Here is a 72,089-nt window from a genome sequence, read left to right on the forward strand (position 1 = left end):
TAGGGAGTCGTTAAAGGAAAGTACAATTAAATTATCAAAACATTTACTGACATTGACGTCATTTACCGACATTCTTTTATTTTTAAATAAAATAATAGATTGGCAAAATTTTGTGTTGGATACGAGGATTAATCGTCCGGGGGAGGGGGGTACCTAGACACTTCAAGGCTGCATCTTTCACCGTCCATTCAAGCCTGGACCTACCATTTCAATGGATTCATTTAATAGTTTTCGTTATTTAGGAGATGTTGAATACATACATTTAAAAATATGTGTTTTGTTATTTGAAAATATGTGTAAAAAAATATGAGTAAAAAAATATGTGAAAATATGTGTAATGTTGTTTAAAAACTAAAAATATATGTTTGAGTTACAATATCAAACTGACCTTAAACACTACAACACATATTTTCACAATATTTCTTCACTTACATGTATTTTCACAATACTTAAAACAACGTTACAAAATATCTCTTATCAAGTGAGCCTTTTACCTCTTGTTTAGTTTTTATGGTTAATTTTTTTCAAGAGCTGTGTTTTCATTTTTGTACATGTTTCATGTACATTTTTGTTTTTTTTTAGCCTAAATTTTAAGGTACGTTGGGACCAGTACGCAAGGACATAATCACATGACTATATCAGGAGTCAGGACAATAGACAATGACTGTAGGCTAGGTTTGATTCAAAATCCTATTCAAATTTCATTACCATTTGAAATCAAAATTTTTTTTTTTTTTTTTAGAATGATTTGAAATCAAATGTAATGGTTCAAACTCGAGCGTCGAGATTTAATGTTAGGTCATAAGACTCATAACCAAATGCAGTTTAGACTTGAATCGATTCAACCTTATTAAGACCTTAATTCAATTGGAATAGTAATCACGTCAAAATTTACTTTAAGACTGTCTAACGTTAAAAAAAAAAAAAAAAAAAGGCATTATTATTATTTGAGAAACAAATGGCATTAATATTGTTAATGAAAGAAGAAAGGTTGAAGACCAAAACTATGATTATTACACTTTTGATTCTAAACTCTAGCCTCATATTTCAAAATGGATCTCAACGTTTTCAAATGATTCAATATGGTCCTTAAACATTTAATTTTGTGTATAAAAAGATCTTTATTATTATCTATTGGATGGAAAAATGTGATGTAGCAAATGTAAGAAGGTTCTTTTGAGCAACCCAAAAGATTTGCTCAAGCAAGGTATATATCTATCATCATTTTTTATATATTTTCTTTTTTTGAGTAGAGATTGTTAAGGAAAATCCCAAGGTGTTTTATAGCAATAAAGAAGGGATGAGATTGGTTATTCAAATATTTTGTTTACAACTGGCTTCTTTTATGTCTATTTAAAGATAGATATAATTAAAGTAAGGGAATTTTACAAGGTCTGGAAAACTAAAAAATACAATTACTTGGAAAAGTTCAAGAGCCGCAAGAGAGTCTACCAATGGGAAGTCAGTGATATCCTTAAGAAACTTCGTCCACACAAGTTTTAGTAACCTACTCTCAAGGTTTGAAACCCCCTAACTTCCAACCCTTGTTATGTTCTTATTATTGATTTCGATAGAACATAAGCTTTGCACCCTCCTCTGTTGCTATCAAAATTTATATACCTAAACATGCATCACATAATATAATATCCCATCAAATTATTAATTCAAAATCAAAATGTGCATTCTTAATATCATCACTACATAATATCATATGTCATATATGAGTAAATGAAAAATAAAGTCTTAAGGAAGAAAACAAAACATGTCATATGTGATTGAAACTGATGGAATTGAATAGAAATTTTAGAACAAGATGAAATAGAATGTGATTTGTACTGTTTAACTTATTGAAATAGAAAATTCCAAATGAAATGGGACAGATTTAATAACATTGCTCTCTAGTAGCTCACCCTTAGCTGCCTAGACATTATTTTTGTGGTCAACAAAGGCACTCAATCCATACACCATTACACCAGTCATTGATTAACTGTCAAGCACATCATTTAGTACACAATTTTCTTCATATCGATTAAGTGTTCCAATCCACCTCTTTGTCTTGGAGCTCTCACATGCAATGCACTAAATATATATACACACTCCTCCAATGAGCCAATAGAAGCCAAGACATGAAGACCCCAATAGTCTAGTTCTCATTTTGTTGGTGAAAGAACCCATGGAAATTAGTAACTAAACATAAAAAGGATCTTGAGCTTTGGACACAAGGTTCAGGTCTCAATTACTGTCAACAGTCAAACAATATTGCATGGCTTGTAAAGATGGTCAAAGAAAGTGGCCAGCTTGGACTTTGACGTTAAAGTTAAACATATACAGTCTAAGTTTGGTTTGGGTTCTCAATTGTTCAGTGAAGCATTGCTAATGGATTAGGAAAGGTAAGCTATAAAATTGTACCGTATCACAAAGTTTGCCTTTTGCCATTTGAAATACTGATCTCAAAGTCTTAATTCGTTGCCATGTTAATGTGATAAATCTATTTATTTTTTTATGTATAAATTTCCTATTGACAGTCCACTAATTAGTTACGTAAAAGAAATTTATAAGGTGATTTTAAAAGATTTATTTGTTAATGGACATATTTGTTAATTCTTGAAATCCATGATAGTAGTTGTTACTTGTTATTGAATGAAATATATTCTTAATTTCCAAAAAAAAAATGAAATATATTCTTGAATTTCTTATTGAGACAGGTACCTAGAGGCTAGAGCCACACGTGACTAAATGTCTAAGTATGTGTATACTGTGTAGAATATAATACACTGACTTATTCACTTAGGGTACGTTTGGTATACTGAATGTAGATTATAATAGGAATGGTAATTTTTATTACTGGGAATAAAATGTATTGTAATGGAATAACTAAACATATTCATTAGTTTGGTTGTGAATTGTAACATTAAAATAAAACTTATGATCTATTTCAGGAAATATCTCATTCATACAATTATATTTCCTATAAAATAATATATTTTAAATTTTAGAGAGATGAGTTATTTTTTGATAATTTTTTATTTCTATAATTGTTAGGTGGATATATAAAGTTTATTTATTTAGAAATATATTAATGTTAGAAGTTATTATAGTTACTAAGGAATAACTATTAAAACACTTTTAGAAATGAATGACTATTATTCCTTATTTTAAAGAATAACTATTCATAAGGAATGACTATTCACTGTAATAAAAATATAACCAAACTATTGAATAGCTAAACCATAGGAATAAGTATTACATTACAGTGCCTATTACAGTCTACCAAATGTGCCCTTACTGTTTGTAGTGTGTACACATAATAAATAATTTTTTTTTTTTAAAGACAATGTTTTCATGTCTGACCCAAGAGGCCCAACAAGCAAAAAAAAGGAATTTTAGCCCATAATTATTGAATTTCAATCCATAAAGCACGGCGTTTTTGGGCCCAGCAGCATTAAATCCATTCAAATACTCTTTTTTTTTTTTTTCTTTTTGTCACTTTAGGGCCCATAAAACAGCTACATAATATACTTTCGCCTAGTTCCAACTTTTAGTACAAAAGGAGAAATATTCCTGGTTATGTTTGCGAGAGACTGTTTTATGCTTGGTGTATACTTTGTCCCGTCAACAAATAAAGGCTTTGACACTTATCTTTTCGAGTCAGTTTTTGGGCCCAAATGATAAAGGGTACCTTTGGGCCTGATTGGAAGGTTGGTATAGCTATTTTGGTTGCAGCTTTGGGTTGTTCCTGTCTTCCAGAAACCCATTAACATTAGACCAACCACAGGATTTGGCTTTCTAGAAAAAATATGATGCAATCCACTTTTTCACTAACATTGAGGAAAATTGTTATAGTGCAATTTTCTATTTATAAATAGAATGACCAATATTAAACATTTTAGTACATTAGTCTTATAAATTAATGTGTTAGTTGTTAAACATAAAACCAAAAAAAAAAAAAAAAAACATAGTTATTTTTTTAGAGAAGATGAAAAAAAAAAGTTAAGAAATTTATTTATATGCATTTTATAGTAGAATTCATAATAACTTTAGCATTTTTTTTTAATAATCAATATAGCATACTCATATTCATGATTAAGATTTTATTTTTTGAATCTAATAGTATTAGCTGCATGGATTCATTTGAAATAGAGAGGATGCTTTTCCAAAATGATGTGGCCGAAGTCTTTCACTATAAAATACCATTGATCTAGGCTATTGGAGGTGACATGTGGAGAGCTACTTATAGAGATTGATAAATTTATAATGATTCTCGTCAGCTTAAGCCATTAGGATCTCCTACTCTAGTATTATGATTGATTACCAATTTTTTCAAAAGTTTAAGTTGTTAGGAAATTATGAATTTAATTAGTTAATCATAATTCTAATAGAGGTGACTCATATACTTCTAGACTCCAAGTAAATTAATTACTTAGGCTTTTTTTGGGCGGCATAAAATGTTGCTTCTATTGGCCACATGTGGTTGCTGGTAAGCAAAGCAATTTCCATTTGCCCATTTGGCTATGTTAACAATAAACAAGGTGTTACAGATGGAGCTGCTTGTGTGTATAATGGAATAGAATATAAACCAGCATTTCTGGTGCAAGCAGGTGCATGTTGAGAATAGAGAGGTACTGTTGTCAAGCAGAGGTATAGTTATACTTTGGCTATTTAAAATGTGGGAACATAAATGGCTAGAATCTCCTTAGTTCTTTAAATGTGGAGACTGGAAGTGAAAAGGTATTCAATATATAGCATTTGTAATTGTTAGAATAAATAATTAAATTCACCATTTCTTAACAACTTAACGTTGTGGGGTAATAGATAATTTATCATTAACAAAAAAAATCAATATGTATAGCATTTGTCAGATGAGTACTGCTAATAGTTCTTCTGTACCCTATACAAGCAATATCAATCCCCAGAGGCTGTTTCATGCATTGTTGATGTAGATCCTTGGGTATCGATTAACTTTGGGCATTCTGAATAACAAAGTAAATTTTCCTCTCCCAGAGAGAAGTTGAGAGTGTTAAAGACCTACCAGGAAATTAAGGATAGGATCATTGAAAATGACCATAGGAGAAGATACATAGGCCATATGTGCTGATTTAGCTTTGTAATCTTGGTTTTCAGTTTTATGCTGGATTACTTGTACTGCCATGCAGTTTTCTATAAATGTACTTTTCCTTTGGTTGAAGGAAACTCTAATTCATCCAAAAACAAAAGTGTTTCAGTCATGAGAATTATCGACAGAAGAAGACATATAGCCATATGTACGTCTTGAAGTTCAAGACATCAACATGATTGTAACCTACAATTTCTTTTTAGTAATGGTATCTTATTTGTTACCAACAAGTTTAATGTTCTGACAAATTGTATGGAATGCTTAAAATGATGATGATTTGAGATTGATGCATTAGAATGCTTTTTAGAGAGAAAAATAAAAAAGCTGGACTTTCAACTCTTTAAAGAAGAGTAATGAAGCTATGAGATCCTTCAAGACTTCAATCTTTTTATTAGACTCTGAGTCTTAACACATCTTAACAAGTATAACTAGAGACAATAATAAGATTGAAAAATCAAGACCCTAGTCATTAGGCAAATTATTGAAGATACATTAATGAAGTCATTAGGCTAACCAAATTAGTCAAATGGCCCTAGTCATTAGGCAAATCAAATTAATAATGAAGTCAGTTTTGTTAAAATATAATGCAAATTAGGACAGATGGACATTGCATGTGATGTTAATATACAAGAACTTCCAGCTATAGAAGATGGATATATTAATGAAGACACATGGTGTAAATTTAATTGGCCAGCCAAAGAGTTTAAATGCTAGGCCAAAAGTACAATGAGAAGAATCAGAGAGTTAATGGCTTTATGCCAATGCATAGTAGTCTCATCTCAAAGAATTTTTCACTTGTACTGTACTGTGTTCAGTAACTGTATGGCGGGATACAAAATGTGGTACATTTTTCTGTTGATAATGGTAGATTTAGGTTTACTGAAACTTGGGAAATGATTAGGGAAAAACACAGCTGCATTAACTGGTGGAAGAGTATCTGGTTTCCTGGGCATATTCCCAAGCATTCATTTATCTCTCGGCTGGCGATTAAGAATAGGCTGCTTACTAGATAAAGAATATTTAAATGGGCATATAAGGCAGATATACTTATGGAATCATGGAATCGAGGGACTATTTGTGTTTTGATTATTCCATGAGTCAACGAATTTGTCAAGAAGTTCTAAAGTACTGTCTGTTTCATAGAAAGGCGGGTGATTAGATATGGGAGCTGAATTGGCCTGTTCTGCTACCATTTACCACATTTGGAGGGATAGAGATTAGAGAGTGCATAATGGTAGGGTGAAAAATGAAGTGTAGATTTTCAACACCATAATGACAGATACAATTATACAAACTGTGAAGTGTAGGCTTGCAAGTAGAATCAGAGTTAAAAACTCAATTTAAAATAAAGCCTTATGTTGTATCTGGAAGTTTCCTAATTCTGTTTTGTTATGTGCTTAGTTAGATTAGGCCTTATAAGTATGATGTTTTTGCATTTCTGCTACTTCTTGTCTGCACTTTTCTACTTGTTTGTAAAAGCTGGTTCTGTTATATGATTGAATAAATATCTTATTCATTAAAAAAAATCAAATAAGTAATACATTTTTGTTAGAAAACATATAAAAATGGAAAATTTTCATCCTCTCTCATCCAGCTCCATTTTCTTGAGTATAATAGAGTTGGTCCAAATTTGAGGTGCAAGGCTATGCTTTACTATTGTTGCACCATATATGAATCAGCAAGGGCATTGGCCTTTGTCACATATGGTGGTATTCGATTAGTGTGATTTTTCAAGAAGTTTAGGTTACCCTTGAGACACTGAAGATTCACCGAGTAGGCAAAAAAACAAAACCTTAGTAATTGGAAGATACTTGGATGTCTACCCTGAAATATTGTTAGTGTTTATCTGTGCAGTCTTTGACAGTTGACAATTCCCTACCATATGACCAACTACTATACAGGCAAGGTGGTAGATAAGGTTCTATAATCATCCATTTATATCGAAGCCCCAATGCAATCTTGATTTTGAAATGGACATCTCACCAAATAGACAAGCTTTAGACTACTATCTAACATATCAGACACTCTCACATTCTTATTTCTTAGTTATAGTACTGGTCACTCGTTTAATTTTATGTCTGTCAAGTGCCTACTGCAACCTTTTTGTGATCCTTGTAAGTATTTATTTTTTCTTATTAGATTGAAATTTTAGCTTTTGAGTTGTGACATACATGTAGCATATTTACTTAGTGTCGGCAGTTCATGACACATAATGCATCTTTTGCATCAAGAGGGACACCATGTGGCCCAATATGTATGTAAATCATGACAATCAATCCAGTGGTTCACCATTTTGAACTTCAGTAGCTTTGAAAGGCCCTATTTGGTAGAGTAGTTAAACAACATATTTTCAGTTTTTAAACAACATTATACACATTTCAACACATTTTTTCACTCATATGTATTTCAAAAAACTACAAACAATATTACTCAAACTCCTCTATCAAACGGGTCCTAAATTGATGTAAGTAGGTCTATAATTTGGATAACTTATCCGCATTCTTCTTAATCTCAAAATACACGCTAGTTGGTTGGATATTGTATCAAAATCTAAAAGGTGTAGTCCACCATTAAAGAGCACTTCTAAATACAAGTTTTGCACATCCATGGTCTAATGATTTCCAGCAGAATTAACACAAAAATAAAAGCCTCCTAGCCTTTCTTGGAGAGTTGGATCTTTGGTTCTTGAGAACTCATGTATTAGATCTGATGCAAGATAAAAATTTAATGGAATTGGGGGTAACATAATTGAATAGAAAATAAAGGATAGATCCTATGAATCAGCTGATGGGTTCCTTGGAATTAGCATCAAGTTGACAACCAAATAATCAAAACCCAATTATTGGAAAATTCCAAAACATCAAATTCATTCTTCAAATACGTCATAGCCATTTTTAAATAGGATTCCAGAAAGCATCAATAAAAAAATAATTAAACCATAAACGTAATCTTCATTCATAGCAATAAGATTACTCTAATGGGAATTTCAAATTTGAACCAACACTTTACATAAATAAATGAATTTTATAAATTAAAAAAAAAAAAAAAAGCACTAATTTTGGACTATTGGCATGCATCAGGATCCCCACCCCCTTTTTTTTTTTCTATATTCTTCTTCTCTTACCATATGCGGCTGGGCATATTAAATTTGTGTGTCTATAATTGTAGTAGTAGTGTATTATAGCACTCTTTCTGGCAAGTAAATTTAACAGCACAAATGTACCGTTTTGGTGGTGACCAAGAGGTTGCCTAAACTGGGAGACCACAATTACTCACCGCAAACCACTCAACTACTCCAAAATTGTCCATTCATAAAGAAAGATTAGTTTTGCACAACTTGATGCTGTTACTTAACCAAAACAAAAATGATGGTGTTATCAGTGCATTGGGGACTCCAATGATATGCTTACTTATAGCAAATAATTTGTTGGCTCTTGGATGTGTTAGATCACTGGTTATGTACCACACAACCCTTTCGAGGTATACGAGTTGATTGAAGTTGAGATTCCAAATTCAATCCACCATACTATCAGTTCATCATGATTTTGATTTTTAGAATATCTCATGGATATGAAATGAAATAGTCTAACTAAAGGGTGAGACACCACACACAAATAGGCCCACTTTTTTTTTTTTTTATAAAATGTATGATACTATGATTACAATATATAGTGTTACATACACATCATGAGATGGCAAGTTGAAAGTACCAGATAATATTCTAAAATTATGCGTACAGCCATGACCAGGTTAGCAGATCACATGGACGAGTTCGAGTAGGACAGTTACACGTGACGGTGGCAAAGAACCAAGACAAATCCTTTTAAGATGCAAATAATCTGCCATATTATGCTCTGCTAGCTACAATACTTACTAGTAGTAGTGGGCTTTACTGGATGAGGCTTCAGTTGCAATGCTTGGTTGCTGGGATGCATACCCATCAAACCACATGTAACAACTAGTCCCATTTGTTTCTTGGTCCTAAAGTATGACAGAAAATGACATATTTTCTATCCTTACTTCTTTTGTGATGTCTAACGTTCTATTTTGTTTTGGCTAATAACAATTTTTTTAATAACATTTTTTCCGTATTTTTTAGTGTTTGGCATGCCAAAATAATGTAAGTTTTCAAAATACATTTTCTATGATTAAAAAAAAAAGTTTAATAAAGAAAAATTCAAATGTTATGTACTTAACCTTGAAAGCACGAACATGGACATAAATACGGATATGACAAGGTAACATGAGCAATTTCTAAAAAAATTTAACATAACATAGTGAATATGACATCGATATAACACGAGTACGACACCTTAAACGAAATGTCTGTGCTTCCCGAGAAATTATAAGATCCACATGGTGGATAAGTGATGTGGTCCACCATTCCACTAAAAAACTTCCACATGTTAAAAATTGTTAGTTAGAAAATTTTTTTAAATAGAAATTAATTACTGACTCAGCAATTTTAAACAAGTGGAAGTTTTTTAGTGAAATTGTGAAGAAATGACGTGGTCCACCAGAGGACTCTATAATTTCTTGCTTCCCAGCACTTAACAAATCTCCTTAAATGAACTCCATGTCACAAAAACTTGTTTTAATGGCAACTTCTTGTTTCTCTCCAAGTTGACTGGTGATCATCGTTAACTGGCTATTGACTGCTTTGCAATTGACATTTGGTATTGTAGGCTCCTTGATTTGTGCAACAACGCCGTCAATCAACAAGGGAAATGTTAGAAATTCAAATGAAGGTTTCTTGATTTTTGTTTTTTTGATAATGAAGGTTCCTTGATTAATGTTGAAATTCTTTGATCCCTTGATTTATGCACAGTAAGACAACTCATGATGGAAGGCCTACACCTAATACAACCGATTGAGTTAGAGATTCTTTCCAACACGTTTGTTTCATTCTTTGACTTTTCTATGTTTTCCAATCTACTTTGTAATATCAAGCTTCTACTCTTTGTTAACGATCAGGTTAATGTAACTTCTATATGCTTTTGTTACTTCGAAACTCAGTAATGTTTTCCTTTGAGTACACATATAGATAATAAGCACTTTACCTTTTACCATCAAGTTTGTTGGCAAATTTAACAGAAATCGTAACGGTAGGGGACAAAATTCTTATTACCAGTAGTTCGCATTACTCATAATTTTAAAGTAGGAAAGTGCAATTTGCCCCAAAAACTGTTATTATTATTATTTGCAATACTAAATTTACTATTATTTATATCGATATTAATATTTTTTTTTAATGAATTATTTTGCAAAAAGCATATTCTAGAAAATTATCTTATTTTCCTATGTTTGGTAGCAATGATAAAATGAGTTGAAAAACTATATTTATACTTTCCTTATTTTCTTTGGTGTGAGATAGAATTGTTTTCCAAAAAATTTTTTGGAAAACAATTCTATCTCATTCTAAGTTAAATTAGGGAAGCTAAGAGATAGTTTTCCAATTACCTTTTTAAAAAAAATAATAAAAATTATGACACTACAAAACATAAAATTAAAAAAATTAAAAAAAAAAAAACTATATTCACATAAGATTTTTCATTAAAACAAACACAGCATTATATAGCTATATCAAGTTATGAACTAACACTTTAAACCCCTTTTTTTTTTTTTTTTGAGAAGAAACTAACACTTTAAACTTGATTCTAATAAATAAATAAAAAAAACCCACTAACAGTTAAAATTAGGGAATGTAAATTAAATGAGCATCCATTAAAGAACCTTTTAGGTTAGGCTCAAATGAGCTCCAGACCCACTAAATCGAGTGACCCCGCAGCTATAAATGTATTTATACAAAATACATATAGTCCTCTCATATGAACTTATTTTTGTTTACAAATAATTAAGGGGAATCCAATTTGACACATGGGAGATGCTGTTGTCTGTCACTTTCATTAAATGTCCTATGATCAATGAGATAACGTTGCTTCAATATTTGGCCATTAACCAACAAATTGATAATGCTTCTACATTGTTTTACATAAAAAGCTAAAGCTTGAGTTAGAAAAAAGTTTTTTCTTTTTTTCTTTTTTTCCTATATAAATAAGTCAAGCTCACCCCTAAATCCACCCTTTTGTTCAAGCAATGGACACAAAATTTTATGAACCAAAAAGATAAAAAAAAAAAAAAATATATATATATATATATATATATATTGTGAAATCACATAGAAGTAAGAAACAAAGAATTGGAGAACGTAGGACAAGTAAAATTCTCTGTTTTTGTGCCACAATACAGCGTGTCATTGCTTATATCTATTTATATACCTATATATTCATCAATGCTCTTGTTTTGAGCGACCATGTTATTCTTTCATATTCTTAGGTGTGGGAATTTAGATGAAACTAAAGCATATGCTAAATGTCAGAGTTAGAGTTACCCAGATGCAAAAAATAATAATAATAATAATAATTAATTAAAATTTTAAATAAATAACAAATAAATATTACCAGGAATCAGCATTTTTAATCCAAACAAAACTCAGTAACGTGCCCTTAGTTTGACTTCACATCTAATTCTAGATTTATATATTAGACTTAAATTATTACGTACTTATTAATTACAGTACATGCATTGCTATATCTCACATCTCTTTCTCTCTACCAGGAACAAAAATCATCAGAAATATATTATATAATCGTCCTAGAGTTTAATCAATTAGTTGTTTACTTGGTTTGTTATTTTTTTTTAATTTTTTTAAAACCTAATATCATGATTATTTCTTTTCTTAAACTCATTTTCTAACATTTCTTGAAACTTAATGGCATTTCAAAGAGTCAAATGACTCTGATTGGCCGGATTTGTCAAAATGAAAAGATCTTGAAGACGCACATGATTGGGATTTATTTGATATAAACACATGATTAGGATTGCTGGTTTACAATATGAGAAAAATAAGATGTTGCTCCTCGAACAATTATTCAAATATAATACGCAGGTTAGGTTAGACTAGTCAAAAAAAAAAAAAGGTTAGACTTGTTCACACACCGCGTGGAATAATTATGGCGGTTAATAAATTAATCAAATGATAACCCAAACAAGGAAGAGAAACTTCTTTGCAAGTGGTGAAAGTGTGAGAAAGAAACTCTCTGTAGGAACACACGGTGCCCAAATCAACAGACAGAAAGAACTTTTTGTGGGTGATCTGCAATTTGGCTGTACCTAGTTGTCCTCCAAATTTCTTGACAACTTACCAGGCTAGCAAAGCTGGAACACATTTAAGCATCCTTTTGGTTTTTAATATCAAAAGTCATTATTTATTGTCGTTAAATAATATATTACACCATAAATTGAATTTCTATCTTAAAGTAAAAATAAAACTCTATCTAACTTTAAAGATAAATACAGTGTTCTATGAAGATTCAAGCAATCCAACATAGATACCAATTCTAGATGATTAGTCTTGATGCATAGTTTTTTTTTTTTTTTGAGAAATAGTCTTGATGCATAGTTGATCATTGATTTTTATAAAATAGCTGAAGTGGACACCATAAGTAAAAAGTCTATCTTAAAGTAAAAATAAAACTCTTTCTAATAAAGATAAACATGATGTTCTATGCAATTTTAAACAATCCAACATAGATACCAATTCCAGGTAATTACTCTTGACAAATAATTGATCATTGGTTTTTATAAAATAGCTAGAATGGATACAATAAGTAGAAATTTTATCTTAAAGTAAAAATAAAATTCTTTTTAACAAAGATAAGCACGATGTTCTATGAAATTTTAAGCAATCCAACATAGATACCAATTCCAAGTAACTAGTCTTGACAAGTAATTGATCATTGATTTTTATAAAATATCTTGACCTTCCAAATTTCTTGCCATACCATGTATCTTCTCAAAATTAAAAAAAAAACTTCTTACCATACAGATTTTTAAAAAATAAAATAAAATAAAAATTAGTGCCTTCTTTTTCTTTATTAGTAGTTCGCTGAGTGTAGTAGGTGCATGTTCTCTCTCTCTCTTAGCTGCATTATGCTTTAACCTGGAATACCAGTTGTCAAACTTCCAAGTTCAACTCCATCTGAAACCTGGTATTCTGTTTCCACTCTGAATTCAAAGATCCAGATTTCAGAGAATATCATATAAAACTGACAGTTTTCATGGTCTGCTTCTCCTACTTTCTCTTCTATAATGCTATACCAGAGTCATAACTGAATTACAAGCTCACCCCATATATATTCTTTTCAAAAATCTTGATCTGGGCAGTGATTCATTTTTCCACTTTCTTTCCTGTGAATTTGAATTCCAGGAAAAGAAATGGCAACAAACACTGTTGTGGTCACAATTGAGAAGCCTAACAACTTATCTTTTCCAGAGGTCAATGGTTCAGATTCATTGTTGCTTCCAGATAAACAGAAGGCTGCGAGTCCCAAGCAATTTACATGGGTTCTTCTTCTCAAAGCTCACAGAGTTCTGACCAGTCTTTCATGGGTGGCCATGACTTTCAAGTCCATGTTTCTTTCAATTAAGAAACGCATTGCCTTATCTGATGTAAGTGAAGAAGAGCCCAAGAGCAGAGGAAGGTTGTATAGATTTATCAAAGTTTTTCTTGTTATTTCGATTTTAGCTTTGGTGTTAGAAATCATTGCTCATTTCAAGAAATGGAATTTGCAAATGCTTCGCCCTTGGGAGGTTCAGGGTCTTGTGCAATGGTCCTATATGGCTTGGCTGTCTTTTAGAGTTGACTATATTGCTCCTTTTGTGATATTTCTTTCTAAATCCTGCACTGTGCTATTCTTGATTCAATCTCTCGATCGGCTAGTTCTATGCATTGGGTGTTTCTGGATTAAGTACAAGAAGCTGAAGCCCACAATAGAAGGAGAAGCTTATGATATTGAGGATTGTTCAAGTTTCCCAATGGTCCTTGTTCAGATTCCAATGTGCAATGAGAGAGAGGTAATAGAACAGAACTAACTTGTTTTTCTCTGTTGTTTGTTGCTATATGCTTATTTGTTTACTTTGTAACTTATTGAACTTTAATTAGTGGTTTATGCATTAGCTTTTATATAAAAATTTTGAAAGTTTCAACTAACATGACTTGTTTTGAATTATTATTGTAATTTGCATATCTTCTCTCACAGGCCCCATTAACAAATTAACAATCAAATTCATGATTGAATAGTTCCTTGTCAGAGTTCTATTGCTTAATATAACTTTGCTTCTTAGTCTAGTGCTAAAATATTATGTTTTATTTAGGTATTTGCACAATCAATTGCTGCTGCCTGTCAGCTTGATTGGCCAAGGGAACGAGTTTTAATTCAAGTCCTAGACGATTCAGATGATGGAAATCTACAGCTTCTAATCAAAGATGAAGTCTCATCGTGGTGTGAGAAGGGGGTAAACATAGTATACAGACATCGATTAATCAGAACTGGGTACAAAGCTGGCAATCTAAAATCAGCCATGGGCTGTGATTACGTCAAAGATTATGAATTTGTTGCAATACTTGATGCAGACTTCCAGCCAAATCCTGATTTCCTTAAATTAACTGTTCCTCACTTCAAGGTAATATAAGCCAAATAAAAAGGGATATACTATCTTTGTACCCTTTGACTATAGTCATTCTTAATGGTGTTGTGATTTGTACAGGGAAATCCTGAATTGGGCCTTGTCCAGGCTCGCTGGTCATTTGTGAACAAGGATGAGAATTTGCTTACAAGGTTGCAGAACATCAATCTCTGCTTCCATTTTGAGGTGGAGCAGCAAGTCAATGGTGTTTTTCTCAATTTCTTTGGATTCAATGGAACAGCAGGAGTTTGGAGAATTGAGGCTTTAGAGGACTCAGGAGGCTGGCTTGAGAGAACCACAGTTGAGGATATGGACATTGCAGTTCGGGCACACTTGAACGGATGGAAATTCATCTTCCTCAATGATGTCAAAGTGCTTTGTGAATTACCGGAGTCTTATGAAACTTATAAGAAACAACAGCATCGCTGGCATTCGGGTCCAATGCAGCTCTTCCGCCTATGCCTTCCTGCTATCATAACTTCTAAGGTTTCCTCACCTTCCTTAATTTGCTTAATTCCCATTTGAACTGGTAATTCTGAGTAGTTTTTTTTATTTGAGCTCATTTTTTGTGCAGATAACAATATGGAAGAAGGCCAACCTGATATTGCTTTTCTTTCTTCTTAGGAAACTTATACTTCCCTTTTACTCATTCACATTGTTCTGTATCATACTTCCATTGACCATGTTCATTCCTGAGGCAGAACTACCGCTTTGGGTAATTTGTTATGTCCCCATCTTCATGTCTTTTTTGAACATTCTCCCATCACCAAAACAATTCCCTTTCTTGGTTCCTTACCTACTTTTTGAGAACACAATGTCTGTTACAAAATTCAATGCCATGGTCTCTGGGCTATTCCAGTTGGGAAGTGCTTATGAGTGGGTAGTGACTAAGAAGACTGGTAGATCATCTGAATCAGATCTATTGGCCTTTGCTGAGAGAGAATCAAAGTCTTTGAGTGAAGAGAAGATCAGTAGGAGGCATTCTGAGTCTGGTTTAGAATTGTTGAGTAAACTCACAGCAGAAGATGTCCCTTCTGTGAAGAAGAAAAACAAGCTCTACAGGAAGGAGCTTGCACTTGCTTTGCTTCTACTCACTGCATCAGCCAGGAGTCTCTTATCAGCACATGGAGTTCATTTCTATTTCTTGCTATTCCAAGGATTGTCTTTCCTTGTCGTAGGCTTGGACTTAATTGGCGAGCAGATGAGCTAAATGGAGTACACAAATTTTCATTCTTTGATATTTATTTTTTGGCGCTTACACAGAATTGAAAATTTTAAAAAGGGAGATTTTCATGCATGTTTGATGAGCATCTCCAGTTCTGTAGCATTTAATCCTTGGCTGGAACTGGATATAATATAGTCACATATTAGGAATACTTGCTATCAGGATCATTGGATAAAGATAAAAGTAAATTGTGTTTATTATAGAATCATATATCTTGTCAGTGTTTGAATAATGAAAGCCTTTCTAATACAAAATTGAGCAGTTCAGACATGTCATGTTACTTTCCATTGAGATGATTTTCTATCTCTCCTTTTCAAACCTCAATAGAAAAGAAATCTACACCTTCCTTGATGAAAGAAGAGCTGTTAGGATATGGAAGACTATGAACTGATTACTTCTACCTAATTGTTTAATTTAACAGAAAATAAAGATATGGATAGAGAGATAGAGGAGTATAATGTTTGGCCATTAGAACATAATAATAGAAAGTATAAACACATTATAACATTAAAGGATAATATGAGGAAAAAGAATTTGTTTTTTAGGTACACATATATGCTCTTGCAGGCATATAGCAGTAGCCTATCAGGCATCACCCAAAGAATTTCTCATATCAGTTTAAAGACGGTCTCAAAGATTGATCCATTGATTATCTTCTGCCTGATGGTAACAAACCCCCCACCCACACCACCCCCCCCCCCCCCCCCCCCCCCCCCCCCAAAAAAAAAAGAAAAAAGAAAAGGAAGATTGTCTTCACTCTTCAGTTAACATCAAGAATTCCTTGCAAGTTGCAAGTGCCTCTGAACTTTTATTGTCACCACCTAGAATTTATAGCTTTTTATAAGCTTTTACATTACTAATACCGCATGATTTTTGCATATCAAGGCCTGGCTAGAAATCAATATAATGATTTGCAAATTTTCCATGCAAGATCTGTATTGCATTGACACTTATGTTATGTTGAAAATTGAAATAACGGAAGTAATTGAATCGGCTTGTGCAACAATGACAATTTTTCTTTCTCTTTCTTTTTATTTTTTATTTTAATTTTATGGAATGACCACCTTTTTGAAATATCATCTTGATCAGGATCGACCCTATGGTTTTGAGTGTGCTAATCTCTTCCCTCTCCATACATAATATCTCAATCAAGGTATTGAGGCATGAAATTATGTTTACTTTTTATTTAGTAAACTAAGAGTGTCATGGGGTAGTGCCCTCTTGGTGCAGTTGGTTATAACTTACCACAAACCTTCATCAAATCCTCATTAGGAAGCCTCTGTTCCACCTTTCTCAGCAGTTGCCCCCATTTGCCTTCTGCATTTAATTATTGCTACTTTGTTCTTATCCATTGTTTGGTACAATGCCAATGATTGAAAGAGCTATCAAAAGTTACCAATTAAAACAACAATAGGACGATTCTCATTAAAAGCCAATGTGAGAAAAACAAACTTTCTTCGAGTACAATTGTATAAAACCACCAAAAGACTTTTTCTATCATCTTTCAACAATTCAAGTATTCAACGACTTTTGCACCTTTTATAAATCGAATAATAGAAATCCCAAATCACAGCGAAGGAACATAACAAAGGCTAGGTTTAGTAGGTCAAAATTAGGAGAAAGTATACCATGTTTTGGTAATACCATCTCAGCATCTGTTTTGGTATTTTCTACCCAATAAATGAGTGACACCTATTTCAAAAAACCACATCAGACTATTCCAATAAATTAAACACAATCTTTTATACTATCGGGAAGATAAATTAATCATTTGTTGGAGTAGTCTGATGTGGTTTTTTGAAATAGGTGTTATTTATTTATTGGGTAGGAAATATCAAAATAGATGCTGAGTTGGTATTACCGAAACATGGTATACTTTCTCCAAAATTAGAGCCAGCAAGAAAACAAATTTAATGGCTACATTGCATCGCCTATCTTAACTATTTATCAATTACGCTGACCTGGAATAAACAAATTAGACTAGTAATTTGGACTGATCCCACAAGTAATTATTCAATACTTTCGGAGTAATACACAATCCTCTCACATAATAGTAGATCTCACTATTTTATATTTATGGTGAGACCTACCAATCATGTGACAAGAGAGAGCATTGTTCGCGGAATATTAAACAAGTTTTCTTAATACAATAAGAATGGGCTTATTCCATGATATAATTGTTTCATATAACAATTGAGTTATAATTGCATTATCTACATATTAAATAATACAAAATTAAGAAAGAAACTGTGTTTGGACTTAGACCTTTTGATTTAGAGTTAAAAGGCTTATATTGAATAGTGAGAAAGGGAAAGAAAAACCAAGCCCTTCTCAGTTTGTACCATGTCTCACCGGCCCAACTTTTAAGGCAGTCTTCGCAGTGGCACAAACAATGGAGGGGTAAGATGGAAGTTCTTGATGAGAATGACTGGTGGGGTAAGAGTAAGATAGAGCAGATGAAAGGAGGAGGGGAACAAGAGAAGATAATTAAGTGAAATTTCAATCGTGCAGACCAACAAACCTTATAAAATATGACTTATCAACTTGATCTTTTTACTTGTAATAAGTGCTTATAAATGCTTGGCATAAGAATGGTTTTTGTGCATAGGTGAATTGTACATTTGGGCGGTTAGGATATGCTGACTGTCTAGCTTCTAGCTTAGATGCATATAGTTTGATTGAGTTTTTAGAATTTATTTATGTGTTCTATTGAATTCTTGTGTTCCATTGAATTTCTTGAGCCAAGTTTCTATAGTTACAACTAATGTTTTAAGACATTGCATAAATTTTTTTACAGATTGCACTTTTTGACCTTATTTTCTCGTCTTTTTATTTATTTTTTGTTTTAGGAGGAGAAAGACATAAATAAAAGGAGAGAGCAAAATGCATATTTACTCCTGTTTTTAACAGAGGTGAGTAATGAGAGACAAACAGAGCATACCTCAGGTGGGTAAAGTGATATTTTTTAAACAATTGGTAGACAAAGTGATTTCGAACTAAAGCACATGTGAGTTTGCTGCAATTATCCCTTAAAAAATTGTTTTTCTTATCATTTTATTTTGTATACAATGAAATCTGATAATTATAATAGTTAATTAATAGACATTTATGTTGGTTGTGTTTTTAAATTAATATGAAATTTGATCATTATGAGTAATTAATAGGTATTTATTATGGTTAGTTAAAGATATTTACTATGATATTTAATATCATTAAGTTTGTATATGAAATTATATCTATTTTATTAATTAAAGAAAATATGATACGGCAAGATTCTAATTGAATTTAAGTACTCATTATATATATATATATATATATATATATATTGGTCATGAGACTATAAATAATGCTTAAAGCAAGTTTATATCGTAGCTAAGCAATATTCTCTTTAGTCCAGACACAATGGAGAGCAAAATGAAGAGTTGGGTTGTATTGGTCTTTGGGCTAATGATTTTGATCCTAAATGCAACTGCAAGTCCTCCTAATTTCATGAATTGCCAAGAGGCTTTTGATCAAGTTGCAATTCCTTGTAAACCTTTTTTGCAGCGTACTTCTGTCACATCTCCTAGCCAAACCTGTTGCGAAGGTGCAAAACTTCTAATGAAACAAGATAACGCCCCTGAACTACGAAAGGGGTTGTGTTTCTGTTTGAAATCTATTGCAATATATCTTAAGTTTGATCCTGACAGAGCTAAACAACTTTCCCCATTATGCAAACTTGATGTTCCTATACCCATTGATCCCAATGAGGACTGCAACTCGTAATCTCTCTCTCTCTCTCTCTCTCTCTCTCTCTCTCTCTCTCTCAAGATGACAGAAAAGAGTTAATGATTTTGATCACTGCAGTCTCTCAAAACAAATATATGGGTATTGTTACGTACAAGTGATAGTTATGTGGATTTTAATTTTAAGTAAAATTTCACTAAAAAAGAATTGGTGTTTAGAATTTATAGAAAAGAACAATCATTATAGAGTAATAATCATCATAATGTTCAATTTTATAATATTAATAAATAAAAAAATTGTTGTATTTGAGTAATATCAATATATCCTTGATAAATTCTCTACTAATTAATATGGTTTTTTTTTCTTTGGTGATATGCAGAATTCCTTGATGCCATGTCCGTGAAATAAAATCAGAGTAATATATCCAAATATTTTGTGCTGCAAAATTTGTTGGAGCTTTGACTTTCTTTGGCTATGTATGATGAAAAATTAGTTATATGAATAAAAAGATCCGGAGTCTCATTTATCACCATACAAAAAAAATCCATTATTTATTATAAATTCTCTAATTTTAATATTTTTCTCTAATTTCTTGAATTAGCCTCCATGTACATATATTCCACTAATAATGTGATCGATGCAGTTATTAGTATGACAAGGTAAACAAACTATAAATGTCTCCTGATAATAGCTCTTTATCATTAAACTAAGACACCAATCAGTGAATCCCAGATCTCTTATTCAATTATAAAAAACTTTATCAATTAAGTTAACTGGAACTCACGTATATCAAGCAAACTTAAATACTGATATGCTAGATGATATGGCAGGTTCACAAATTAAGAAGTTGAACTCTCAATCCACTACACAAGGATCTATACGTAGTCATCCAATACATCAACATCAACATCAACATCAACACTATCACAATCCAAAGAAACACAAGAATGCTCGCAAGTGTAGTGAGTAGGTCACAGAACAAATCCTTGTCCAATTAAGCAAGGGACAACTAATGGATAACAGCCATAAGAGAAGCCACAGAGTCAATAGCGTAATTTTCATATCATGCTAAAAGTTTCCAACATGGGAGCATAAAATACAACATGCTAACATTCTTCAATGATTTTGTCATTTACAGATTGCATTTTACCTTTATAAGATGGTAGCCCCCTGAAAATTTGTTACAAAAAGCTCTCCTTGTTGCACAGGAAATAAGTCTTCATTAATTAATTAACCATATAACATTGTTTCATGAATATATAGGTCTGGAATACCTAGTGACAATTAGTTCAAAATATATTGTTTGCAATTTGAATCATTCAAAAATCATACTCCATTACCTTTTTTAAAAGAAAAAACGAGGAATGGAGGGATGAAGAGGGGATGGGACTTATTAGGAGGAGAGGGAGAGAAAATTTCATAAATAAAAAAAGTATTTCTTAATCTTGAATCCATTAAAGTTTCAAATGAAAGATGAAAAGAGCAATGAGTATCCCATAAAACTACTACTTCTTGCCAATTAAAAGACAGAGAGAGACTAAAAGTAGAAATAACCTTAGTCAAAATGCAATTTGACAAGCCTGGGAGCTCCTTAGGATTTAGGAACTCATTGCAAATACAAAGCTTTGCCTAATATAGGACTTTTAAAACTCCTCCCCAAAGAAAAATTGAAAAGTGGAGTGACAAAGATACTATCAAATTGATCACATAATAATGAAATTAACAAATTGACCAGAGGATGGGTACGAGCTGCAGAAATATCAAATAGTGGGTGTGATTCGGTGGTGTTATTTCACATTTATTTGTCTTTGTATGGGAATTGCACAGAGATGGATTATGTTAGTTAACCGAGCTCCAGGGACCAAAGGGGTGTCGTGGTGTAGTTGGTTATCACGTCAGTCTAACACACTGAAGGTCTCCGGTTCGAACCCGGGCGACGCCATTGTCCATAAATGTATGCGTTGTTTTTTGCTTCAAAGTTGCGTTTAAACCTTTTCTTCTCCTCCTCTACTTTTGAGCTAAAAAAAAAGTGGATTGGGCCTGTAACCAAGTTTATGAGCTAGGTCCTTTATTTATTTATTATTATTAATTTTTTTTTTTTTTTTTGTTTTAGAACTTTGACGTGGAATGGGTCACATTTATGAGCTAAGCATTATTTGTAATGTTAGCTACCTACAAAACACAAAATATTGGTTCGTACTTACAGTTACTGTCTTACTGAATAGAATCTTATGTAATATTGTTGAGGTACAAATTTTCGAGCCCTAATTTCATTAGTTCACTCACACAAATATTCACACAAGCCTATAAATAATCTTGAGTACACATAAATATTCTCCATATATATTACCCAAATATTCTCCATGTTATTGGACTCCCATAAATATTCTCTATATAAGCCCCATAAATTACCTTGGGCCCTCTCACAAATATTACTCATTATATCCCACATATTATCTAACTTGGGTTTTCACAAAAATACTCACCATATTACTACCAAAATTGAGCCACAAAATTATACCATATTTATAAAAAGCCCAAAAGCATTTACCTTGTGGGAAAAATCCAAAAGGCACAACAAAACCCCCTCTAAAGCCTGTTACGATACAGGAAAGCCCGTTACGATACAGCATCTCTAAAGCCCGTTATGATATGGCATCTCTAAACCCTGTTATGATACGGCAACTCTAAAGCCCGTTACGATACGGCGCCTCTAAAAGCCCGTTGCTACACGACAATATTTTTACAAAATCCTACAAAACCCAAATGCTAATTTGACACTATTTTACAAAGCCCAAATATTATTTTGGCAACTATTTCATAAAACCTAAATGCTATTTTGGCACATACTTACAAAACTCAAATATTATTTTGACACTTGTTTTACATATACTAAATCATTCACTCATGGGAAATATAATTATTCATCTCTCAAGAAATACCTCTTTTACAAAATTTATAAAAGCCTATGTATATCACCTATGGCAAAACTATTCATTTTGTAAAGATAGTCAAATCCAAAGAAGTTTAACTACAAAGCTCAATTGAGCCAGCCCAACTCACACACAAATTCCAACAGTTGGAGATCACATGAGTTGACTAGCCAAATTTCAGCACAACTAAACAGTTGGAGCCCATTCCCATCAAGTCCTAACTTTTCCAATCAGATCAGAAGAGGAGACATGTCCATCAGGGGTTAAACCCTTCCTCCACAAGTTAAAATTCCATAATTTCTCATGTGACATAAAGCTGAAGTTGATGTGATAGAAAGCTGGGAAGTTTCAGCCAGCTATCCTTTCTTTCTTCTCCAACCCATCCAGTCAAAAACTAGAAGTAGCCATGACTAGGCCATTAAAGCTCCTGAAATAACTTGAAATCAATTCATTTTCATACTAAAAGCGTGTATTCTCTGGTTCATGAACTAAGCACATGAATCCCAAATGGGGAAACTTAGGGAAATGTGGTTTGGAGGGCACCAAGGGGATCCCAGCAAGGGCTTCAAGATTGACACCTAGCTTGGGGTGATACAATTTGCCCTAGGGAGCTCTGATTCTAATAGCAACATAACCAAGATCATTAGCCTAATGCATGCTCTAATCCCATCAACCAAAGCCAATCAGCATTCAATACTAAGTCAGAATCTTAGCTGTTATTTCCCAAAATAGTAAGAACATTCTAAAAGTTGAGCTTGCCACTCTTAGCTAAAATCCTAAGAACGATTCCTTAAGGATTTTCTGAAAATTGAAAAAGATTTAGTAAAGATTATTTGCTAATAACCCCCTAAAAACCAAATCTAAAAGGAACTCTCCATTAATGCTTCAGAGGAGGAGGACACACTAAGATACACACCAAGAAAGGACTCTTCCTTAATCTCTTTGTTTAAGCCTTCTTTAAGCTCTGAAAAAAGTTACTGAGTTCTTAGTTTCAAACTTAGAAACTAAATTCCCGGCTCCTAGTTCAAAAACATTTCTTATAGCTCTACTTATAAACACTTATCTACCCCCAGCAGAAAGCCCCAGCAGCTTTACTATACACACTCCCTCTTACTACTCATACTACCTGGAATGTTCCTCATTACTCATTATATTCACAAGCATGTCTTGGCACCATAATAATCTTACTGCGCTAGTTGGGATCTCTTTCTCTCCCTTCACCTCACACTAAGTTTTCCTTATTATTTGTTATAATAGAACTCATGATATTTACTTATTCATTTACTATTAATGGTTATGATACTGTTACTATATAATTTTTCCTTCATATTGTTGTATTAGAAGACTCTTCTCCAGAGTTAACGGATGATGAGTCTAAAAGTGTAGATATTTTCCTTAATCTGTGAAATAGTTAACAGCTGAAGGTTTATCTTGTTTTATCTTACTTTACCGCTAGGTTATTTTCTGCAGAAACACCTTATCGCTGGGTCATTTTCTGCATAAACATTTTATTGCTGGGCTATTTCTTACAGTATGTTTTTTAACCATGCTGACATGTCTGCTGTAAGGATTGTTTATGGGTCATTCTTGTCAATCTCAATCTAGGCCCAAGGCATAAAATACAGTGAATTCTTTGGATCTTCACTGATAGCCTTAGGCTGTGCATCTAGCCATCGTCAAGTTTCGGTTTAGACCCTCCAACCTAACATAAATCTCATTTTTCAGAGGGGAAACTTTTTTGTCCTCGACAAATATAATAACAGTGATAATATTATTTATAGTTTTAAATCGTTTATACAAATTTATAAAACACTAGATAATCTTCAAGTTTTGATTGAATTAATCTGTTAGGCACTCAAGCAATTTTCATTATTGAGTTAATGGTAGAAACTAAAGAGTAAGACTTAGGTACAGTATTTAGATACTGTTCCTTAAGTTTCATTTTTAAGATTCTGACATATGAATTTTTTTCTCATGAGATAGAAGTGTATTTCTTAGTTAAGTAGTTACATGGTTGAATCATAGGAAGAGAATCTAAGGAATAATACCTAAGGTATTATACATAAATTTTGTCCGAAACTAAATTTGTTTTAAGTTGAAAATAATAAAAATCAAATTAACTGTTATTAAAATATAATGATAAAATTAATAAGAACTAAAATGATATTTTTGCCCGTATAAATTAGAAAAAGCACGAGTCAAAACTTCACAATAATTTCTCTTGAAACCTTGAAGGCCTGAGTTTGAAGGTTTGGACTCAATGGCCCATAAATCCTTTCCCGCCAAAGCCCACCAACCATTTTTCCAATGTTCTTTCTCGCTCTTCATCTCTCTCATTCTGCCACCTTTCAAAAAAGTAGTACTTTAACTGACTAGACCTCTCTCTCTGCTAAGGTACGGAACCAATTTTTTTCTAAAGTTTTTTGCTCTTTTGATTGAATTTTTGGATGCTTATGATTTTTATCGTACTTGGTGTTTTACTTTCAGTGCTGTGCTGGGTCACTAAGATTTTTGGGTATTGGGACATCAATGGCGGAAGAGAAGGACGCTTTTTATGTTGTACGGAAAGGGGATATCGTTGCCATTTACAACAGTTTGAGTGATTGCCAAGCTCAATCCGGGTCTTCTGTAATCTTTTTCAACCTAAAACTTAAAGTTCCTGACTTTATCTTGTTTGAAAGTTACATGTGAAAGTTAATTCCTTTGTGGGTTTGTCTAATCATTTGGTCAAGTTTTTACATACCCAGTTGGATTTTCTCTTCTGGGTCTTCTTTAGTTGGATAAATTTAGTGTTTGTTTCTATGGATTCCCAAAAATTTATTAGGGTAGTGAAAAGGAATCGTTTTTTTTTTTTTGTCTGCATTGTGTTTAAGACAGAGGCTTTCTTTCATGTTCAATTGACAGTGTGTAACCTAGGTTTCTTGTCCAAAAGGGTTAAATTAAGGTGCATTTGGATGGTTTTAAAGTCCATCTATTGCTCTCTATGCTTTCAAGTTCAAGCTTGCGTTTTTGTTAGAAAGTAATGCAATCTCTCTAAATTTCTGTCTTCAATAAAACTTAGTTGAACTCCTGGCTATGTTGGATGGTTCTCACTTCTGAGCTTTGAGACTTTTGAGTTGTACCCATAGTCTGAAGAATGATTTAAGTTCAGTCTGTGTTAAATACCATGGTTTTACCTAGTTTGTTGGTACCTAGTATGATCTTTCCTTCTTGTCACGGGCTAAATTATTAACGAATTCATTCATAAAAAAACTAAAAACGGACGGAAATAAGGTTTCTTTTCCTTTATAGGTGTGGAATCCTTCCATTAGTGTGTACAAAGGATATTGCTTGTCTAAGGATGCTGAGGAGCACCTTGCCTCGCATGGGCTTAAGAATGCTACTTATTCTGTTGGCGCTGCTGATGTGACAGATGATCTGTTTGGCAAACTTGTTGCTTGCCCCTTTCAGGTTTGTTAATGAAGCACCCCACTAATAGATATTTTTCTCCTCTCATTTATTTTCTACATGGACATCAAGGGCTTGATATTGTTAAAGCACATCATTATTATGAAAGTTTTGAACTGTTCTTCCACATTTTGATGTATAGTATCTCTGAACCATTTAGAAGCCTTATACTGTCTTTGGACTTATAAAGAAGCTTGATTGCTGTTCCTTTGCTTTTCTTTTCAGTTCAATTTTTACTGTTGATCATTTTATTGTTGTTCTTAAAAAAAAAGTCTGCTGTCGGGTGGAAAAAAGACATTGAATCCATTGTGGTGTCTATATTTCATGTTATCAAGACTCTTTTGATAGCACGTTTCTTCTATGGTGTAGAACATATTAGTTAACAACATCATTTTGATTCAATAAATTTTTACTTGAATTATTGACTGTATGATTGGGGATATCATTTTTTTTCAGCAACCAGTTTCTTCTGGAGTAAAAGCAGCTGACAAGGATTTTCACACAAAGAGATTACAAGGAGCGCTTGATTCAGACAGTGTTGTAAGTTAAAATGCATAACATATGCTTCATTAGAAATTTGTGTCTGAAGGCATAGTCTCCATAGAATGTTGGAATCCATTGAAGGATATAGATTTTGACAAAAAATTGTGGCAGTTTCCAATGCAGACATTAATTTGAGAATCCAGTTCACAGTTTGTCAAAGACAAGTTTTGATGAGTTCATTAGAGACATTTTTGAAACTAAAAAAAAATGAAGAGGTGGGGCAGGGGGCACAGGATTATAGAATAACCCAGAATGAATAGCATTTTTCCAAGCTGTTATTTGTGAACATCTTGAGAATAGAAAAGGTGGATTGATATTGATGTAGTGGTGAGTAATCACTTTGTCTGGTTCTTGTACCACAGGATCAGTCTGGATCAACTTCATTTTCAACAAATCCTCAGAAGAAACAGTTCAAGTCAGACTATGGCATTCAAGCTCAAGCAATTTCTTCTTTCGGTGTAAGCCGCTGACCTGATATTTACCATTCATGTACTACCACCAGAACTAATACTATATGTATTTCTATACATGCATTTATGACTATGTATATAATTTTAAAAATATTGATGTCCATGGATCTACTTGCATGCATATAATATGGTATTTTAATTTTGTATACATTGTGTTCCACTGATTACAAATATGTAATGTAACTATGGATGTAAAAGGTTTAGTTCTCTATATATAATGGACAAGTTTTGATGAGTTCATTAGAGACATTTTTGAAACTAAAAAAAAATGAATAGGTGTGGGCGGGGGCAGGGGCGTTTTGAGGGGCAGGGTCACAGGATTATAGAATACCCCAAGCTGTCATTTGTGAACATCTTGAGAATAGAAAAGGTGGATTGATATTGATGTAGTGGTGAGTAATCACTTTCCTTGGTTCTTGTACTGCAGGAGGTGTCTGGATCAACTTCATTTTCAACAAATCCTCAGAAGAAACAGTTCAAGTCAGACTATAGCAATCAAGCCCAAGCAATTTCTTCTTTTGGTGTAAGCTGCTGACCCGATATCTACCATTCATGTACTACTGCCAGAACTAACACTATATGTATTTCTATACATGCATATATGATTATGTATTTAATTTTAAAACTATTGATGTCCATGGATCTACTTGCATGCATAATATGGTATTTTAATTTTGTATACATCTTGTTCCACTTGTTACAAATATGTAATGGAACTGTGGATGTAAAAGGTTTAGTTCTCTATAACAGTGGAACTTGCCTGAACGCTTGGAAAGCCAAATTTGTCTAAGTCTAGTCTTTTGTGTTGGGGCTCTTAATATCTTAATCTGGATTCTTATTTTGGATATTCATTTATCTATGAATGTAACTCCCCAAATTTTAAACAGCGATGTGGCTGTATATTGGTTTTGTATATAATGTATATGCTTTATTGAAGAAATATTTTCTTGTATTGCAAGTGAAAATCGCGAGTCTTGTTATATGCAAAATATTTTGGCATCAACAAAGTATAACATAACCAAGCAATTGCAATGTCACTGGTCCAGCCTCTGGACCTTGTGTGTTAATAAAGGACCTGATCTTCTTGTTCTGCATAATGTTGAAGTATATGAAAGTCGTCCAAGTTGCCCAGCCTTCCTGTATTCTTCTGTTTGATGGTGCTTCGAAAGGAAATCCTGGACAAGCTGGTGCAGGAGCTGTGCTGCGTGCTGAAGATGGAAGTATGGTATGCAGTTAACTGAAGAATATCCAGTGCTTTTAGGTTTCTGATCTGTATTTTTTAATGTAGCTATTTCTAACTCTGAGCTTGGTTAGGTCTGCCGATTGCGTGAAGGGGTGGGCATTGCAACAAATAATGTTGCTGAATATCGAGCTGTACTTTTAGGTTTGAAACATGCTCTTAAGAAAGGGTATAAACACATTCGTGTCCAAGGAGACTCTAAACTTGTCTGTATGCAGGTTTGTTGTTCTATTCTGTAACTTTGATTTTTTTTTAATGATCTCTCTCTCTCTCTCTCTCCTTTTCTTTTTCATCTATGTATCTTAAATAAACACTTAGAAACTTTTTTTTTTTTTTTTTTTTTACAACTTACAGGTGCCTCTAGACACCTTAACTATATAATTTTTTTTTTCTTTTTCCATTTAAATTGTCCTCATAGGTCCATCTTTTTCAAATTGGGCTTGAACATAACTGCAGCCTGTATAAATATATGTTCAATTCCCTTATGATGCAATTAATATGGTGTTGATAGTATAATAAAGATAAGGAAGACACGTATTGATCATATTTTTGGATGCTACCTTGATATCAAGGTTATTGTCATTCCCTTATTTTGTTCTTCTGGCATGTTACATATTTTACTTTGTTGCTTTACCTTTCATCAAGTGGCTTTCATTACCTTTTGAGATTATGCCCCTTTGGATATGTGGTTTGTTTAATATTCATTCTTATGAGGCTTCTTAATGATACAGATTCAGGGTCTTTGGAAAACCAAAAATCAAAATATGGCTGACTTGTGTAAAGAGGCGAAGGAGCTTAAGGATAAATTTGTGTCATTCCAAATCAATCATGTCCTTAGGGTACATGCAAATGGTTACTTGTTTCTTCTGCACTATCTATATGATATTATTTTCTGATATATAATTTAATTTCTTTTGCTCTTTACTTTAACTCATGCATCCTGCAGAATTAGACCTCTTGCCTACCAACTCCTTCTTTAAGGGGTTGGAAGTGCCATTTAAGCTCAAGAACATGGGCATTTGTAAAACATTGTGCAGATATTTTTAATTATATATTGATTCTTGACAAACCCCTTGTTCCTTATGGATTTTTTAATCCATGGCTGTCATCTATAAGTTAGGGTTCATTTTTAGTTTTCCTGTCAATTATACCATAAGTGGTGTAGCTGTCCACTCTTGAATCTTGACAACACCAAAATGCTGTTAGAACTGATAAAGCAACCACATGAGAAAGTTGTATGCTTCTATAATTGAGTGTTGCATTCATCGTCCATAGTTAATGAAATCATAAGTAATAAAAATTGAAAAAGCCATCACGCCCCATTAGTTGAAAGAGAGTTATTAAAGAACCAGCATTTGCTCTATCTTATTTAGAGTTCTTGGCTTTGTGCCTGCTGATTTCCAATCCTGTTATTTCCCCACTCTATTTATCTTTATCAGGACGAGAAATCATCACTCTATCTGGCATGCTACCCTTATGCTATGTGGCCTCTGATGATAGTGCTTTCCAGAGCTTGTTATCAATAAAGTGAATGTAATGTATCACGCCATATCTTGTCTCAACATTGATCATGCATGTCAAACTTTGAGATAAAACATACTATAATGCTTTATTTTCATGACTTTTGCCACCTGCATTATGTGTTTGTTCAGTACCTGAGGGCATATCAGACACTAGTTGGTGGGCCATTAGTTTGTTGTTATTCCTGATACTGGACGTATCCTACGTAACACGAGGTGGCAAGCTATATTCATGCCAGTATTAACCTTCTTTATAGAATGTGATCGATGGATATGCTAGTATTTAGATAGTAGTGCTATGCTTATTATTTTTCTACTTTTTTTGTAAACATTATTCTTGTTTTCTGCCACACATTCTCTGAATGCAAAATAATACATTTTTATAATTTTCAAGGAATTTAACTCTGAAGCAGATGCTCAAGCAAACCAAGCTGTAAATCTCAAAGGTGAGTGCATTTTGAGCTCTGTTCATTTTCTATTGTTTTACTATTTTACTTTTTTTCGTACCTTTGTTTTGGCAGAAGTTAGTGAATCTTTTGCTTATGCAGATGGGCAGGTTGAAGAGGATTGTAGGAAGATGTAGTAAGAAGCTACATCTGTTTATTGAATGGCAGAAATGCTGTTGCCTGACTTTTTTGGACTTGTTATCCTTCAGGCCAGAATCTGTGATACCTTCTGCAGGTGAAGTAAATTTAAGTATGCTTAGTTTACTAGAATCTGCTAGATAAATTGGGGCAGATTGTCTTTTAATGATTAATGGGATACTATTTAATATGTATTATATTCAAGCTTTTGCTTCAGCTGTTGTCCTCTAGTCCGTGAAGATTAGAGATTTTTAGTGTTGATTGGCAATTTAGAAATCTGTGAATACGCAGAATATTTGTGTAATATTTATTCCACCCCCCCAACCCCCCCACGGCGCCCCCCCCCCCCCCCCCCCCCCCCAACACACACACTCACACACCCCCGCTTCCCTTAAAGGTGTTGAATTGTCCATCACAACATTATGATTTTGATACAACAGACCATAACTCAAGTGACCTGATCAGCATATTTAGACCATAGATTTTTAGATATTAAAAGTAGGTGGTAGCTATAGCGAGAACCTGAATAGGGAAGTGTTAACTCAAATGTCCATCTTGCAGTGTGCTGTTTGCATGTTTGGGAGTTCCGAAAAGAATGGAAAGTTAAAATAAAGAGGGAATGGAAAATGAATTCGTAAAATTCTTAAATTCCGCCCTTTGTTGTTTGGAATTTGTAATAAAAGGAAAGCAATTAGTGTATCATCTTAAGAGCATAATTATAATGAAAATTATGAAATTATTACTTTTTTTAATAGTGTGTTTGTTCTGTTATGAGAACAGAGAGGCAAAAAAGTTCTTTCATATAATAAAAAACTGAGGCATTGAGTCTAGTTTGTTGACTTCTCTCATGTATTTGGTGTCAAATAATATCACGTCAGTGATATCAAAATCCAATAAACAAGAAAAATGTATACAAAAAATAACTTGCCCACTAACAAATGAAAGATATATGTTAGTATGTAGTTATTTTTACACGATTTTAGTTTATTAGATTTTGATATAGATAACATAGCATTATTTGATACAAAATACTTTTTTTAATCCCTCGCCATTCCTTTTTCTCGGTTCCCTCCATCCAAAAAAAGGCTTTACAGATGATCAATTATTCAAGATATAAATGATGAGAGGAAATTTGAATTACTTATTTATTAATGAATAATTAAAGATTTTATGAAGGATTTAGCTTATAGACTCCTTAAAGTTATATAAATTTGTTAAATAATGTTTTTTGATCTCTCTAATTTTTGGGTTGTTATTTTGACCATAAGAGTCTTATGGACCGGAATCTCTTTAAAAAAATGTTGATTCTAAATTCTTCCCTCAACTATTGCACTATCAAAAAGGGTTGTTATTTTGATTTCTCAAGCATACAAATTTGCAATAGCACATGAAAATCACCAATCAATGTCGTAATTTTTATTTAGACCTGTCAACTATAAATCATTAAACACTCCAAATATCATTGTTTCTCCTGACCTCACCCCTACTATACCCCATCAATGTATATCTTAACCCTCAAAATCAAATAGAATAGTAAAAAAATATTCAAGATTACACGTTTGGACCCTTATAGTTTGTTTTTACTTTTTGTTTAGGTCCTTAAAGTTTACGATTTTTATTTTAATCCTCTAAATTCAATTTTGTTCATGCTTGTGATTAAAATTATGAAAACTAGAAGAAACACATTATTCTGTTATTACATAAAAAATTATATCAATCACATGGATGGGTAAAAGAACCATCTGGAAAAATAAACTTGATGAATTAAAATGAAAAATCTCAAAGCTAAAAAAAAAAAAAAACTAAAACTAAAAATTTTAGGGTCAAAAGTGTAAATGAGTGACTTTTTTGGCCTACGGATTAGGATAGGGAGCGAAGAAGCACAAAAACAGTCACTGAAAGCTAAAAAGCAAAGCAGAGTGAACCAAAATGGCAACCAATGGAGTCTCAATCTCAGCAACATTCTCAGTTTCTGCTTCCGCTTATCCCGTAAAACCACTCCGTACGACTCCCAATAACAGCCCTTTTCTGAGGTTGCCGTTTCGAAACCATGTCGTTTCGAATTCTTTCCAACAACGTTTCACAATTAAAGAGATAAACACGAAGAAGCAGAAGCAGCTGCTGAGAATAGTGAGGTCTGTGGAAGAAGAAACCCAAATAATTCCAGAGGAACAACAACTTGGAGAAGCAGAAGTAGAAACGTCGTCGTCTTCGCCGGACCAACCTGCCGTTTCGGTACCCGTTTCTCCTTCTGACATCCTTACCATGTTCTTTCAGGTACCTTTTTTTTTTTTTTTTTTTTTTTTTTTTTTACAATTTTTTGTTTTTGATTTTTCTATAATTATGTAATTATAATGTGGAAATTATTTGTCCGGATTCTCGTTACTTTTATTTATTTATTTTATATGATTTAATAATTTAATAAAAACAAGAAGAAGAGTAATGGCACAATTTTTCACAATTGATAATGGTAGTTTGTTGTAATTGTTACACAAGGACTTGGCTTGGTGTCTCCAATGCATTAGACCCATTGCAATGGGTGCATGGTAAAAGTAAACACGTGTTATCATCTCAACTGGTCTAGTACACTGGACCTTATCTTTGCCTTGGTGTAATTGAAATGGTGTCAGTGATGGGTCGTGTGAGATTGATGTTGTGCAAAATCAGAAATGTCAATGTGGCAAACTGTGAAAAAAAATTGTCCCTTTGTATTTTTCTTATAAAAATTATACTCTATCAATGCGAGTAAAGCATCTAGTGTAATTATTGCTGACTTGACAAAATCCAAATTGCCTCCATTACACTATTGGTCCATGGGGTTCCTTGAGTGTCTAGAGTAGAATAGTCTTGACACCTCTTCCCTATATAAATGACACTTTGCCCAATGTACACTGAAATGGAATGTGAAACTAGAGTTCTGACTTGGGATCCTCTAAAAGTTTGAGTAACTTTACTATAGTATTCTTAACATCTTAACCATTTACTACTCTACTAAAGAATTGAGTGGCCTACATTTTGTTAGTATTTGAAGTTTTGAACAACATTGATTAAGTATATCTATTTTGACATTTATTTAACCTATTGCTGATGTGACCAAATCTTTATAACAAATTGTTAGAATTTTAGAAACTTTATAGTGGAGTTACATTAAAGGCTCTACCTAGAGTTATCTAAGAGCTTTATAGGATCTCACCTATGGATTACAATTGCTTAGTATATCACTAAAAGTCTACATTTGTATGTTTGAAGGCAGAGGGAGTCATGAATGAAGCAACTGTTCCTACTGTCACCAAAGCCTTAGAGGTATATTGATATATATACTAACTCTTTTAGATTCCCTTTTATTATTTTTTTTTATTAAAAGCAATTTTTTCCATGTTGAGCCTTGAAACTCAGTGGTATGGCTTGCTCTCAGAGTTCAAATCCCCCTTCCCTATTGTTATAACTATCAAATTTAAAAGAATAAGTAACTCCTTCCTATATGAATGGATGCAAGAGCATATTTGTTTCCTTGCTCTAGAGTTACAATGGTTACTTTGAGTTCCATGATTGAGATTATATTTCTTTATACGATGATGGCAGAATAAAGCCCTATGTTCTCTCAATTCCATTTAACATTTATACTGTTCTTGTTCATTAAGATTATTTGCTTAGAGATGAGAGACAAGTGTTGAAGGGAGGAGGAGGTGGGAAGGTGCTGGTTCCAATTTAAGGTCCGTTTGGATTGAGGGAGAGGGAGGGGGAGTAGACTAGATTTAGTACAAAATTAGCTTATTTTTAGCCAACTCTACTCTACTCCCCTCCACTCCCCCTCCTTCCCCCCTCCATCCAAACAGGCCATTAGTGTATCTTTTTCAATTGCAGTCTTAGCAGATCTTGTGATTGGGCCTTTGAGGTGCCTTTTTCTTGCCTTGCCTCGCCTGAGCACTTGGCACGCCTTTGACTACCCAGTCTGGAACCTAACAGAAACCTTTTGCGTTTAATTTTTAGTTTTAGTTGATTGTGAGAAGATTTTAAAGTTTTTGTTGTTAGTTTTTAATTCAACATAGTCTAGTCAAATTTGGTAGCTGAGAGTTCAACCCAAAATATTGATATTATAAGTGGGGAAATCAGAGCTAGTATCTTATGTAAATGGAGAGATTAGGGTTAAAGGGTGAAAGGAAAGGGGAAGGTATAAGGTAGAGAACTGTATGGTCAAGATACATCCTGATTGTTGAAATTTCAAGCTAGTGTCAGTTATATATATATATATATATATATAGACACACACACACACAGTACAACTGTAATTCAAAAAAGAAAGCTGACTGCTCACTTCTGCCTAAACACATTCCCCAGACACACACGCACACTGCTCACTACTCACTGAGAACAAAAGTAAATGTTTAGTTCATGAATTGCTTATTAATAAATTGTTATCTGTAGCATGTGGATTCGCACTATTGCTTATTCATCTTTTCTTTTGTAGGAAACAGAGGGCATTACTAATTTGAAGGTTAAAGTGGTTGAGGGCATTGCAAGTGTTGAGGTGTGTATGCACTAGGTTTTGGATTACCAATTGTAAGGAAGTGACAACTACTTCAATTGAAACTGTAGCTGGTGTAAAAATTTGGGATATGCTTAATGAATCATGCTCACATAAAATTTTCCAGAATTGTCAAAAAATTTATTTAATCCCTTAAGATCAGTTGCTTGCCTATAAGTTCTGGTGGGCTGCCCAAAGTCGGGGGTTTGGTTATTGAGAATGGTTAATTATATCTGTTGTACATATCATTTGTTTTTTCTTTCAATGTTTAAGATCAAAATTTATTTTCATTCTTCAGCAAGAGACATCAAGACATTGACTTTTTTTTTTCTACTCTTTTTAGTTGACAAAACAGACAACAGTACAAGCTACAGGAGTAGCTTCTAGTTTGGTTGAGACCATACAAGGTTCAGGCTTCAAGCTGCAAACTTTGAATTTGAGTTTTGAAGATGAAGAGGATTCCGTTGCCTAGAACTTACGAAACTCAGAAAAAATTTATTTATCCATGAGCTCTATTTCCTTAGAATCTTGGTATGTAGGCATATGATTAGACATACTGAACTGGTGGTGGTGGTGGTGGTGAAATACTGAAATCATTGCAATGCTCAAGAGATGTAAAATGATACTGCTTTACCAAGATCATTTTTAAAATTCGAGTTGGCAAATGTTGTTATGCAGTGATTGTGATGTTTGCTAGGTAAAATGATGTTTCAAGCAAGTTTTCGGGTTTGGTTCTGCCCATCATATCAATGGCACTTTTTCAAGGTTCCATTTTCACTGCAGTCAGGTTTGTACATGCTAAGTGAGACCTTGATTTACAAGTATGGTAAAATTGTGCTAAATAAAGGGAAAGATGTTGCTTTAACATGTAGTGTGAGGATGAAGTGCTTCTGTGTAACGTAGAGACTAGAGAGGGGAGAAGGGAAACAAACGAAAACAGAGACAATTTGGTTATCTGAGGCCCTGTATTTCTTAATCTTGAATCCATTAAAGTTTTAAATGAAAGATGAAAAGAACAATGAGTATCCATTAAAACTACTACTCTTGCCAATTAAAAGACACAGAGAGACTAAAATTAGAAATTCCCATAGTCAAATGCAATTTGACAAGCCTGGGAGCTCCTCGAGAACTTCATTAACTCCTTGCGAATACAAAGCCTTCCCTTGGGGCTTAGATGACTTTCAGCCATGATTTTCATTATCTTTAATACTCTTGCTTCCTTCAGGATTTGTCTTACAAGTTCCATCGTTACCTCATTCTCTGAAATACCTTTATAATGACAGGTCATGAGGTGTGATGACAAACATTCAGGAATATCCAATGGCTCCTCCAAGTAACTGGTAAGTACAAGACTACCAAACATAGGGTGGTCTGTTGATTCAAAAGGCAAGTGTTTGTAGCTTTGGAACATAACAAGGCAAGAGTCGCACTGCATCCCAGGCACAGCACTAACGCCAAAGCAAACCATAAAACTTCAAGGAAGACAAATTATAAAACATGGGAACATCATCATTGGCAGCATCTGCACGACAATATAACAATCACAAATTTCTTTTTTGATGAATAACAATCACAAATTTCACTTAGTCATGACTCACTCACAATGATATTATTTAGTACTTTGCAATGTAATTATAAAGTAATTTAATAAAAGATAGAGGGTCAGAGCATTAAGCATGTAGCATGCCCTTACCAGTTTGGTTTTTGTGCTCAATTCCATGGATATAGGTATATAACATCATTACAGAGTTGTCCAATGAAGTCCCATGACCTCCGTACATACTTTTCACTCGTCCAACTACATTCCCCAACTTGGACCGTTTCGACAGAGTTGGGAATGCTTTCCAATACGAGTTGCTTGCCCAAAACAACTCTGATGCGTTATGATAATCAACCGAACTCCTAGAACCAAAGAGGTGTCGTGGTGTAGTTGGTTATCACGTCAGTCTAACACACTGAAGGTCTCCGGTTCGAACCCGGGCGACGCCATTGTCCTTGAATTGTATGCGTTGTTTTTTGGCTTCAAAATTGCGTTTAAACTTTCTTCTCCTACTCTACTTTTGAGCTAAAAAAAAAAAAAAAAAGTGGATTGGGCCTGTAAGTCTGTAACCAAGTTTTTTGAGCTAACTCCTTTATTTTTGTTTTAGAACTTTTTTATTTATTTTTTTTTTTGAGAAGATTTTGTATTGGAACTTTGTCGAATGGGTTACATTTATTCCCGTCTTTTCTTCTCCCATTTTTCTTAAACATTATCTTTTTTTAAAAATAATTTTTGGACAAAATTTAGTTACAAAATTGATTGTAACCTATTCTTATAAACTCCATAGTTGCAAAATTTCTGAAAAATTAAAGATCAATAGTTATGTCATCAATAAATTGTTTAAATTGTAAGTTTTTGTAGTTTAAAATTATACATTAAATATAAGCTTATAGATTACATAGTAAATGTTTCTAAAAAAAAAAAGATTATATAGTAAATAATATCCGTTTAACACAAAATTTGAAATGTGTATTAAGAAAGTAAAAAACATGCTATTCAACGGTTAGATTTTCAAAATATGTAGTACTTTTTATTTTATTGAATAAGGTTGTAGTTTAAGGCTACAACCAATTTTGTAACTAAATTTTGTCCATAATTTTTTTATGCTGCAAACAACAAAATATTGGTACTTACAGTTATAGACTTACGTCTTTTGTAATATGACTCTCATAAAATAAAAAAAGTCTTTCAATCTTTAGTAGTAGTAATAATAATAATAATAATAATAATAATAATAATAATATTTACAGTTTTAAACCGTTTAAAGTTTAAACAATTTTATAAAGCTTAGATAATCTTCAAGTTTTGATTGAGTAAACTAGGTAAAGTGATTTGTATCTTTACTTATATATTTGTATGGTTGGTAAATATTGTAAGGATTGAAATTGGATTGGTCCCAAAACTGGATTGGGTTCAAACCCTAACGGCCCAAACAATAAATTTGTAGAGCGTGAATAGAAGAACTAGATCTATCCCAGAAGAAAAACAATTAGATTTAACGGTTCAAGACAGTTTGACGCAAGTAAGATTCGAAAATCTATCCTCGGAACAGATTAAGTAGTTCGTATCATATGGTTTCGTTCAAAAATAAAATTGTACAAGAGTTCCAATCCTTATCTTTTATTTTTTCTCTCCCCTTTCTCAGTACATCTTTCCATGTTATATACTACAATCTTGGTGTCATCTTTACCACACACGTGTAGGTTAGATTTGGGGGACTCTTTCCTGTCCCATCCAGCACCTCTCAGAACCATCAACTAGTAGCTGTAAGGCTGCTTGATCACAGTTCAGGCATCACTTCCATATTAATGCGGCCGGAGAGTTGGTTGAGAGGCATTTAATGTGGAGGTAGCAGCTTTTAAAGATATTTGTTTACCTTTCTTTTCTTATCCTTGGTCCAATGTCTCACCCTTAGTTGTGATGTAATTCCGTGATGATATGGCACTCAGATTTATCTCGGACACATGTTGCCGAGAAGGCTTTTGTCCTTGAACGCTTTTGTCCTCGAACGCTTATTGGACCCATCTCACATTGTCTCTACTCCTCTCTTCATTCTATACTCCTCATAACCTTATTTGGGCCTCCTTGAATGGTCTAACGTCCTCGGATAGGGCTATAGGCCTAGTTAATACTGCTTTAACAATACTTCCTAATTAATTGGCCCCCACAAATATGTATAAGAGAATCTTAACCTATCAAATAATGAAAATCACAAAAAATCTTGACCTATCATAGTTGATCTCACTCAACCAAAAAAAAAAAAAAAACAAGAAATTTAGAATAAAAAGAACAATATATGAATTATTTTTTGACTAGAACAGTATATGAATTAGATAGCCCATATCAAAACTTCACAATAATTTATCTCTTGTAGGCCTGAGGTTGAAGGTTTGGACTCCATGGCCCAGAAACCCTTTCCCGCCAAAGCCTACCAACCATTTTTCTAATGTTCATTGATTCTGTCTCGTTCTTCATCTCTCTCATTCTGCCACTCTTTCAAAAAGTAGTAGTAACTCTGTAACTGACTAGACCTCTCTCTCTGAACTACTCAGACTCTCTGTGCTAAGCTACGGAAATATTTTATTTCCAAAGTCGAAAGTTCATTGCTTTTTTGATTGAATTTTTTGGATGCTTATGATTTTTATCATACTTGGTGCTTTACTTGCAGTGCAGTGCTGTGCTGGGTCACTAGGATTTTTGGGTATTGGGACATCAATGGCGGAACAGAAGGACGCTTTTTATGTTGTACGGAAAGGGAATATTGTTGGCATTTTACAAGAGTTTGAGTGATTGCCAAGCTCAATCCGGGTCTTCTGTAATCTTTTTCAACCTAAAAATTAAAGTTTCTGACTTTATCTTTGTTTGAAACTTATATGTAAAAAAGTTAATTCCTTTGTGGGTTTGTCTAATCTTCTAGTCAAGTTTTTACATACCCATTTGGATTTTCTCTTAGGGGTCTTCTTTATTTGGATAAATTTAGTGTTTGTTTCTATGGATTCCCTAAAATTTATTAGGGAAGTGAAAAGGAATCATTTTTTTTTTTTTTTTTTTTTTTTTTTTTAAATCTTATTTTATTTTGATTTTGTCTGCATTGTGTTTAAGACTGGGGCTTTCTTGCATGTGTTTGTTACATTGTTCAATTGGCAGTCTGTAACCTAGGTTTCTTGTCCAAAAGGGTTAAATTAAGGTGAATTTGGATGGTTTTAAAGTCCATCTGTTGCTCTTTATGCTTTCAAGTTCAAGCATGCGTTTATGTTAGAAAGTAATGTAATCGCTCTGAATTTCTGTCTTCAATAAAACTTAGTTGAACTCCTGGCTATGTTGTATTAGTATAAGATGGTTCTCACTTCTGATCTTTGAGACTTTTGAGTTGTAACCATAGTCTGAAGAATGATTTAAGTTCAGTCTGTGTTAAATATCATGGTTTTACCTAGTTTGTTGGTACCTAGTAGGATCTTTCCATCTTGTCACGGGCTAAATTATTAACGAATTCATTCATAAAAAACTAAAAACGGACAGAAATAAGGTTTCTTTTCCTTTATAGGTGCGGTGTGGAATCCTTCCATAAGTGTGTACAAAGGATATTACTTGTCTAAGGATGCTGAGGAGCACCTTGCCTCGCATGGGCTTAAGAATGCTACTTATTCTGTTGGCGCTGCTGATGTGACAGATGATATTGTGAAAGCACATCATTATTATGAAAGTTTTGAATCGTTCTTCCACATTTTGATGTATGGTATCTCTGAACCATTTACAAGCCTTATACTGTCTTTGGACTAAAGAAGAAGCTTGATTGCTGTTCCTTTGCTTTTCTTTTCAGTTCAGTTTTTACTGTTGATCATTTTATTGTTTTTTTTTGGTGGACATAACACTGAACACCCCCCCCCCCCCCCCAAAAAAAAAAAGTCCCCTGTCGGGTGTAAAAAAGACATTGAATCCATTGTGGTGTCTATATTACATGTTATCAAGACTCTTTTGATAGCACCTTTCTTCCATGGTGTTGAACATATTAGATAACAACATTGTTTTGATACGATAAATTTTTACTTGAATTATTGACTGTATGATTGGGTATATCATTTTTCTTTCAGCAACCAGCTTCTTTCGGAGTAAAAGCAGCTGACAAGGATTTTCCCACAAAGAGATTACAAGGAGTGCTTGATTCGGACAGTGTTGTAAGTTAAAATGGATAACATATGCTTCATTAGAAATTTGTGTCTGAAGACATAGTCCATAGAATGTTGGAATCAATTGAAGGATATAGATTTTGAAAAGAAATTTGTGGCAGTTTCCAATGCAGACATTAATTTGAGAATCCAGTCCACAGTTTGTCAAAGACAAGTTTTGATGAGTTCATTATAGAATTCCCCAGAATGAATAGCATTTTTCCAAGCTGTTATTTGTGAACATCTTGAGAATAGAAAAGGTGGATTGATATTGATGTAGTGGTGAGTAATCACTTTGTCTGGTTCTTGTACCGCAGGAGGTGTCTGGATCAACTTCATTTTCAACAAATCCTCAGAAGAAACAGTTCAAGTCAGACTATAGCAATCAAGCTGAAGTAATTTCTTCTCTCAGTGTAAGCTGCTGACCTGATATCTACCATTCATGTACCACCACCAGAACTAAAACTATATGTATTTCTATACATGCATATATTATTATGTATATAATTTTAAAACTATTGATGTCCATGGATCGAATCCAAATCTTCTGTCTCACTTTTCCTGCTCTACTCTATACTCCACCAATAAAAGCTTGCCACGTGTTAACATAATTAATTAAATACTATAATTATTGACTTATTAATATTACCATTATTAATTAATGATAGTATTTAATTAATTATGTTAACACGTGGTAAGCTTTTATTGGTGGAGTATCGAGTGGAGCAGGAAAAGTGAGACAGAAGATTTGGACTCCCATGGATCTACTTGCATGCATATAATATGGTATTTTAATTTTGTATACATCTTGTTCCACTGGTTACAAATATGTAATGGAACTATGGATGTAAAAGGTTTAGTTATCTATAACTGTGGAACTTGCCTGAATGCTTGGAAAGCCAGATTTTTCTAAGTCTGGTCTTTTGTGTTGGGGCTCTTTATATCTTAATCTGGATTCTTATTTTGGATATTCATTTATCTATGAATGTAACTCCCCAAATTTTAAACATGTGATGTGGCTGTACAATGGTTTTGTATATAATGTATATGCTTTATGGAAGAAATATGCTCTTGTATTTGCAAATGAAAATTGCGAGTCCTGTTATATGCAAAGTTTTTGTGGCATTTGGCATCAACAAATTATAACATAACCAAGCAGTTGCAATGTCACTGGTCCAGCCTCTGGACCTTGCCTGTTAATAAAGGATCTGATCTTCGTGTTCTGCATGATGTTGAAGTATATGAAAGTCATCCAAGTTTCCCAGCCTTCCTGTATTCTTCTGTTTGATGGTGCTTTGAAAGAAAATCCTGGACAAGCTGGTGCAGGAGCCGTGCTGTGTGCTGAAGATGGAAGTGTGGTATGCAGTTAAGTGAAAAATATCCAGTGAGAAGCACTATCCAAGCCCTCTTCCTGCGGGAGAGGACAACCTTAGAGTGAAGGATGTGGTCTCTGAAAGGGGTTGGAATTGGTCTAAATTTCTATGGATCTCCCCCCCAATGTGAAACTGGAAATCCAAGTAACTTCGTATGCCTTTACAGCTGCAAGTAGTGATAAACTGGCCTGGGCTGAAAATTCGCGAGGAGTATCTGATCTAAAGAGTGCTTATGACCTCGCTACGGATAACGAGCACATTCCATTCGAGGGAGAATGGCTCTGGAAAATTCAAACTCTGCCCAAAATCCAATTCTTTTTCTGGAAGTGCCTTCACAATAGCATTGGAGTGAAATCCTGTCTCACTGCAAGGGGAGTTAACTTAGATCCTCTGTGCCCCTTATGCAACGATTAAGCAGAAAAAATCATTCAGATTCTTCGTGATTGTAGGGTGGTCAGAACGGTATGGCAAAATCTGGGCATTGCTACTCATGATAATGTGTTGTTCTCAGGTGATTTTGCTAATTGGCTAGCCAGAAATGCTACAGAAAAAGCTGGGAAGGGGCAGAACCAAACATCCTGGAGCATCACCTTTCTCTTTGCCATCTGGATCATATGGATTAAGAGGAATGCCACTGTGTTTCACAACAAACCTTTCCCTCAAAATATCCATCTTGAAGTCACCCAAAAAGCTCTGGAATTCAATCACTGTGTTATTAATGGGAAAGCCTCTGTTCGATACATTCTCAAATCAATCAAATGGGAAAAACCTCCTAGGGGTGGATCAAACTCAACATGGATGGGTCATCCTTGGGTAACTTGGGAATGGCAGGAGGTGGGGGAATTCTTCGTGATGAAACTGGAGCTTGGTTACTTGGATTTTCCAGACGCATTGGCATAACTTCTAGTTTCATGGCAGAATTATGGGCTGTGCGAGATGCTCTCTCCCTTTGTATTATTAGGAATAGCCAAGCTGTAGAAATAAAGATGGATGCTAAAGCCATCCTTGATGTTCTTGCGAATCCCAACCAAACTAATACTATCATTTCCTCCATTGTTGATGATTGCAGGCTGTTGATCACTCAGATCCCTCAAGTCCGGTTTTAGCACTGTTATAGAGAAGCAAATAGGTGTGCTGATGGTCTGGCTAGAATGGGAGGACAACAAGATTTTGATCTTATAGTTTATGACTGTCCACTTGTGGAAATCCAGTCTTTTATTGATTTTGATTTGTCAGGATTGTATTCTAATAGGCGTTGCCTTGAGACCATTGTTAATCTTTAGTTTTAATTGAATTCTCTATTTTACCAAAAGAAAAAAGAATGTAATGTATCACTCCAAATCTTGTCTCAACATTTATAATGCATCCCAAACTTTGAGGTAAAACATACTGTATGGACTCAATTTGTAACGATCCCAAACCGGTCTTGGGTTCGTATGTTAACAGGCCCAAACAATAAAATTTGTAGAGCGTGGGCGTCCAAGAACTAGATTAACCTCTGTAAAAGTAAAAAGATTCAACTTCACGTTTATAGATGGATCAGAGCTCCTATAACAATCGGTTTTTCTTTGGAATAAATACAGTTCTTTTGTTTTTCAAGTTTTCTTCCTGAGTCTTCTCTTTGTTTTTCTCTATGTTCCGATCCCTTTCTTTGCATGCTTTTCTTTCATGTTATATACCGCCCTTTTTATTCCATCTTCACCACACACGTGTAGGTTGGGTTTAGGGGATTTCTTTCTGTCCCATCTAACACCTTCTGGAACTTCCTTCTAGCAGCTGTAAGGCTGCTTCATCACTGTTCAGGCATCACTTTCACATTAATGCAGCCAGAGAGTTGGTTGAGAGACAATTAATGCGGAGGCAGCTATTACTATAGATATTTGTTTACCTTCTCTCTCTCTCTCACCTTTGGCCCTTTATTCCACCTTTAGTGGTGACGTAGCTCCGAGGTATGTCTGTAACAAGATGGCGTCCTGATCGTCCTCGGACTCATATTGCCGAGAAGGGTTTTGTTCTCGGACGAATATTGAACTCACCTTTTGTGATGTTCATCTTTCCCTTCGTCTGGTTACCCTTTCAATTTGATATGGGCCTCCTCGGGCAGGTTTGCATCCTCAGATGGGCCACAGGCCCAATTGACTTGACTTTAATAACTTTAGTGACCGACCGGCCCCCACAATAGCCCCTCAAAATCTTGCTTTTCGACTCCTCTGGAGAAAAGATGGATTTTGACGTCATCAGCCCATATCAACTCATATTTTGGGGCACGCTTCTGACGTTTCAGCATCCCGATTTTGGCAGCATTAAATTTTGGCGACGCCCTTGTCTCCCATGTTCAATGGTGAGATGTAAATCGAACGGTAGAGGGCCTATCTCGTTTAGTAAGCGGGAATTTTACCACTCACAATTTCTACACGACTACAAAGGCGTTCTCAAATCAATTCTCTTTCTTACCTTCGGTGACCACACAGTTCCAGAGCTCGTACATTGAACCCACCCTTCTCCCCTTTCATCATTTCCCTGGCGTCTGCAAACAGTTACATCTTGTCCGAGGTCCCTCTTTCAAACCTGTAAGTCTTCTCAAAATCTTTACCACTTTTCTCTTAAACTCGTTACTACTTTTTTTTTTTACTAAATCCTTTAGATAAATGGGGAAAAAGAAGAGTCCATTTCGATGTCTAGTTGAATCCGAGGAAGGTATCAGAAATTTCCGCTCTAAATATAGGATCCCCTCTATGGTGGGTATGAGGTATGCCGCCCAAGGGGAATGGATCGACGCTAGACAAACAGGGGAAGTGGTTATTCCCATGATTGCTTTCATAGAAGGTGGGATGATCATCCCCATGGGTAGTATTACTAGGAGCTACCTTAGTTTCTTTAGGTTATCCCCCACCCAGTGCGCCTCAAATATGTTTAGGGTCCTAGGAAGTATAGATGCTCTAAACGAGAGAATGGACCTAAAACTGACCCACCATGACGTGAACTGGGTGTACAATCTCCATCAATTGGTCGGGCAGGGGTATTACCTCAGGTCGAGATATCCCGAGGTAAGGCTGATTCAATGCCTTCCCACTTTGAACAAGAATCTCAAGGAGGATTTTCTTATCTTCTTTAGGGAATGACACAATGGTCTGCCATGCCCCATGGTGGAAGGAGTACCAGGTGGGAGTGTAGTAAAGACTCATAACGTTTGGTTCAAGCATATGCTTTGTGTTTTTGTTTTTTGTTTTGTTTTGTTTTTTGTTTTTTTGGTTTTTTGTTTTGTTTGGTTGTGGTTTGTTTTTTTTTTTTTTTTTTGTTTTTGTTTTGTTTTGTTTTGTTTTGTTTTGGAATCCCTATCTCTAACAACGCTTCGCTGCAATTCAATGGTTTTGTAGATAGACGTTACACAAATCCCAACATCAAGTTAGTCAATAAGGCGAGCCTGGACAAGGTATTGAAAGCCGAGATATACGTGAATGAGGCCGACGGCCAACTTCGTGCAGCACATTTAATCCTCGGCTATACCCCTCTATCGTCCGCTTTCCAAGCACCAAAGTGCGTGATTAGAGCCCGCGATCCTCGGCTTCACCGTATCAGTGTTGCCTATAAAGGGTTCGTTGTCCCAGAAGGTATTCCACTTCCCCAATACACATCCCGTACCGAGCCTCTTTTTGTGGCCAACGTCTGGGCCGGAACTTCTTCATCCCAGCCTACCCTCGAAGAAGAGGAAGCAGAAGGGAGAGAGGAAGAAGTTGTAGAAGTCTCTGACCCTTCAGATGACTTTGGGTTTGATCAATCCATACACTCCGGAGAAGGTCTTGACGAGATGGAAATACAAAGGATGCCCCAAAGAAGTTTGTTGGAGTTGATGGAAGGATAGCCTGGGAAAAGTGCGCCGGCCAAACCAACACAACCCCAGGCTCCACCTCTTTCCACTAGGTCTCCTCCTCCCGCTCCTCGCCAGCCTTCTTGCCAACCTCCTCAATCAACCCGTCCTGATGCTACCGAGTTAAAAAGGCGTAGGGGGCAGAAGGGTAAGGAGGTGGCAGATGTTGGCAAGTCTCGTCTTCCTCGCGAGGAGGATGCCCAACGAGCTACAAAGCAGTAAAAAACCAGGCACCAAGCTCCGCGGGGTCAGGAAAGGTCTGATTCCCAACTTTCTAAGCCATAAGCATGGTTGCCAGCACCTATGCACGACGGGGAGCCCTTGCGAGAGGATGCATCTATAAGGGACTTCAACGGCGGCATAGGATGTCACATAGCCTCGGCCATAGAGGAGGCCTTATTGCTCCCAAAAGATATGGCCGAAATAAAGGATATGAGGAAGAATGAACTTATCCTCGACAATAAAAGATACTTGGGCACGGTAAGAAAATGACTCTTTTCTTCTTTCCTTTTACGATCATTACTCACCAATATGTACTTTTCACTGACTATAGTGTTAACCTCTTTCCTACAGATTATCCAAAATACTTTCAAGTTAGATGAGATGCACAATATCTGCTTTGATTAGCTAGATGATGAAAGGAGGAGACGGGTAATGGCTACGCAGACCTTGTCCAAATTTGAGCAGGACTTGGCCGATGTGAAGAAAAAATTACTTGCTGAGGAGCAAGCTCGCAAGAGCGCCGAGTCGGCCCTAGAAGGCTATCAAAAGCAGGCCGAGGACCAGGGGAACCGCTTGCGTGAGGCGAATTCCGAACTGAAGAAGGCTCAGGAACAAGTCCTAGTTCTTAAGAAGCACTCGGAGAAAACCCAAAAGCTAAGGAAGTGAGCTGAAAAGTCCAGGGAGGAAGCCGAGAAAGCAAAAACCGAGGCCGAACGGGCAATGAATGAAGAAGAGTAGAGAGGCTATGAGGTTGGTATAGCTGAGATTGAGGAGAATTTGAGAGCCGAGGTTCCGGTGGTGTGTCGTATCTACTGCGCAAAAACTTGGGATGAGGCCTTTAACCGTGCTGGGGTTGAGGCTTCATTTGAGTTACGGAGGCCAAAGAACGTATTCTATCCCGAGGCGATCTGTCCCTCAGCTCTTCCACCTTATCAAGCTGAAGCTCCCAATGAGGAGGTTTTGCCTCACAGTTTTCCTCCCTCTGGTCAACCAAAACTAGCTAAAGGGGGTATCACCCCTCTAGGAGCTTCATCGGACAAGATTGCAACCGCTTCGGAGGTAGAGACGGCCTCCCAAAGTTTTCAACAGGATTTGGCCTCCACGGTCTTGCCAACTGGGGGAGTTACTAAGGATGAAGAGGGAGTCACTACCTCGGAGGCAGACAAATCTGCCAGCCAGGCCCCGAAGATCCAATTCAAATTGAAAAAATAGGAATTGTTTTATAGTCTAATTAGAAATTTAGTAAGGACTCTCATGTTTATTTTCTTACCACTCTTGCTGCTTTATGTTACTTTTGTACTTGTTCACCGTGTTACTGTAATTTGGACGAGTTTATTTTAACTATCCTTTATTTGCATGGGGCAATTCTACTTATAAACATCGTCAGTTGGCAATTGAAAATAGATGATAAGCATTAATACTATGGAGTCTTAGGGAAACGTTTTAGATACGCACGTATTCTTTCCAATCAATTGAAGCTTTTTATGAAAAGTTCAAAAACTGAATAAAATTGTGCCTTCAGTACTTCGATTGTACATCAAATGACATTTATAGATTCCTCTTTAATACTTCAATAGATGTTATAGGGCATTAATTTCCACTAAGTTTGTGGTCTAAGGACCTGACATAACTTAGCTTCTGTGTAACATTTCAATACATATCATAGGACGTTAATTTCCACTAAGTTTGTGATCCGAGGACCTGACATAACTTAGTTTCTGTTTAACATTTCAATACATATCATAGGACATTAATTTCCACTAAGTTTGTGATCCGAGGACCTGACATAACTTAGTTTCTGTTTAACATTTCAATACATATCATAGGACGTTAATTTTCACTAAGTTTGTGATCCGAGGACCTGACATAACCTAGTTTCTGTTTAACATTTCAATACATATCATAGGACGTTAATTTCTACTAAGTTTGTGATCTGAGGACCTGACATAACTTAGCTTCTGTTTAACATTTCAATACATATCATAGAGTGTAGGAACGCAGGATGTATGGTTAACGTAAATTAAGAGAAAAATTCGAATTGAACTGCTTTTGTTAATAATAATACATCTTGAGATTATTTACATTCCAAGGATGAAGTACAGCTTTTTCATCTAGGTCTTCTAGATAATAGGCTCCTATTCCGGCTACAGAAGTAATCCGATATGGCCCTTCCCAATTAAGCCCCAATTTTCCCCAATTTGGATTCTTGGTGGCTCCCAGAACTTTTCTCAGCACCAGATCTTCTACGGCTAACGGCCCCAGCTTCACATTACTATCATAGCCTTGCTTGAGTTTATGCTGGTAGTAAGCTAGTTGAACCATCGCGCTCTCCTTTCGCTCTTCGATCAGGTCCAAACTTTTCTCCAACATCACATCGTTATTGTCCAAAGAAAATGTACTGGTCCTTAACGTTGGGAATCCCGTTTCCAGGGGGATGACGGCCTCAGCCCCGTAGGTCATGGAAAAAGGAGTTTCCCCCGTTGAATGCCGGGGTGTTGTTCGATATGTCCAGAGAACATGAGGTAATTCTTCCACCCATTTTCCTTTTGCGTCATCCAGCCTCTTCTTAAGCCCATTGACTATTACTTTGTTAACAGCTTCAGCCTGCCCATTCCCTTGAGGATAAGCCGGAGTAGAATATCTGTTTCTTATACCCAAGTCCGAACAGTATTACCTAAAGGCATTGCTATCAAATTGGAGTCGATTATCCGAGACAAGAGTGCGTGGAGTTCCAAATCGCGTGACAATATTCCTCCAAATAAACTTCTTAACATCTACGTCTCTGATGTTCGCCAAGGGCTCAGCTTCGACCCATTTAGTGAAGTAGTCTGTGCCGGCCAGCAGATACTTCTTGTTTCCTAGGGCTTTAGGAAAAGGGCCGACAATGTTCAGCCCCCATTGAGCAAAAGGCCAAGGGCTGGAGAGAGGGTTAAGAACTCCTCTTGGTTGATGGATATTTGGAGCGAATCTTTGGTACTGATCACATTTCCTAACGTACTCCTGCGCTTCCTTTTGCATATTTGGCCACCAATATCCTTGCGTGATGGCTCGGCATGATAGAGATCTTCCCCTTGTATAACTTCCACAAATGCCCTCATGCAATTCTTCTAGGATTGATTCTGAAGTCTCAGGAGGCACACAGAGCAGGTATGACCCAAAGAAGGACCGTTTGTATAACTTTTTATCCTCAGATAACCAGTACCGAGGAGCTTTCCTCTGTATTTTCTCAGCTTCTACTTTCTCTTCGGGCAATATGTCACTTTCAAGGAATTTCAATATGGGATCCATCCAGCTCGGTGCCAGACTGGTTTGATAGACTTGGCAAACGTCCTTTTCGGGTGATGTGGGGGTATGCAAGTCTTCAACGATGATCAACCGAGGAAAATTCCGTACCGAGGAGGTGGCAAGGGTTGCCAAGGAGTCGGCGTGAGTATTTTCACCTCGGGGAATATGCGATAAGTCGAAAGACTCAAACTTCATTTGCACACGCCTACCTGGCTCAGATACCCCTGCATCCTTGGATCCCGGGCCTTGAGTTCTCCTCTCACCTGGCCGACTACCAACCTCGAGTCCAAGAATAATTCCACTACCTTTCCGCCCATTTTTTGGACCATACTCATTCCCATCAACAAAGCTTCGTATTCCGCTTAGTATTCCGCTTCGTTGTTAGTAGCTGAGAACCCTAACCTTAATGACTTCTCGATGATGACCTCTTCGGGGGATATCAATACTAATCCCAATCCTGCTCCCCGTTGGTTTGCTGCCCCATCCACGTACACCCTCCAAGCGGACCCGCCTTATGTGGATATTAGGCCAACCGATTTTTCATCCATGTTGTCTTGCTTCATATTAACTTCTTCTGGGCACTCGGCAAACTCGGCCACCAGATCGGCAAGGACTTGGCATTTCACAGAGGTGCGAGGAATGTACTTGATATCGAAAGCACCTAGAATCGTGAACCACTTAGCAATTCTTCCTGTGTAGTCTGCATTTCTGAGTATGGACTTGAGAGGTAGTTGGGTCAAGATAACCATAGTATGGGCCTGAATGTAATGCGGAAGTTTGCATGTTGCATGGACCACCGCCAAGATGGCCTTTTCAAATGACAAGTATCTCACCTCAGCCTCATGAAGGGATTTGCTTACATAGTAAACTGGCCTTTGGACGCCGTTGTCCTCTCGTACCAAGACGAAACTAACTGCATGAGGGGCAATCGCTAGATAAGCAAACAATACCTCATCCACCTCAGGACTAGACATGATAGGCGGCCTGGACAGGTATTCTTTCAACTGTTGGAATGCCACAACACACTCCTCGGTCCATTCAAATCCTTGCCACTTATGCAATAGACGGAAAAAAGGACGACACCTCTCGGCTGACCTGGAGATGAACCGGTTCAAAGTAGCAGTCATTCCAGTCAGTTTCTACACTTCTTTTGGATTCCAAGGTGCTTGTAAATCGTTAATGGCCTTAATCTGATCTGGGTTCACTTCAATTCCTCTATGGGTCACCATGTACCCTAAGAACTTCCCGGAACCCACACCAAAGGAGCACTTTGAAGCATTCAAGCGTAACTTATGTTTTCTCAGTATCCCAAAGATACTCGTGAGATCTTCCACATGCTCAGACACCACTTTACTCTTCACAACCATGTCATCGATATAAACTTCAATACTTCTACCAAGTTGTGGTTCAAACATTTTCATCATCATGCGTTGGTAGGTAGATCCGACGTTTTTCAAACCGAAGGGCATCACCTTGTAATGGTAGTTCCCAATTGGGGTGACGAAAGCAGTTTTTTCCTGATCGTCCGCGGCCAGCGGTATTTGGTGATATCCTTGGAAGGTATCTAAGAAACTCATCCTAGGATGACCCACGGTTGCATCCACCAACTGTTCTATCTTCGGCATGGGAAATGGATCCTTGGGGCAAGCCTTATTGAGGTCCGTGAAGTCCACGCACACCCGCCACTTTCCAGTCTTCTTTTTTACCACCACCGTATTGGCCAACCATTGAGGATAAAAAACTTCCTTGATAGCCCCAGCCTGTTTGAGCTTGGCCACTTCACTCCTAACCGCCTCGGCGTGCTCCTTCGATGGTCGCCAAGGAGGCTATCTCCTGGGAATAACGGTGGGATTCACATTGAGTCGATGACAAATGAAATTCGGGTCCACCCCCGGGGCTTCATACGGGTTCCATGCAAACACGTCTACATTTGCTCGGAGGAATCCCAGCAACCTTTCCTTCTTTTGCAAAGGCAACTTAGCCCCAACCTGGAAGAATTTTTCCGAATCACCAGCAACAATTACCCTTTCCAAATCTTCACACTCTACCTCATCGGCTGGTACATCCAAGTGTAATGTTGGGGGCTTTAATTGCTATAATTCATTGTCGGCTGTAGCCGAGGTTTCTGCTTCTGGCCGATGCTGTATAGTCGCTACTAGGCATTGCCGAGCAGCCGCCTGACTCCTTACTATTTCCAACGCTTGGCCTCCGGATGGATACTTCACTTTCTGATGTAAAGTAGACGAGACCGCTTTAAGGGTATGAAGCCAAGGTCTGCCCATAATAGCCGTGTATGGAAAGAAAACGTCTACGACAATAAAGTCCACCTCCACCACATCCGTACCTGCTTGTACAGGCAATCTGATCAATCCTTTGGGAGCGACCATCCTTCCTTCAAAACTTACTAGAGAGGAGTTGTAGGTTGTTAAATCCTCTGGCTTCAAACCTAGCCCCTTATACAAGTCTGGATACATTATATCCACAGCGCTACCTTGATCTACCATCACCCTTCTGACATCGTACCCGCCAATTCTCAGCGTGACCACCAAAGCATCATCATGGGGTTGTATGGTTCCAACCATGTCCTCATCCAAAAAGCCCAGAATCAGGGGGACATCCACCCTGGCTCTCTTCGATACTTGGGAATGCTCCTCGGCCGGGGGTCGGAACACCGACAGTACCCTGGAAGGACAAGATCCAGTCCTCCCCGGGGCCGCAAAGATAACGTTAATCGTACCTAGAGGAAGTCTTGAAGAAGCGTCCCCACGCATCTCTGAACCTGCTTGGCTTGCCCTACCGCTAGAGTGATGCAAGAGTTGCTTTAATTTCCCTTCTCGGACCAACTGTTCCAAGTGGTCCCATAAATTCCTGCAATTTTCTGTCGTGTGCCCATGATCTTGATGATAGTGGCAATATAAGTTCGGGTTGCGTTTCCTAGGCTCTCCCGCCATCTTGTTCGGCCATTTGAAAAATGGTTCATTCTTTATCTTCTCCAAAACCTGCTGCACTGGCTCTCGAAATATTGCATTAACCACCTGGGTGTCCGCAGAACCCGACTGCCCGACAAAGTCCTTCCGGGGTCGGTTACTGTTATAACGGTCCGACCTGAAATCCCTCCTCTCTAGAGGGATTACCTTGGCCTTCCCTTTTCCCTAAAGTTGATCCTCTTCTACCCTTCTGTACTTATCTATCCTGTCCATTGACTGGTGTACACTGGTAACAGGTTTACCCGTCAGGGATTTCCTTAAATCGTGATCGACTGGGGGGCCAGCTTTGAAAGTGGTTATGGCCACATCATCGTTCTTTCCTTCTATTTCATTAAACATTTCCCAGTACCTATCCGAATAAGTCTTGAGAGTCTCGCCCTCTCGCATAGACATAGTCAGCAAAGATCCCAAAGGCCGAGGAACCTTGCTGCATGTAATAAAGCGAGCACCAAAAGCCCGGGTTAGTTTTTTGAAAGATTCAATGGAATTGGCCCCTAAGCCATTGAACCATCTCATCGCCACCGGACCTAAACTTGATGGAAAAACCTTACACATCAAAGCCTCGTCCCTGGAATAGATAGCCATTTTCTGGTTAAAATAGCTTACATGCTTTACCGGGTCCGACCGGCCATCATATAGGGAGAACGTAGGCTGATGGAATCGCCGAGGTAGAACTGCATCGTCTATATTCCTCGTAAAGGGTGATTTGGAAATTTGGCTCAAGGCTTTGTTCATGGCATTGTTACCCAAGCCCCTGCTAGGTGGACTTCTACGCCTACGTCGATGGCCGTGCTCCTCCTCATAGGAGAAAGTCTCGCTTGGCGGAGTTCTCGATCTCCGCCTATAACTAGCTCCTCCATCCGACTCCTCGGATGATGGTTCGGAGCAAGGTGGGGAGCATTCCCACTAGGCATGACGCAACTCTCTCTTCAAATCGGCAATCTCACGTTGCAGATTCCCGTCACGCTTTGCGTGGGAGACGTGACTCTGCCCACGAGAGTGACTTTTAGTGGTATGAGTTGTGCGTACACTCCCCTCACGGCCTTCTCTTCGTTCGGGACTCCTATGGGGATCACCATGCTGGGAGCCCCTTGACTCTGCTTGGTGCGGGTTGGCATCCTCCTGATGCGGTCCCGTCGCGTAGTGATGTGGACCTGCTTCCTCCATCATAAAAGTTGCATTGGAAGTCTTTTAAGTTAATACAAGCTCTTCCCACAGACGGCGCCAATTGTATGGACTCAATTTGTAACGATCCCAAACCGGTCTTGGGTTCGTACGTTAACAGGCCCAAACAATAAAATTTGTAGAGCGTAGGCGTCCAAGAACTAGATTAACCTCTGTAAAAGTAAAAAGATTCAACCTCACGTTTATAGATGGATCAGAGCTCCTATAACAATCGGTTTTTCTTTGGAATAAATACAGTTCTTTTGTTTTTCAAGTTTTCTTCCTGAGTCTTCTCTTTGTTTTTCTCTACGTTCCGATCCCTTTCTTTGCATGCTTTTCTTTCATGTTATATACCGCTCTCTTTATTCCATCTTCACCACACACGTGTAGGTTGGGTTCAGGGGATCTCTTTCTGTCCCATCTAACACCTTCTGGAACCTCCTTCTAGCAGCTGTAAGGCTGCTTCATCACTGTTCAGGCATCACTTCCACATTAATGCGGCCAGAGAGTTGGTTGAGAGGCAATTAATGCAGAGGAAGCTGTTACCATAGATATTTATTTAACTTCTCTCTCTCTCTCTCTCACCTTTGGCCCCTTATTCCACCTTTAGTGGTGACGTAGCTCCGAGGTATATCTGTAACAAGATGGCGTTCTGATCGTCCTTGGACTCATATTGCCGAGAAGGGTTTTGTCCTCGGACGAATACTGAACTCACCTTTCGTGATGTTCATCCTTCCCTTCATCTGGTTACCCTTTCAATCTGATATGGGCCTCCTCGGGCAGGTTTGCATCCTCGGATGGGCCACAGGCCCAATTGACTTGACTTTAATAACTTTAGTAACTGACCGGCCCCCACACATACTATAATGCTTTATTTTCATGACTTTTGCCATTTGCATTATGCGTTTGTTCGGTACCTGAGGACATATCAGATTCTAGTTGGTGGACCATTAGTTTGTTGTTATTCCTGATACTAATGCTACGTAACAAAAGATGGCAAGCTATATTATGCTAGTATTAACCTTCTTAATAAAATGTAATCAATGGTTATGCTAGTATTTAGGTAGTAGTGCTATGCTTATTATTTTTCTACTTCTTTTGTATACATTATTCTTGTTTTCTGCCACACGTTCTCTGAATGCAAAATAACACATTATTATCATTTTCAAGGAATTTAACTCTGAAGCTGATGCTCAAGCAAACCTAGCTGTAATTCTCAAGGGTGAGTGCATTTTGAGTGCTATTCATTTTCTATTGCTTTACTATTTTGTGCTTTTTCATATCTTTGTTTTGGCAGAAGTTAGTGAATCTTTTGGTTGTGCAGATGGACAGGTTGAAGAGGATTGTAGGAAGATGTAGTAAGAAACTGCATCTGTTTTTTAATTGGCAGAAATACTGTAGCCTGACTTTTTTGGACTTGTTATCCTTCGTCAGGCTAGAATCTGTGATACCTTCTGCAGGTGAAGTAAATATGCTTAGTTTACTAAAATCTGCTAGATAAATCGGGGCAGATTGTCTTTTGATGATTAATGGGATACTATTTATTATGTATTATATTCAAGCTTTTGCTTCAACTGTTGCCCTCTAGTCCGTGCCAAGATTAGAGATGTTTCAGAGTTAATTGCCAACTTAGAAATCTTTGAATACAAGTGCAATATTTATTCCCCCCCACCACACACACACATTCCCCCCTCTTCCCTTAAAGGTGTGGAATTGTCCATCACAACATTAAGGTTTTGATACGACAGACCATAACTAAAGTGTCCTGATCTGCATATTTAGACCATTAGGGGTAGTGTTAACTCAAATGTCCATCTTACAGTGTGTTGTTTGCATGTGTGGGAGTTCGTAAAAGAATGGAAAGTTAAAATAAAGAGGGAATGGAAATGATTTCGTAGAATTCTTAAATTCCTCTCTTGGTTGTTTGGAATCTATATCTATATATATCTAAAAGCTAAAATATAGCATTTATCCAACTCATTATTAACAACCTTACACATTCGCTAACTTAATAAATCAAACTCATTATTAACAACCTTACACATTCTTTAACTCATTAAATCCAACTCACCATTAATTCAACCATCTTTCAATTCTCAACTTTTCATTTTTCCCTTCAAAACCGATTGGCACTTTTGAAGTTCAAACCCTTCAATTGCCACTCCTGCAATTAACTAAGTTATTTTTAACATTATAAATTTCCAATTGCTCTCTCTCTACCTCCACAAAAGTTGCCAAAGTGGCATTAGACTTGGAAAGTCCCTCTGAGGTGTGTTCTTTCCCTTCTTATTTTTTCTTTTTCCCCAACTTCAAATATCCCATTGGATTTCTAAAGTTTGTGGCTGATATGATTTTTTGTGGGTTGCCGACAATGTGATCATTTTACGACTATGGGTGGCTAGGATTTGGTTTAGAAGGGTTTTTAAAGATTAGAAATCTCTACAAGAACTTCTTACTTCATATTCATGTTGTAAAATTTTTATTTTATATTTATGTTTTACCTGTTCACTTTGTTTATCTTTGACATTTTAGTTTTCTTACATCTGACATTTGTTTAACTCTATGTAATCAAAAGAAGAAAAGAAAACCAAAGTTTGATGTATTTATCTTTGATAGTTTTGAAACAATAATAGAGTATACTCCAACTACTATTTTCATATTTTTTAACTCAATGGTTCTTTTTTGATGTGGGAACTTTCTCAATTTTTGTTTGGTTTCGACAATCATAAATACCATGTTTAGCACACTGTTTCTTATTATGCGCAGCACATAATAATTTGATCTTGCAATCCAAAAAACAACAATAGATTTGCCTCAAAAGTTTGATGGGTTTGTGTCACAAGGAAATATGAAATCTCAAAACATGATTGGGGGTTTAATTTTTATCCGATTTTGGTAATGCTAAATGTGGAATTTGGTTCTAGTAGGGTTTGGGAACATTGATCCAAATACATGGGAGTTTGACAATGCCTCATTTCTTAAGTGGCCAGAGACATTTCTAAGACATAGGTTAGGAAAGCTCAGAGAGCAATAATAAACTACGAGTGCATACCTTCAATAAATGGAACAAAGGCTAAAAGAGACTAAAATCCTTAGCTAGAGCAATGCAAAACCTAGCAAATGAGTCCAATACATTATTGTTTGTGGTTTTTGAAACAATAAGATAAACAAATTGAGTTCACCATCATTATTTTAATATTGGTTAATGTACAAGTGATTCAAATATTTGATTCACACTTATTCTTCTTTTATAATTTAGAATTATCACAAAACAAATGTTACAACCTGAGATGCTATTCCCAAAATATGGCAAATAGTAATCATCACTTTATCGATTCAAACAATCCAACTCTATACAAAGCAGATTGAAAATATAAATGCTATCTAATTTTTTTTTTCCAATAGTTATAATGGGAAGGGAGGATTTGAATCTTGGATGTAATAGACACACCAAGAGATGCCAACCATTTGAGTTGCAATACTCTTGGCTAAATGCTATCTAACTAGATAACATTAGATTGATATAACTTAATTATAATTAAAACACTTTTGATTCCTAACTGCTGTATCAATAACAGAACCTCAACTGGCAACCATTTAGACCATGCAAACTAAAACCTACCAAATAATCACTTCATAATCACCCATCACTTCAATTAGATTTTAGAACTAGGTCTTAATGATTTTAACAATCTATTCTTTTGTCTTGACTACTCCACCAAAAAGCCTACTCTTTCTTTGAATTCAAAAGTGGCAAATTGTTGCCCATAATGCCACTTTGCAAGAGAAGTTCTGAACCACTTTAGGCTTGCATGGTGGGTTTCTTTCACTTCACATGCCTATACACCTTTCTTTAAAAATTAAAAAAAATAAAATAAAATCGAGAAGCCTATGCGCCTATTTGTTTGATTGCAAGAAAATGAAGTAAATTTGAAATAAATAAAACAAGTCTTGAGTCTTTTTGTTGGTAGCTTATATTGTTGTTCAATAGTTGCTTCTTTGGTTCGATGATTTTATGTTATAATATACTTTGGTTTTAATATGTTTAGTTACTAATTTTAATCAAGGTGAAACTTTCATTTTTTGTTAAATTGCTAAGAAAAATTTGATTCTTCTCTCTCTCTCTCTCTCTCTCTCTCTCTCTCTCTCTCTCTCTCTCTCTCTCTCTCTCTCTCTCTCTCTCTCTCTCTCTCTCTCTCTCCTTTAGGTTGATGAATTTTTGTTTTGTTTTGTTTTTTTGTATCTCTACTTTTGGTTGACGTGGTGTGTTTTTTTAGTTTCCCATCACACGCACACTCTCTCCCTCTTGTAATTTTATTAGTTGAGTTAATTCTTAGATATTTTGGAAGTGAGAATTTGAGTTTATATCAAAATACAATCTACATGGCTATGTATTTGAATGTGCCTATCAATTATTTTAATACTATCAATTGTATATTTGTGATGAGGTTTGATTATCATGATAATCTTCTTAAGAGAACGAGAAATTTGAATAATTAATTTGAAACTTAAAAACGTTTAGTTGTACCAAAAGAAAAGGAAAACATAAAACACTATAACAAAAGTTTGAAGAATATAGATCACTTCAAAAAAAAAACAATAATATCAATCAAGCACTCCAAAAGATTCTTTAATTAAAAAAAAAACCAAAATAATAGAATGGAAATAGATAATACTTTTAAAAATAGTTCAACTTTTAAGGAGAACAAATTATCTTCAATAAGTTTTAGAGAATAAATTATACATTATATCTTATTACAAAATAATTATATATTCTCATGTATCGCGTGGGTCTGCTTTTAGTTTGTAATAAAAAGAAAGCAATTAGTGTATCTTCTTAAGAGCATAATTATAATGAAAATTATGAAATTACTACTTTTTTAATAGTGTGTTTGTTTTATTATGTTATGAAAACAGAGAGGCAAAGAAGTTCTTTCATATAATAAAAATCAGAGGTATTGAGTCTAGTCTGTTTAATACCCTCAAGTATACCCAATGAGGGAACCATCAGTCTTTCGAGAAGGTATTTGGTATCAAATATATATATATATATATATATTTTTTTTTTTTTTTCATTTCAAGGAAATTTTTTTAAAAAATATATTTTTATCTCTCTAATGTTTGGGTTGTTATCGTATTTGTTGTACATTTCGTTTGATTTTTCTTCACAATGTTCATGTACAAATTCTTTCCATTCTTCAGCAAGCAACGTCAAGATAATGAATTTTTACCCCCTCTTCTATTTAATATCTAAAAGTTCTAAAAGTTAAAGACTAATTTTTAATGTTGTTATGCACCTATTGAGTCAAATCAACGGCCACGTTGCTATTGTTTTTGTTGTTAATTTGTTTCTCTAATTTTTTTTTTTTTTTTTGATAATGTTAAATATATTAAACTATTCAACAAATTATTTGAAAAAAAAATCGTCCAAGATGAATGTGTAAAGTCAATCGGTTAATATATTTAATATTATAAAAAAATTAGAATAACATTCATTAATAAATAGAAAAAGGTAATGTGGCCAATGATTTAGTCCACTTTGGTCCATTCTGTCCAGTCGGTCCATCTCAGTCTATTTGGTCCACTTTGGTCCATTTGGTTCACTTCGGTCTAATTTAGTCCATATCGGTCCACCTTGGTCCATTTTGATCCAATTTGGTCCTCTTCAGTCTATTCGGTCCACCTCTGTAAATCCGGTCTAATTCGATCCACTTTGGTCCATTTCAATCCAATTCGGTCCATCTCAGTATGATTTGGTCCAATTCGGTCCATTTTGGTTCACTTTGGTCCACATTGGTCTATTTTGATCATTTTTAGTCTGCTTTAATCTATTTCACTCCACTTCGATCCATTCGGTTCACTTCGGTGCACTTAAGAATATGAAAAGATTGGTTTGGGTTGAAAGTACCTATTACTAAATACGAATTATTTAAAATATAGATGATAGAAAGTAATATTATTATTTTTAATAGTTTAATTTAATGATTTGTGGTATTATCTTTCTTAATGTTCTTTTTTCTCCTTATTTGATATTAGTATTTTAATTTTTGAGTGAATTACATAATTTTAGTGTTTTGATATGATATAATTTGAATTGGAGACCAATTTCTAAGTTAGACATAAATTAGGAGATTATTATAACTATGATTCTCTTAAGCTTTTAAGGATTCACATGAGCATATGGAATTTTTATTTTATTTTATTTTTCTATTGACATGTGAAACTCATTTTGTAATGTGTAAGTTATTCACCATACCAAGACAAAAATTCCCTTATAAATAAATATATTTTCCTTTTCATTATTTAACAAGAATAATTATGTATATTTTCATAAAAGCACTTAAAAATAATTAATATGACAAAATAAGACCGCATGAAATAAGCCGTTTATGTTTAATGACTCTATTATGTGGTTAGAATAAGAGAACCAAACTTTTTGCTTAAAAAAAAAAAAAAAAAAAAAAAAAATTTCGACACAAAAAACTGTAATTGTCCCAATATCCCTGGGCCTGCAACTAATTTGTTTAGTTTACAAAACAGACGACAGTACAAGCTACAGGAGTGGCCAGATCTAGTTTGGCTGAGACCATACAGGGTTCAGGCTTCAAGCTGCAAACTTTGAATTTGAGTTTTGAAGATGAAGAGGACTCCTTTTCCTAGAACTTATATTGATTTTGAGTGGGAAATAAAGGAAAGAAAAGAAAATCATGAAACTAAAAAAAAAAAAAAAAAAAAAAAAAATTTATCCTTCAGCTTTATCTCCTTAGAATCTTGATATAGGTAGGCATATGATTGGACTTACTGAACTGATTAGGTCGTAATTCTTAGATGGTTTTGGTGAAATCATTGTATATTGGTCAAAAGATGTTAAATGCTACCGCTACACCAAGATCCATCATTTTCAAAGTTTGAGTTGGCAAATGTTGTTATGCCGATGTTTGCTAGGAATAGAAATGATGGAAAATTATTAGATACTCCCGGAGTATCATAAATGCGTACTCCCTCCTCTCACATAAATGGTGAGTCCCACCATAAATTTAATTAGTGGGACCCACCATTCATGTGAGAGGAGGGAATACGTATTTATGGTACTCTGGGAGTACACAATAATTTCCCTATTGAGCAAGTTTTTATCTAATTTGGTTTTGCTTACCATATCAAGCATGTTTTCAAGGTTCCATTTTCACTGCAGTCAGGTATGTGTACAAGGATGAATTTTTTCTATGTAATGTAAGGGGGGGGGGGGGGGGGGGAGGAGGAGGGAAACAAACAAAAACAAAAACAGAGGTGTGGTCATTTTTGGCCCTGGTGGTTTTTATCCTTGAATGATCGAAAAGATGTATTACTATTTTGAGACGCTTCGTTGGACCAAAATGACCCTCAAATAAGATTTGAAACTTCTTTTAATAATTCATAAAATTTTGTTGGGTTAAAATGAATTGACCCCTTACAGTTAGTTAATTAATTATCCAAGTTAATTAATTAGATCAAATTTCAAGTAATAGCGTGGTAGCACAAACAAATCATCAAATGATCTAAATGCAGTGGAAAATAAATTTGATACAGGTGATTTGTTTGCGAATGTGGAAAACCACCAATGCAAAATCCCACTAGGTGATTTTAAGGTCACCATTCCCAAGAATTCGCTATTATCAATCACAAATGGTTACAAGTATAGGGAATCTTACCAAACCCTTTGGCCTATCTCAAAATATCAACTTACAGTTGAACCCTTACCCCAATACCCAATTGGACTTTTGTATTGTAATGGCAATCTTCTAGTTCAATGCATGAATCCCAATATATGACTAACTAATGATGTACGGATCCTAGGACGTGACTAACACCAGCAACTTAAAAAAGATGTTGGCTGCAAAGTGAATGTTCAATAAGTGTATAAGACACTATGAACGTTTAGATCCCCAATTTTTAAATAATCAATTCAAGCTTATTATCAAACAATTAATGTACGGAATATGAACATAAACATATAACATAATTGCTAAACAATCTAAACCAAATAAAATCACATCTACAGCAAAAATTAAATGGCAAAGATTAAGGAAAGAGATATGCAAACATAAGGACAACACAGTGATGTGTTATTGAAGAGGAAACTGAACCTCTCAGTGTAAAACCTCTTTGCCGCCCTCCAAGCGGTAAATAATCCACTAAAGAATCAAGTTGGGATACATGAACAGCAGAAGACCCTCCAAGTCTAATCTACTCAGTGTACCTAAGCCCTCCAAGCTCCTACTTCAACGAGGTTATGTCGAACCTATTTCTTCTTTAGCTTATCGGATTCCGCTATAGCCCATAGCATCAACCAATATGAAATTAGTTCATTCCTAACTGCTTCCCAAGCATCAAATGGCATTCTCACAGATGTGGGTATGGTGAGAAAAAAGTTATGGTAATGTACCTCTCAAGGATGTAACAATGGAGAGGGTGAGAGTAGAGGAATTTGAAGAGTCTCTATGTGAAGATTGGGAATGAGTCAATCTTGTTTTTCTCTAGGGTTTTTCTCTCAATATTCTCTCTGGAAGCTCTCTACAATTCGTGGGTATAAGGGGTATTTATACTTGTATGTGTTTGGAATGCGAAGAGTCAGTTTTTCTAAAATAGAGTTGGCTGGCGGCTTGGCCTCGCGACTTGACTGAGCTACGAGTTCCAACCGCGAGGTAACTAAATGGCCATACTAGACTTTTTGTCCTGTAGTGCTACAGCTGGCATGACGGTTCAGCTTCTCTGCATGCTTGGCATGTGTGCAACTTCTGGCGGCTTGCAAGCTACGAGCTACCCACGAGATCCAGTCGCGAGTCCCTGATTCTTTGCACAATCTTGAGCATTTCTTCACACTCTCTCACACACTACCCTTACATGATTCTCACCTAAATACAGGGTTACTAATTGCTAAAATACAAGTAAATTTGGCACGGAATAAACCTAACAAGATGGTTGATAAAATTCAACCTTACACAAAGTTTTTCAGTTCATCAATGATGAAGATCAGAAAGCTAGCTCTTTGGTTACAAAACCTAATGACATAAAGACGCAATAGTGAAAGTTCAAATAGTATAAAAACACCCTTGAACGTTTAGACCCCTAATTTACAAATTACCAATTCAAGCTTTATATCAAACAATTAATGTGTGGAATATGAACAAAAGCTTAATACATAATTGGTAAACAATCTATGTCAATTAAAATCACATCCACAGCAAAAAATAAAAGGCAAAGATAAAGGGAAGAGAGATGCAAACACAAGGACAACACACGATGTGTTATCGAAGAGGAAACCAAAACCCTCGGCGTAAAACCTCTCCGCCGCCCTCCAAGCGGTAAACAATCCACTAGAAAATGTAGTTGGGATACATGAATAGCAATAGACCCTCCAAGCCTAATCTACCCAGTGTACCTAAACCCTCCAAGCTTCTTGCTCCAACGAGGTTGCGCCGAACCTATTTCTTTTCTAGCTTCCCAGATTTCGCTACTTGACCATAGCATCCACCAATGTAAATTGGTTCCTTCCTAACTGCTTTCCAGAACACCAAACAGCCCTCTCACAGTAATGGATATGGTGAGAAAAAGGTTTTGGTAAAATGCCTCTCAAGGATTTAACAATGGAGAGGAAGAGAGTTGAGGAATTTGAAGAGTCTCTTATGTAAAGATTGTGGATGAATCAATCTTGTTTTACTCTAGGGTTTTTCTCTCTGGAAGCTCTCATTCTTTCGTGAGTATAAGAGGTATTTATACTAGGGTGAAAAAGGAATGTAAAACGTCAGGTTTTTCAAAACAGGGTTGGCTCGCGGCTTGGCCTTGCGACTTGACTGAGTCGCGAGATCCAGCCGTGAGATAATAGAACGGCCAGTTGTCCTATTTTGTCCTGTAGTGCTCCAGCTAGCATGACGCTTCAACTTCTGGCATGCTTGGCACGTGTGCTACTTTTGGCGGCTTGCAGCCACGAGTCACCCACGAGATCCAGCCGCGAGACTCTGTTTTCTTGCACACTCTTGAGCATTCAATACTCTATCTCACTCACTACCCTTACAGCAAACCCACCTAAATACAGGGTTACTAATTGCTGAAATACAAGTAAATTTGGCACGGAATAAAGCCAACAAAATGGTTGATTAAATTCAACCTTACAATCTCCCCTTTGGCTATTCCGTGACAAAACCCTAAAACAGACTCTAGACTTAACATGTGACTTGGGAACAGTTGAGCAAAACTCACTCACACATAATTCTAGAAACTGTGAGGCACTTGAATCATATAAACATGAAACTCCTGAAACACAACAATACACCAAGATCATTGTATGCAGAAAATATGAAATGCATATGAAACAGACAAAAAGTGATCAAGCAAAGATGAAGTTAAGAAACAAATCATGGCTTAATCAAACAAGTAATCACTACAAGGTAGTGATCACAGTGCTCATTCATACTTGGAATAAACACTTGAACATACAAGCTAACAAGAACAATGCAAGTTGCTTGTATGCCCAACACTCAACCAATGCATAATACACCAAGTATATGCATCTAGGAACAATCCTACAAGGGCACAAGAGTGACAGTACTTAACAAGAAAATGCATGAAGTACTGATTTAACAAAAACATAGAGGCTGCATAAAGCATGGTACAAACCATAAAGCCTACAGGAAATAAACCCTAAAAGCTTACAAAAGCAACATAGGTACAAAACACATTATATACTGAAAAATATCAACAATATATATATATATATATATATATATATATAAAGAGTAAACCAAGTTACAAAACCATCCATGTGTTAAGAGTTAGAAACAAACATAAACCATAACCACAGTGTATCAAACTCATAAACAACAGATTATCCAAAACATAAACAAAATAATCAAGTGTTTTTGACTGCTCCCTTTTTGACTACTCCCCCTCAACATAGTGCTCCCCCTCAACGTCTGTTTCTCAAAAGTTTCTCCCCATTTTTGACCGGAATGGCCAAAGGGTCACTGCCCATAATGTGTGGTGAAGCTGTCAAGTTTTGCGCAGAGAGTATCAAGTTGATCCTGCATGGCTACCATCCTCTCAGACTGTACTGTTTGGACCTCTCTGAGTCCATCAAGTCTTTCCAGGATGACCTGAAATGCATCTGGAGGTGCAGCTGTTGAGGTAGAAGCCCTGTTCCTCTTTGCTCTGGTTCTGGGTGTGGATAACTGTCCTGCAGCCTCTGCTTCAGTATCCATTGGATCACCTTCTTCTTGTTCAGCCCCTTCTTCATCTACATCACCCGGAAGCCGTACTTGTATCCGTATGATGGTTTGCTTGTTGATAGTTGAGGGTGTAGGCATTAGGCTGAGGTCTTGAGGAATTGGAATACCTTTTGCTCTGAAAATCCGCATGAGAAGGCTAGGAAAAATCAGCTTAGCTCGGGAAGTTGTTCTAGTCTCATCCATTATTGTATCAAATATATGGGAGTTGATATCAATGAATGTTTTCTCCTTGAGTTCCATAAGAAAAATGGCTCTGGCATTGTTGATTGTAGTGAGCTTCTTCACAGGATACAAGTTGTTCATCATGATGATGGTAAGGCACCTCATGTCAACTGGAAAAGCTGTGGTATTGAGACATTTCCCTTCTTTCTGTCCACCAATGCGATTTTGGACAGTTTCTAAAGACAACATCTTGTCTTTGTAGTTGATAAACTCATGCTCCTCTAAACCCTCAAGACCAAGGACCTCATCAATATCATGGGCATCTAGAGTGAATTCATGCCCTCTTACCCAACAATCCAGCTCATCTTCCCTAATCTTCACATCAGAGTAAAATTCTCTTATCAGAGGCTCACACACACCTGGTAAATCACTTAACAACTTTTCCCAACCTCTGCCCTCAAAAACAGGTGGGAATAAATGTGTCTTTTAAGTCCACTAGATCCACAAATCTCTCTTGAATTATGGTTCCCTTCATGAAAGAATCTTTGTATCTCTCAAAGTGTTGAACGAACCTAAACAGATTATGATCCATTTTCAATCTTTTGTCAGCCTTCTTTGCAGGAGTTTTCTTCTTCGGAAGTGAGGGAGCCATCTGTAATCAAGCAAAAGAGGCCACAACAAACAGATAGCACAATAGATAGAATTATAAACATTAGGGATTATGTCATAGGTATTAAAAATGAGTAATTTGGTGAAACAGATTCCACATAGTATAGACACAATCAGAGAGTAATGAGGATAATATTATGCAATCACAATATTATGCTACCACACTAGCCCCAAAAATATTGCATACAACACATGAAAAGACATGATACGGTGCTGAAGGCAACTAATCATGAGCTACTTTAATCACATAGCAAACAGAGACATCAAACCAGATTCACCACAAATGAAAAAAAATAGAGAACACAAAAGACCCACAAGAATTAGGTTCAAGCAGAATGGATAAAAGAAACCAACATGTGATAGTACATCAAACACAAATCAGGCAATCCGATAATCTTAAGAAGACAAGTACTAGAACATATATGAAACCATCAACTAAAATAAGTTTGCATGGGAACAATACCTTAAGTAATCCAAACAAGAACAAACCCAAAAACACCGAAACAAACCCATAACAAAAATCAAAAACACCAACACAAATACTCACGAAAATGAAGATCAAAATAAGAGATATGAGGTGAGAGAATAAGAGCCCATACCTTTTCTTTGAAGATTTGGAGGTGAATAAGTGCAACAATGGAGTTTGTAGAGAATGACACGGAGTGTTTGGATAAGAACAGTTGAGAGAGAAAGTGAATAGACACGAAAAGTTCGAGGGAAAACTGAAAAAGATTTTAAAAACTCCCCCAGTATTTGCCAAACACGCGTTTTTTGCGATTGAAGTGAGTCGCCAACAAGACGCCAGGTCTAGCCGCCAAAACACTCAAAGACAAAATTGTGAAAAATTTTCTAAGTGTTTTTTGCAACTGGAAGGTCTACCCGCGAGGGAGTCGTGAGCTGAGCCGCAAAAATCTCTGTGTAACCCTCGCGATTGGACCTTTCACTCGCGAACAAGTTGCCAAAATTAACACGCGAGCTCGCGGTTGAAATTCGAGACTTGGGTTACCCGCGACTGAGTCACCAAAACAGAACACACTGTTTTTGAAGATTTTTAGTTTTTGTAAAAACAAAACACTTTTCCAAAAATAACTTAAACACTCAAAAATCTTTTTGTGTTTGAATTAACAAAGATTGAGCATGTGAAAACACATTTTATCAAGTACAATCACACAAATGAATATGGCATTCATTGAACATAAACTTGTGTGTTGTGTGTGGATATCAACAATGAGATAGTCCTTAGTCTAATGTGAAGTTTTAATGATCAATTCAACCAAGGCATACACAATTAGCCCTAGATCATGTGACCCATCTCAATTATAGAAGTATGCATATATGACCTCCCACAAGACTTGATAACATAACTTGGAGCTTTACATTTGACTCCACATTCAATCATAACATTTGATCTTTTTGGTCAATTTAAGACAATCACCTCTCATTGTGAGAGTGATATTTGATATTTCACCTTGATGAGATAGCCTTTGGCTTTTTGAATAATCATTCACATAAATTTTTGGTCGCTTTCCCTTTTTCTTAGTCAAATACTAGTATGTGCGACAGGCTTTTGCAGCTCAATATCTCTTTTCATTTGGAGATTTACATTTGGTGAGCTCTTTTTAGCAAAAACAAAAATAAATAGTGGGAAGATATATAGGCACAAGTCTATGCATGTCTCAAGATCAACATAACCATTCACTAATCATTCATGACAAGTTTGAAGATCTATTTACAACAGTCATATAGATTTCAAGATTTCTTCCACAGTGATAAGAGTGCAAAGGAACAAGCTATGCTCGTAAATGCACAAAGCCATTAGCACAAAGGTACAAGGCAAAACAAGTTTTGAGACAAAACTCAACAATGTCAATCAAACTTTTTGATTTTCTATTTTTATGTGGTTTTTGGATTTTTGACACATAAGAAGTAAAAGATTGATCAAAACAAAAAAGTACAAAAGTATGCACAAACAGACAAACAAACAACCACCAACATAATCAAAAAGCAAACAAACAAGCACCGTCACAAAGCATAGGAAGTATTGATGCATGGACATGTTGTAATGCTTATGCATGAGTACCCTTTTTCACCCACACGTCACTTGTGTTTGGGGTGATTTCCTTATAGGATTGGATACGGGAGTTAGGGTTTTCAAACTTTCGTGTGAAGCTTTCCAAGCAGTTGGTGAATGCACCAATCATCTTTATCACGTCCATCATTCCGGGATCATTGTTTTGATCTCTTGATGGTTCACCAGCCCAATTTTTCCTATCATTTTTAGATCCTCGTGACCTTTGAGGAGTTGCTCTATTCATTGCTCTCAGCTTTTGGCAATTTGGTCGAGTATGCCCTTGAAGTCCGCAGTGATGACACACATAATTTGATCTAGGACCTCTTTGTGGTCGTGGACGAGACTTGGCTCGGGATTCAAACCTGTCCACAGATTGATTACGGGGATTCAACAACCGTTCATTCTTCACATTCCTCTTCTCCTCTATCTTGGGCTTCTCAGCAGTAGGGCCAACTTCAATTGGCTCTTTAGCCTTTATAAACTTCACTTCTTTTGTGACATTTCCAGACGAGCTACTCCCTCTGGTATATCCCAACCCGGATTTGTCTGAAAAATGCTTTTGAGATGAAATAACATTATCTAGCTTCTTGGTGGTGACCCTCTCTATTTTAGCATTTGCTTGCACAACCTCTTGCTCAAGAAATCTCACTTTTGTGTAAGCTTCTGACAGCTCACCGTTCAGTATTTCTATCTCACATTTGGCCTCCTTATATCGAATTAGGAGACTTTTATAGTCCTCCTCTGCATTCTTCATTTTTCTCACAACTGCCTTGGCCACCATTGTGTACTCACCCGACCTTTCTAGGAGTGAGTTATAATTGTCTTGAAGATTGGCCGTGTTTCCATCTTCTTCTGCATCTGATTCCTTAACAACTCCAAATGATTCTTCATCACTATGTACTCCAAGCTCTTGTACTAGCAGATTCAACTCATCTGAAGAATCAACATGAGCTATAGTCATAAAAGTGGAGTAATTCCCGTCTCCATCACAGCTTTCCTCAGAATCAGAGTTGGATGAATCCGAGTCACTCAATGTCATGGCATACACTTTGCCTTTCGATTTCAAATAATTCGGACATTCTTTTTTAAAGTGTCCATACCCGTTGCATTTAAAACAAGTGACACCTTGTGTAGATTGTGATTCTTTTCCATCTTTCTTTTTGAATTCCCTTTTCTCCCTTCCTGAACTTTGGAATTTTCCTTTATCACCAAATTTGCCATTATTCTTGAATTTCAAGAATTTTTGGAATTTTTTTACAAGGTATGCAACATCTTTGTCAACCACATCTTCTTCCGATGAGTCATGGACTTCCACCTTCTCATTAATGGTCTTAAGAGCAAGAGATTTACTCTTCCGTTGATTGGGCAGCGACATTTCATAAGTCTGAAGAGAACCAACCAGCTCTTGGACTTTGATGTCATCAAGGTCCTTGCTCTCTTTAATCGCTGTCACTTTGGCACGAAAACTTTCAGGCAATGATCGAAGGATCTTCCTTACAATTTTAGAATCCTCCGTTTTCTCTCCCAAATTGAACTTGCTTACAATCACCTCATTCAGCTTGCTATAGAAAGAGTCAAAGGACTCATCCTCACTCATTTTTAACTCCTCAAACCGAGTGGTTAGCATCTGCAGCTTGGTATCTTTCACTTTCTTTGTTCCTTCGTAGGTGGTCTCCAATATCTCCCATGCTTCTTTGGCAACGGTAATGTGAGAGATCCTGTGAAATTCATCTGGAGACACACCACAGAAAATAGCATTGAGTGCTTTACTGTTAGCATTAGATGCAGCGAGTGCTGCCTTATCCCATGTGGATTTGGCTGCCTCAGGTCTGGTCCAACCTATCTCAACAGCATCCTAAACAGATTTATCAATGGAACACAGAAATGCTCTCATGCGAACTTTCCATAAAGCGTAATTACTACTATCAAAATATGGAGGTGCATTTAGGGATTGAGACTGATCCATCTCAATAGGGAGTCAAGGATCACATTATGGTAATGAAACCACTAAAAGTGTACCAACTTTGATACCAATTGAAAGTTCAAATAGTGTAAAAACACCCTTGAACGTTTAGACCCCCAATTTACAAATTACCAATTCAAACTTTATATCAAATAATTAATGTGCGGAACATGAACAAAAACTTAATACAGAATTGGTAAACAATCTATGCCAATTAAAATCATATCCACAGCAGAAAATAAAAGGCAAAGATAAAGGGAAGAGAGATGCAAACACAAGGGCAACACATGATGTGTTATCGAAGAGGAAACCGAAACCCTCGGTGTAAAACCTCTCCGCCGCCCTCCAAACGGTAAACAATCCACTAGAAAATGTAGTTGGGATACATGAACAGTAATAGACCCTCTAAGCCTAATCTACCCAGTGTACCTAAGCCCTCCAAGCTTCTTGCTCTAACGAGGTTGCGCTGAACCTATTTCTTTTATAACTTCCCGGATTCCGCTACTTGACCATCGCATCAACCAATGTAAATTGGTTCCTTCCTAACTGCTTCCCAGAACACTAAATAACACTCTCACAGTAATGGATATGGTAAGAAAAAGGTTTTGGTAAAATGCCTCTCAAGGATTTAACAATGGAGAGGAAGAGTTTTGAGGAATTTGAAGAGTCTCTTATGTAAAGATTGTGGATGAATCAATCTTGTTTTACTCTAGGGTTTTTCTCTCAAAATTCTCTTTGGAAGCTCTCATTCTTTCGTGGGTATAAGGGGTATTTATACTAGGGTGAGAAAGGAATGTGAAACGTCAGGTTTTTCAAAACAAGGCTGGCTCGCGGCTTGGCCTCGTGACTTGACTGAGTCGCAAGATCCAGCCGCGAGATAACAGAACGGCCAGTTGTCCTATTTTGTCCTGTAGTGCTCTAGCTAGCATGACGCTTCAACTTCTGGCATGCTTGGTACGTGTGCTGCTTCTGGCGGCTTGTAGCTGCGAGTCACCCGAGAGATCCAGCCGTGAGACTCTGTTTTCTTGCACACTCTTGAACATTCAACACTCTATCTCACTCACTACCCTTACAGCAAACCCACCTAAATACAGAGTTACTAATTGCTGAAATACAAGCAAATTTGGCACGGAATAAAGCCAACAAAATGGTTGATTAAATTCAACCTTACAAATAGTTTTTTCAGAGAGAATAATTAACTAAGGCACTTTCTGCATGTGTTCTTCATGTATAACGGCTTTTAAAATAAGTTTTGTATATGTTTAGGGTTGTGAGAAAAGAAACCTTCCACATACATGTCAGCTAGGGCCAAAAATCAGATCTGGAAATTCTGATTTCGTAGATCTCGACAGATTCAGCTTCTGTCAAGTTTCGACTTTAAATCTCGATAGAATTCTTCCTATCGAGATTACTGTCGAGCTTTAATGAACAGCTCTTCTTCACTTGTTTCTTGGTCAAATCTTCATGGCTTTAACGCTTGGCTTGAACAACATATTTCTTGAAGTTTTAAACTCATCCTAGATCTATCAAATTTTAAGTACAGTGTATTTCGTCAAAGAATTAGCCAGTTACATAAAATATGTCCCTAACAAATTTGTCCATCTGAAGATGCTCTTCTTTGTGAATCTGAGTCTTAGTTTTACTCATACACCTAGTTGAATCCTGCATCTTGCTAACTGCAGAAAAATAAATTTGTATAACAACCTGAATTGGATTACTAGTTTAAAACTGGCCTACAAATCATCCCTAGCTAATTGGATATAAAGCTATTATATAAGCACAGAACTACATGTTTATATCAAATTGTAACTCAATGTTACTCATGAGAAACCTTAACAGATTGAATGAAAATGAAAGGTTATATCTTGAAATTAAGGTGATGGTTACATTAAAAATCCTGCACATGCAGTTGATAGTTGATACCTCCATATCTAAGTTATGATTATAGGCCAGAACTAAGGGGTCCTTGTGGGCCAGTTGTAAAGTCTTAAAGGCTATATTTTGATGTAATGGCATATGATAAGAGCAAGTTTAAGTTTAAGAGCAATTTTATAGTCAAAGAGTTAATGGGATTGACATTTGAATGTTTGCGTATGCCAGCTTGAGCTTCTACCCAATCAAGAATTAATGGATTTTGTTACATGTATGACATTAACCAATTAACATTTAAGCTTACATTTCACATATACGTGGACACACTTCTATGATAGGTTATTTACTCATACACCTGGATCAATTATAGTAATTGATTACGCGAAGTTCGCAAACGAATTAAAAGTTGCACACATTTTCAAGATCCGAAATGAAGTGAAGATCACATGCAACATGAGAGTTAGGACCCGGCCAAGTCCAAACTGAGATTTATTAGATTAGATTATTTGCTGCTTGCAGTGTTTGACTTAAAAAAATAAAACACGTCGGTGAAACCGTGAAACTAATTTCTTTTAGCAATTGGTCCCTTCTAGCAATTTGATAATTCAATTGCAGATATCTGAAAAGCACGT

At 35.9% G+C, this 72,089-nt stretch overlaps 3 protein-coding genes, 1 long non-coding RNA gene and 2 other non-coding genes across 11 annotated transcripts; all 6 read left to right on the forward strand.

The window, feature by feature from the left end:
- Window positions 1–13,085: 13,085 nt before the first annotated feature.
- On the forward strand, window positions 13,086–16,136 carry LOC126714961 (xyloglucan glycosyltransferase 4). Its single transcript, XM_050415381.1, has 4 exons — window positions 13,086–14,029; window positions 14,330–14,638; window positions 14,723–15,127; window positions 15,216–16,136. Exons 1-4 carry the CDS (start codon window positions 13,391–13,393, stop codon window positions 15,849–15,851), a joined length of 1,989 nt encoding a protein of 662 aa, XP_050271338.1. The 5' UTR covers window positions 13,086–13,390; the 3' UTR covers window positions 15,852–16,136.
- A 5,324-nt stretch (window positions 16,137–21,460) lies between these two features.
- Window positions 21,461–21,534, forward strand: TRNAV-AAC (transfer RNA valine (anticodon AAC)). Its single transcript has one exon. It is a non-coding gene; the product is annotated as a tRNA-Val (tRNA).
- Window positions 21,535–24,756: 3,222 nt separating this feature from the next.
- Window positions 24,757–30,633, forward strand: LOC126714962 (uncharacterized). Of its 3 annotated transcripts, none has more exons than XM_050415383.1 (11): window positions 24,758–24,919; window positions 25,013–25,153; window positions 25,817–25,975; window positions 26,429–26,512; window positions 26,878–26,973; window positions 27,413–27,508; window positions 28,091–28,210; window positions 28,300–28,443; window positions 28,957–29,077; window positions 30,140–30,191; window positions 30,294–30,633. In XM_050415383.1, exons 2-10 carry the CDS (start codon window positions 25,055–25,057, stop codon window positions 30,145–30,147), a joined length of 927 nt encoding a protein of 308 aa, XP_050271340.1. In that variant the 5' UTR covers window positions 24,758–24,919; window positions 25,013–25,054; the 3' UTR covers window positions 30,148–30,191; window positions 30,294–30,633. The 3 variants fall into 3 exon arrangements, with proteins under 3 accessions (XP_050271341.1, XP_050271340.1, XP_050271339.1); XM_050415382.1 differs by having other exon boundaries at window positions 28,957–29,064; XM_050415384.1 differs by lacking the exon at window positions 26,878–26,973 and having other exon boundaries at window positions 24,757–24,919; window positions 28,957–29,064.
- A 1,547-nt stretch (window positions 30,634–32,180) lies between these two features.
- On the forward strand, window positions 32,181–35,636 carry LOC126714964 (uncharacterized). 2 transcript variants are annotated; one of them, XM_050415385.1, is made up of 4 exons: window positions 32,186–32,606; window positions 33,579–33,632; window positions 34,798–34,857; window positions 35,198–35,636. In XM_050415385.1, exons 1-4 carry the CDS (start codon window positions 32,259–32,261, stop codon window positions 35,324–35,326), a joined length of 591 nt encoding a protein of 196 aa, XP_050271342.1. In that variant the 5' UTR covers window positions 32,186–32,258; the 3' UTR covers window positions 35,327–35,636. The 2 variants fall into 2 exon arrangements, with proteins under 2 accessions (XP_050271343.1, XP_050271342.1); XM_050415386.1 differs by lacking the exon at window positions 33,579–33,632 and having other exon boundaries at window positions 32,181–32,606.
- A 1,133-nt stretch (window positions 35,637–36,769) lies between these two features.
- Window positions 36,770–36,843, forward strand: TRNAV-AAC (transfer RNA valine (anticodon AAC)). Its single transcript has one exon. It is a non-coding gene; the product is annotated as a tRNA-Val (tRNA).
- Window positions 36,844–38,777: 1,934 nt separating this feature from the next.
- Window positions 38,778–43,055, forward strand: LOC126714965 (uncharacterized). 3 transcript variants are annotated; one of them, XR_007651719.1, is made up of 5 exons: window positions 38,778–39,209; window positions 39,939–40,125; window positions 40,486–40,569; window positions 40,878–40,973; window positions 43,003–43,055. It is a non-coding gene; the product is annotated as an uncharacterized LOC126714965 (long non-coding RNA). The 3 variants fall into 3 exon arrangements; XR_007651718.1 differs by lacking the exon at window positions 43,003–43,055 and adding an exon at window positions 41,799–41,843; XR_007651717.1 differs by lacking the exon at window positions 43,003–43,055 and having other exon boundaries at window positions 40,878–41,017.
- The last annotated feature ends 29,034 nt before the right edge of the window (window positions 43,056–72,089 follow it).

This window comes from Quercus robur, chromosome 2 (assembly GCF_932294415.1).
Source record: "Quercus robur chromosome 2, dhQueRobu3.1, whole genome shotgun sequence".
NCBI lineage: Eukaryota > Viridiplantae > Streptophyta > Magnoliopsida > Fagales > Fagaceae > Quercus > Quercus robur.

What these genes read in the sequence shown, in the direction of transcription:
- LOC126714961 (XM_050415381.1), top strand. Translation starts at nt 13,391, where the DNA reads ATGGCAACAAACACTGTTGTGGTCACAATTGAGAAGCCTAACAACTTA. An exon ending in CAATGTGCAATGAGAGAGAG is followed by an intron (nt 14,030 to 14,329) that starts GTAATAGAACAG and finishes TGTTTTATTTAG; the next exon opens with GTATTTGCACAATCAATTGC. An exon ending in CTGCTATCATAACTTCTAAG is followed by an intron (nt 15,128 to 15,215) that starts GTTTCCTCACCT and finishes TTTTTTGTGCAG; the next exon opens with ATAACAATATGGAAGAAGGC.
- LOC126714962 (XM_050415382.1), top strand. Translation starts at nt 25,055, where the DNA reads ATGGCGGAAGAGAAGGACGCTTTTTATGTTGTACGGAAAGGGGATATC. An exon ending in AAGCTCAATCCGGGTCTTCT is followed by an intron (nt 25,154 to 25,816) that starts GTAATCTTTTTC and finishes TTTCCTTTATAG; the next exon opens with GTGTGGAATCCTTCCATTAG. An exon ending in TTGTTGCTTGCCCCTTTCAG is followed by an intron (nt 25,976 to 26,428) that starts GTTTGTTAATGA and finishes ATTTTTTTTCAG; the next exon opens with CAACCAGTTTCTTCTGGAGT.
- LOC126714964 (XM_050415385.1), top strand. Translation starts at nt 32,259, where the DNA reads ATGGCAACCAATGGAGTCTCAATCTCAGCAACATTCTCAGTTTCTGCT. An exon ending in TCCTTACCATGTTCTTTCAG is followed by an intron (nt 32,607 to 33,578) that starts GTACCTTTTTTT and finishes GTATGTTTGAAG; the next exon opens with GCAGAGGGAGTCATGAATGA. An exon ending in CTGTCACCAAAGCCTTAGAG is followed by an intron (nt 33,633 to 34,797) that starts GTATATTGATAT and finishes TTTCTTTTGTAG; the next exon opens with GAAACAGAGGGCATTACTAA.